Source organism: Taudactylus pleione, unplaced genomic scaffold, assembly GCF_031769625.1.
Source record: "Taudactylus pleione unplaced genomic scaffold, aTauple2 ptg000214l, whole genome shotgun sequence".
Classification (NCBI taxonomy): Eukaryota; Metazoa; Chordata; class Amphibia; order Anura; family Myobatrachidae; genus Taudactylus; species Taudactylus pleione.
This window is the reverse complement of record NW_028284616.1, coordinates 11,157,540-11,229,628: the sequence shown is the minus strand read 5'-3', so window position 1 is coordinate 11,229,628 and position 72,089 is coordinate 11,157,540. Positions and strand designations below refer to the sequence as shown.

The 72,089-nt window shown below is 46.8% G+C and overlaps 1 protein-coding gene across 1 annotated transcript; it reads right to left on the bottom strand.

Moving 5' to 3' along the window:
- Positions 1–32,188: 32,188 nt before the first annotated feature.
- On the bottom strand, positions 32,189–55,931 carry NCLN (nicalin). The gene is made up of 15 exons (XM_088478460.1): positions 55,494–55,931; positions 52,956–53,146; positions 51,103–51,247; positions 50,896–50,990; positions 49,494–49,574; positions 49,287–49,390; positions 48,692–48,780; positions 48,299–48,438; positions 47,981–48,159; positions 35,551–35,638; positions 35,418–35,456; positions 34,770–34,933; positions 34,206–34,259; positions 34,019–34,097; positions 32,189–32,560 (listed from the first exon to the last, which is right to left on the bottom strand). The coding sequence occupies exons 1-15, from the start codon at positions 55,666–55,668 to the stop codon at positions 32,501–32,503; spliced, it is 1,683 nt and encodes a 560-aa protein (XP_088334586.1). The 5' UTR covers positions 55,669–55,931; the 3' UTR covers positions 32,189–32,500.
- Positions 55,932–72,089: the final 16,158 nt, after the last annotated feature.

Here is a 72,089-nt window from a genome sequence, read left to right as displayed (position 1 = left end):
GATTCAGAATCAATTCCTTTTTCAAGGTGCCCACACACATACCGATGTCCTCACGATACGATTTTATGGCCAATTTCCTCATGAACTTTCACAGGAGCTCCCTTGCCATCGTGATCACGATTTGGAGTTAAAAATGTCCAATCTGACTAAAGATCTATCTTGCAGCCAATGCATTGTATCCCAGATTGGCTAATCTGCCCTACAGCACGGCAGATCAGAAGATGCGATGTACGACGAGCGGGGACACGCATCGGCATCGTCCTCGTGAGTATAAACTCCCGATTTGTACTTTCTTTAACCAATTCGTCATCACGAGTCGTCGAAATCGGCCAAATCGTGTAAAATGTTGCTATGTGTGTGGGCACCTTCAATCTTCCCATCCAAGTTTACTATGGACATCTCCATAGAAAACAGCAATTCATTCATATTTCTTGACTCAGAACCAGTATATTGAACATTCAATTTCTGCTTAACTTTTCTAAATTCACGCACCACTGCTAGGAATCCTGTCAACTGACTGTACATCTCATCTCTAGCAAGTGTAACATTTCTCCTAAGAAGTGTAAACATTTCTACTTCTCAGTAAGACAAAACACAAAATACACTTCTTTTTTTTTCACTTTAGAAACATTCTTGTTTTACTAATGTGTGACTAGCTTGATCCTTTGTAATGTCATTAATCTGTATAGGCAGATCGAATCTCAAAATAAAACTACTTGTTATAACATTTGCAATGATATTCAGTGAACCTATTGTAAATTAGGCATATAAAAGGTCAACTAAGAAAAGAACAATTATGTCATACCTTTAAAGATTTGAAAATCTCAATATCTTAGATTTACTTGAACATACATATTGATTTATGCATATTTCCACATTAATTACTTCTTAAGTCCACTAATTTCTGCACAAACTGCTGTGTGTAAATCACCTGAAATTTCAACTTCTTCTGAACACTCACTCCCCCTTCCTTCAGAATGTCTTAAAGGGAGAGTGTCAGAATTCTCAAACACACAATGGCAAAACTTCAGCATCTGATTCAAAATCAATTTCTTTTTTAAAAACCTCGAACCACTACATTGTATGGGCGTCCCCAAACACGTTGGATTAAACAGATGTTTTAACACATTTATGAAATTTCAAACTTATTTAGTAATCTACCTTTTGCAATTTTTTTACGTGCACTTCTCTTTACATTGCATATCATAAACTATTTAGCACTCTCCACAATGTTAATTGAGGACGTTCACATTTCTATGAATTTTTCTTACAGGGATTTATGTATTTCAAATTTTTAGCAATATTCTTTACTGAACAACTTTGGTCCTACTGTCCTCACAGAAGTTTCTTCAAAAATAGGATTTTGGTACTTACCGATAAATCCCTTTCTCCGATTCCACAGGGGACACTGGAGTTCAAGACAGTGGGGTATAGACGGTGGTAGAGTAGAGCCTGGCACTTTAAATAATTTAGAAGTGTGACTGGCTCCTCCCCCTCTATGCCCCATCAGCCCCAGTTTAAGAACTGAGCCCGAGAGGAGACGGAGGACAACAGGAAAACTAGGAGGAGAAGACCACAGAACGGAACAAGACCGACTGAAGGAGAAAAGAGGAATCCACTGCAGGGAACACATGCAGTCACACAACCATATAAGGAACCAAAGAAAAAACGGCAGGTACGCAGCGCTGGGCGGGCGTCCAGTGTCCCCTGTGGAATCGGAGAAAGGGATTTATCGGTAAGTACCAAAATCCTATTTTCTCCTTCATCCACTAGGGGACACTGGAGTTCAAGACAGTGGGGACGTCCCAAAGCCAACCTCCCGGGTGGGAAGCGCGGAGAACTTGCCGATCCCGCTGCAAAACCGAAACAGGGACTGCCAAGAACCGTAGGCCCAATGTAAAGGGAAGAGCTGAGGAACAAGTGTCGTAGAGCACAGAAGACAATCAGAACTCCTTGATGAACAGCCACAGAAATTCCACAACATACAGCGTAAGTCGAATGGAATAAAATGGCTAGCGAGAGAACACCCGCAGATGAGAATCAACAAAACACCGTAAGCTCAGCTGAAAACACTAAGCCAGACTGTTGGTAGCAGACAGCCCCAACCAGAATCCATAGAAGGGCAGTAACACGAGGACAAATCTCGAGAAAACCGTACCAGAGCTTAAAACAGGAAGCTGCAACAGTCGCAGACAGCAGAATCCCAGCACTGCTGGATATATATATATATATATATATATATATATATATATATATATATATATATGTGTGTGTGTGTGTGTGTGTGTGTGTGTGTGTGTGTGTGTGTGTGTGTGTGTGTGTGTGTGTGTGTGTGTGTGTGTGTGTGTGTGTGTGTGTGTGTGTGTATGTATGTATGTATGTATGTATAACGAAAGCAATCTACAGATACAGAGCTGATCCTGTCCACAGACTCCTAACAAAGAGTATACAGGGAGGCAAAAGTCAAGACTGAACCGTCGCGATGAACCATTCATGAGGTCCAACTATTACAAGGCTGTCAACCAGCAGAAGGGTTAGACCATAGAAGTTTTAAACGAGTTGAGAACTTACTGGGCATGAGGAAGAGGCAGCTCCGAAAGGATTGAGACTACAATTTCTTTCAGGGTGTCAGAAAGCAGTACAACCCATTCTGGAAACAGAGGGATAAAACAGCAACTAAAACCCTGCAGCTGAAAAGAGACCCACAGCAACAAACCCCAGACAACAGACCACTTCCAACATGATGGAAGCGCGTAGTCAGTACCAACTGCTGGCCCGAACAGAGGACGGATGCAACAGCCCCCCAAGGAGAGTTACCAATATAGGGAAGCTAGAGCACTAGGTCAACCACATAGGTATCAGTCAGTGTAATGAAAATATCAGATACTGAACAGGAAAAACAACTAAACCAACTGCGTGGAATATAGTGACTGTCACACTTTACTGTAAAGATGTGCAATAGCCCATAGATTTACTTTCCTAACAAATTCTAGGAGAATAGAGTAACTTATCTCAATGTTGGAACTATGCACCCACATGCCAGGAAAGCTCTAAAGTGTAGAGCCAACTGATATGACTGAAGGCTGCAAGGACAACCGCTAGGGTGCGGAAGGGAGAAAACGCTATGTAATGGGAGGTTGCATGAAATAGGAGCATCTTCCGAGGCTTTAGAGGAGTAAGTCCACTCACCTGTGAGTGAGCAGAAGCCCTCTGGATGCTATGTAGAAAGTCACTGACCTTTTCCATCTCACATCAACCCACCTCGTCAGGTATAGAGAGTAGCTTCAGTGGCTACGAACCAATGCTCTACAGCGCAGATTTCAGTCTGGATATGTTGCAGAAGAAAATACTGTAGAGACTAGCAGAATGTTAGCGGAGACAAGAAGGTCGTACAACAGGACTCTATAGCTGAGCTTGTCCCCTTAGGGATGTGCATCCATATATAGATTATACATTTACCTAGTGCAAGTATCCTTACATTAACACTTATCATGGTAAAATGCTCATTAGCCAAGAGGTAGGATAGCAAAAGAAATTAATTAAGACCCTTTACCGATGAAGATACACATAGAAATATTTATAGTGGTCACAACGAGAGGGATTAAATTTGAACCTCTAATACAACCCAGGCCTCACCCTGCCTATATCAGTGGATGGCCCTTGGCGTTTAGGCTTAGGAGTAGTATCTGCAGTCTGTTGTAATGTAACAAATTAAGCCCTGAGGAAGGAATAGAACCTGGATTCCCTATGTAATGATAGGAATGTACCTAGGGGACACTGTAGAGGCTCATTACAAGACAATAATATGGCGTACCGGAATCTATACTGAGAAGGGTACCTGTATATAGACATAGAATGCATTAGTTATCCCCAAGTAAAGAAGGGATATATCTGCAGTGATTACCCCAGTTAGGGCTACAAACAGGTTTTCCCAATTATTAGGAAATAGTCATACAAGGAATGTGAATATATCAGTATATATACACACAGACATAACATACAGTAATAAGTTCACTTGTCAGACTCCTGCACCAGGAGTGTATGTATGTATATATATACACACACATACATACACATACATATATATATACATATATATACACATACATACACATACACACACATACACATTGTCCTGCATGCTTAGTGTCTTAGAAGTTTGCTACCAAGTGCGTCACTGGGGTGTAAACAATAGGTCCCCCAAAAAGGGGTGCTATAGATATACGGGAACAGAACTATAACCCCAGGAGGGTGTAAGAACATGTCTTTATATACATGTGTGGACATACAAGAAGGCACCAGGACATGTATAGGGTCCATACTAGAAGCACTGCTTTATGGAATTGTGACTATCACAATGTAAGCTGCAGAACATGACTGTAGTCTATAGAGCCACCTAAACAATTTTTGTACGTGCTGCAAAAGCGAGCAGTCAGATTAAATATATATATGGATATATCCTACAGCTTCATGTAATCCCAGGTCGGCTCCCCATCCGTGGAATTATAGGTAAACCTAATGATTGTGGAAGTATAGGCATACCTACACATATATACACACAGACACACACACACAACAATCCTTAGGGAGAGTTAGTGTAAAGCAGAGTAATTGTAAAAACTATCGCATCAGGAGAGTAAATGGAAAGGCTGGAGACAGCCTGATGTGCTACCGGCTCTCTCGGGCACATTCTAAAAACTGGGGCTGATGGGGCATAGAGGGGGAGGAGCCAGTCACACTTCTAAATTATTTAAAGTGCCAGGCTCTACTCTACCACCGTCTATACCCCACTGTCTTGAACTCCAGTGTCCCCTAGTGGATGAAGGAGAAATAATCCTTAAAGTACATACAAATAATTTATCCCCTTTCTTGTAACTCTCTAACAAGATCTGTTTTACCACTTTTATCCAATTTAAAAGTTTGCCTTCAAGTTTGTTACTCTTCATGCAGGGGCCATATGACTTACGTATCTGTTGCAATTTTAATCGGATCAAGTGTGCCATTTCCATTCCTTCTGTCACCCCAGGACCTAACACTGTACGAATAATATCCATGGGGGTCTGACAGCTGGACAGATATTTGCTGTCCGCATTACCCATATCTGTGGGTTCCCCATAACCCATATCTGTGGGTTCACCAAAACCATGGTCGTTGGGTTTTACAAAAACCCTGTCCCTTCTGTTACTAAAGTGGGTCTCCTTAGTAGTTCTGGGCACACTATGACCGTATCTTTGGGATATAGATTGATTGGCAAAGTTGTTATAAACAAATCCCAAAATTATTTTACTTTAGTCTGGAGATAATCTCCATTAATATGGCAATCTACCAACAAACAAAAAGGTACTTCTATGTCTATTCACTCTGGAAGTATGAAGATCACAAGATGTATCAAAGGACAATACTTATGCTAATCAGGGAAACAAATCATCAGACCGTTAAACACTAACACATTTGCATTTCTCATATGTAAATCTACAAGGACTATAGTCTGTATACATTTTTAAAGATTCATTAGACATGTCATTTAATAAAATAAAACCCAAGACCTAAAACAAAAACAAGAGAGTCTGAGACACAGATATATTTGTACCTGAATCCTTAGGCAGACACGGGAGCTCAAAAAAAAAGCGGGGTCCATCTTTAAGCAGAATATCGCTCATCCCGTGATTAAAGTCAGAATCCACTGTCCTGGTCACTCCCAACGTGTCCGCCCTTAGATCAGGGATAGGAATCTCGGCGTGACGCTCCAAATGGTAGATCGCTGTTAACTCTTTTGCAGTTAATCACCAGCCAATCCTTTGTTGTGTGTCAGGCCCCTGTATTACAGTGTATACTCCGAAGATGGAATCAACACACTACCAGTTTTGTGTTTATGATTCATCTAACTGTATTACAGAAAAGCATACACTTTATATGCAAAGAGGTTGATCTAAAAATGTGACATGCATAATTACAGAAAATACAGGCATTCATTGTTCTACAAGGTTAGTATTGGGAGTACATAAATCTCTCCTTGTTCCTCATTATCCCTCATCTTTCTCAGGATGGGAGCAAAGGGCGGTTAGGATACATACATGGGAGGCAAGGCTACATTGTCTACTCATATCTATTTGGCTATACTGCTGACCAGCTGCACATTTCAAGACTTGGCCTTGAGGGTTAGTAAGAAAATCCTGCTCAACAGTTTTCATATATTAAAGCTTATGAATAACTTCTTTTTAAAGACACACCATCCTGTTACAAAATGGAGTCTTTTGTGGATAGCTTAACATCAGATTTTTTACTGTATTGATCAATCAGTATATTACTCCGTGTCAAAGATATTGAGGTTGGATTCTTATTTGTCAGCTGTGTGTCACTCTGTGACAGAAATACCTTTACAAAATAAGTGGTTTAATATTATTAGTGACAGAAATTAGAGCAATATACCAAACTGATATACTTAAAATTAGGTCTGCTATATATAATTATTACCATTGTTGAAACTGCTCATTTATAAAGGTCCCCAGAGCACTACAACACTGGGCAGAGAGGCTAAACAGACAAATAGATAAATGACAGCACGCTCTTGTACACTTTGGGGCAATTCAGTTATGTGAGATGTTGACAATGTGCTGTCTGAACGGGTTGTGAACATAAGTAACAGTGGCACATTGGGACCACAACATCGCTCATTTTCCCTTGCACCCACATAGGGGTGTGCAATAAAATCAGCGATACTTCTGTCCCATGTAGAGGAATCGTTTCTATATTTTATATATTTATACCATGGGTGCCAATCATTGAAGATGAGACTCTATAAATATAGTAAAGAAATAATATTATTGAAGATATTATAAATATAGATAAAGTTTAATTAACATATTTTATATAGATTTGCAAATATATGCATGCATATGAATTAATGATATTATGATTCCAGTGAGTTCAGACGTGAAGTTGAAGCTCTGATTTCTGATATTTATTTACAGGCAATTCAAATTATACAGAATGAGATATACACAGTAGTGACATATATACTAGTATATTTATGCTTCCTAAGACATAAAACTTAATAAGCAATGAACAAACTTAGACAATTAATACCAACATAGATTATATACTTGCAAGTATTGTTAGTTACCGTACTTCCTCCTGCACAAACTTTATGTTCTTCTGGACTCTGTGTTACATTGTGCTGACCTCTCTCCTCCTTCAATGTCTCTCTCCCTGTTCTCTCCTCCAACTAACTAAGCTGTACTTCCAGTGCTGTCTTTAATCCCAAAATCTGTCAATACAATTGTGCCATGTCCCATTCTGTCCAATGTGGCAGATAATTACGGGTTTCCCTAAAACCAGATTCTGAAGTGTTGTAAAAAGTGTCAGCTGGCTTTTACCCCTCAGGTGGGTAGTAGGGAACGTATTTTGCGATCATAAAATGTGTTATTTGTTTATTCATCAAACGATTTACCTTTGATTATTTGATGTGCAAACAGATCTATATTGTCTAAGGTGCTAGCATCAATAGATGTGACCTCTCGATGGTATAGTAGATAAATGGCCCCTGGCCTGGACATAGATGAGCTGGTTTATAATTACCCAAGGAATGCTATATTTTGATTCTGATCTTTATTATAAGTATTGCCTACACATCTATGTACCAAATAGCCCTCTTTAAAAACACCTTAAACATATAAAATCAGATCATGTGTATATCGAAATGCCACCAATAGAAGCCAATTTTGTATTTTGTTTTATATTCTCAGCAATAGTCAATTTGTAAAAGAAAATCTAAATACAAGAAATGAGAATGAGAAGCAACCACAAGTCTCCTAATTGGGATGTAGTTAGGAAGCAGACGGTCTAAATTACGACCGCAAGGTACTAATGACAGGTGTCAAAATCCTGATGCCCGTCATTAGACCTACGCCGGGAGCCCGATGCCCAGCATACCGAACGAAGGTAAGCCAGGCGTCGGGCACGGACAGCCGAGGGGGGGGGGGGGGAATGGGAGTGTTAGGCACCCCCCCAGGAAGGTTGGGTTTAGGCTAGGGGAAGGGGGGGTTAGGGTTAGGCACCCCCCCCGGGAGACTTAGGGTTAGGCTGCGGTGAAGGGGGGGTTAGGTCTAGGCACGGGGGGGGGGGGTTAGGGTTAGGCACCCCTGAGGGAGGGTTAGGGGGAAAATGGGGTTAGTTATATTTACCTAATTAGCAATCGGGATCTTCAACTCTGCCGGGCTTCCGCTGTCGAGATTTGAACCGCCGGCCATGCACCTGGCGGTAATACTTACTACACCTTTCAAGATATGTTCACCATATAGAATCATTGTTCAATTATATTGTAACCCATAATTTAAATGTCTCAAGTTATTTTTTTTTAAAAGAGGCTATACATTAATCAATTTAGCTTCTATTGCCATTGCATCCTTAATTTGCTAGTATCAATGTTTGTCAATAACTAATTTCAAAGGAAAGTTCCTTTTCACTTTCATCTGAAGATGGACCACAAGTAGAAAAATATACATCCTCAGTGGGTGGTGCCCTGTTCATATAACGTGCAGTTGTCTCCATATACATGTAGACTCAACAATGGGTAGGAGTCCAATGATAATTTACTCAATTTCATTGATGTTATAAAACAGTATTATACCATTTTAGTATATCTTTTCTTTACCATGAGAAACGGGAGAATTGGAACCCCATACTTACAGTGTATATTCAAATGCGAAAAATCCCAAGAGTACGAAACACTGACATTTGACCTATAGAATTCCCTAAGTTTTAGGAACGTTAGGTTTTTATTTGTCTTGTCAGCTCCTGTGCATCTGTTTGCGATTCTTTTGCATTGTTTGATGTTTTGAAGTGTGGGTGACACCTATACACCGACGGGTTGTTTAGGCTATGCACAGAAAAGGAAATTGCTGATGCACTATGCGATCATTACTTTTCAAATTTAAATATATATTGTAATTAAATATAATTTTAGGTAGTTGGCATATCAGTAGCCAATGACACGGGCCTGCCCACCAGCGTCCAGGTCACCTCATCGAGCAGGTCCCTAACACTCTGAGGTTCACATCTGGGGCGCAGGGCACCCCAAAACCAGCCCAGCGCAGCCAAGGACCCCCCCCTTCCCCGGGCATCACACGAAAGAAAGGTGACAGTGAAGTGTTATAAAGTATCAAGTGTGTGAAAGTAGCTAATGAGTGTTAAAATAGTAACAAAGGTAAAGAATGTGAAATAATACATGAATAATAAACAAACATAAAAAGTGACTGTGTATTAAGTGATGATGCCCTGAAGAGGCCCAGCCAGGAGCAGCTCAGGGGGTCCACGCCCAAACGCTCACCCCAAATAAACTGACTCTACATACATATAGATAGGACTTAATTTGAATTATGCCTGTTACAAAATGCAGTCAGGTGCTAGTTTCCCTGCTTAAAAACATATACACGGAAGTGGGGGAGGGGTGCCAATCTAGACTGAAGTAATCTCAGACTCAGATGTGTGTATAGATACACATGACAGTATGAGGAGTGGCTCTAGACTGCACACCATTATGATTGTTGTTTAGTCTGCCTACTGCACAGCATCTTATCACATCTTTTTGTATACTGTAATATAAATGTGATTTTTACTTTCTCACCATAATATTCCTGCCCAGGAGCTTAGCCAACGTGGATGTAGGAGATGCAGTTGCTACGAGACACACAGCACCTCCGGGGCTAACCTCCCCCTGCACCCAGCGGCATTACACAGTGGAAGAAGTGTCTGCTGATCCCTCCTACGTAGGGGCAAATTGGCCGTAGACCGCACCAGGAGTTTTCAGGGTGGAACAGATCGCATTGGGGGCGCTGAAATCATATTTTTTCTGTTTTGCTTTATTTTATTATTTTTTTATATACGTGCCCCAGCCATTGTTGATCGGGAGCAGTCCCTCAGCGCTTGTCCACTACAGACTGAGAGCTAGAGAGAGACCATTCCTCCAGTCCTCACAGCTCAGCCTCTCACTGATAGTGACTGCCTGAGACTGACGCCTGGGTTGGTCACAACACCAGTCTCTTCTCCTCACACCAAACTTGGCCACAATGCACCGCCACAGAAGGATCCCAAGTTCCCCCCTACATGACTCCTGGAGTCTCCCCTGGCTTTGGCTATAGGATGAGGAGGTGATCGCCTGCAGCCACTTCTTCCGGACACACCAAATCCAGTCTCCCAGATCCTGGCAGCTGCTTTGGCTGTGCATGGTGCTGCAATGAGTTTGTGGGACCAGAGATAAAAAAAAAAAACACAACAACCTCTAGTCATTGCTCTCTCACAGTGTCTCTCCCTTCTACAACCCAGTGACCCCCACCATCTTACTGACCCTCCCATCCCAGTGTCTCCCCCCTTCCCTCCTCAACCAACCCACTGTCCCCTACCTAAAACCTCACAGCCAGTCCAGTCACAGTGTGCACACTCCCCAGACTAGTGTTCCCACTTCCAACCCAGCCCAGCCCTTTTCTTTGTAAAAATGAGTAGTCTTTATTATGTGATCACAGATGTTTATGAATAAAAATCCATATAACATGATAAATTAGCTTTGAAATAATAGCACATGCCAGGCATGTGTTCAGGGATTTCTGTATCTTGGTGAGGTGATAGTGTCACAAGCCGCCGCACTGCTAATATTGTACAAAGCGAACGCCGGACCAGTGTTCATTGATACTCTACCTACCTCCTGTTAGTCATTCTGGGACTGATCTGGATTGGCTTCTGTGTCCATATCCTGCTGCTGTGAACGCTGCTCTGATGCCGGTGATAGCGTTTTCACATGTTTCCGGTTGTAGCCAGTCTCCTGTTTGTACAATCGAATTCCAGATTCCAGTTTGCCTTATCTATTCTCTGCAGTTTGTTCCATCCAGGCGGCACGGTCCACATACCACCTGCTGTTTGCCGCTTGAGTCATCTAGGCGGCATGGTGGGCATCTCTACCCTCTGCCGCTTGTGTCATCCCGGCGGCAATGAGTGCACTCACATCCTAAGTGCGCAATCCAGCTTCCAACGGCTTGCGTCAACCAAGCGACATTGGTCGCACTTCAGCGTCCTAAGTACGCAATCCAGCATACCAACACCAGTGTCATCCCAGCGACATTGGCCACACCACAGCGTCCAAAGTGCGCAACCCAGCGTATCAACACCAGTGTCAACCCGGCAATATTGGTCACATCTCAGCATCAAAAGTGCGCACTCCGCCGCAGCATCATCAGAGACTTAACAGCCCAAAGCCTGCATCTTGTCCTCAGCCCACAGGTCGCAACCAGCCAAGACATACCAGCCCACAAGGCAGCCACAGCCACACAGCCCAAGGGCCTTGGCCCACAGGCCGCAACAAGCCAAGATATACCAGCCCTCAAGGCTGCCACACAGCCCAAAGGCTGCATCTTGTTACGGCCACAGGCCGCTACTTGCCAAGAGTTCGACCCTCAAGGTTGCTACACAGCTCAAAAGCCGCACAGTGCTTAGATCTTTTAGGCAGTGTCTGCCAAGAGCATCGCCTCTTAAGATTATGTTCAGCCTAAAACTGCCTGACTAACCCTCTAATCCTAACAGATAGTAAGTGATGGTAAGTGTATATAACAGAGTGTAAAGGGAAAAAAAAAAACATTCCTCCTTAGATACGTTTTCTTTACTTGCCAGTGAAGCACCGCCGCCACTCCTTGTAATGGGAATTATCTAGATAATCAAGAGAAATGCAACAGTTTTAGAGGACAGTACTTGAATTTGCACTAATAGGTGTATGCACAGAATGGGTAAAATATTTAAAACTGAGCACTATGGTTTATATATTTTTTACCATTACATATACACTATGTAGACAAAAGTGATTGGACACTAACAGCAAATAAATCAACCAGCTTTTATTAGCGCCAGTACTTTGTAGGTCCACAACGTGCAGTTAATACTGCAGATAACCTTCTTGGCAAACTGTCCACTGTACAGCAGCAGGCGGTATGTTTTGCCATTCTGTCTTAAATATTGACTGTATAAAAAAGAGAGAGTTATGGTAAAACTTACCTTGGTTAACGCTCTTTCTTCGAAGTCCATAGGGCCCACAGGGAGACATTGGGGTGTAGGTGGGACCTGGAGGACCGGACACCAACAGCAAAGCTTTTCAATCCCAGGATGCTCTGGTCCTTCCCCCTATATCCCACCCACAGCCTGAGGGCACATCAGGTTTGTTAACAAGCCCAAGGCAGGAGCAGGATAGAGGAGAAGAAAAACTGGTACACTCAGGAATCACACTCTCACACAGAGAAGGAAACTAGTGACCAGAAGAAAACCCATAGAAGCTAGGAGCATCAGGGCTGGTGCCTGTGGACCCTATGGACTTCGAAGAAACAGTTAACCAAGGTAAGTTTTACCATAACTCACATTTTCTTCAGGGTCCATAGTGCTCCACAGGGAGACATTGGGGATGTCCCAAAGCAGTTGTTCAAGGGCAGGAACGCTCCTAAGCCTATAACAGAACCCTACACCCAAAGAAAGTATCCTGAGAAGCAAATGTATCAAAGACATAAAACGGTGTGGACAGAATACCAGGTGGCCGCCTTGCATAGCGGTTCAGCTGAGGCGCCACGCCGGGCTGCCCACGAGGGACCCACAGGGCAAGTAGAATGAGCAGAGACTGAAGTCTGCGTGTAAGCCTGTGAGATTGTCATGCAAATCCATCTGGCCTGAGTCTGTTTGTTAGCTGGCCATCCCTTCTTGTGGAATCCATATAGGACAAAGAGGGAGTCCGATTTCGCAATAGAAGTAGTATGGTTCACGTAGATCTTTAGAGCACGGACTACATCCAAAAAGGCCTCACCTCACTCATTCAGGTGGAAGAGAGAAACCACCTTGGGAAGGAAGCCTTGGCGTGTTTGAAGAACAGCCCTGTTCTGATGAAATATCAAAAAGGGGGAGCGACATGAAAACAAGAGATATGGTAAGAACTTACCTTTGTTATCTCTGTTTCTACGAAGTCCATAGGGTCCACAGGGTTGACCTTGGGGTATAGGTTGGGAACCAAATCCGGGCACCACGCAGTTAAAGCTTTTAGCTCCCAGGATGCACTTGGGTCCACTCTCCCTATAACCCCACCCCCCAGCCAGAGGCACCTCAGTTTGTAAGTAGCCAAAGGCCGGAGGAGGAGAGAAAGAGAGAGAAAACTGGAACACTCTAGAACCATACTCACAGAAAAGGAGACGGGAAACCGGTGACCAGTAACACAGCCCATATGAAGCCAGGTGCGTCAGGGTGGGCGCCCTGTGGACCCTATGGACTTCGTAGAAACAGAGATAACAAAGGTAAGTTCTTACCATATTTCTTGTTTTCTACTTCAGGGTCCATAGGGGGTCCACAGGGTTGACCTTGGGGATGTCCCAAAGCAGTTCAACCAAGGGTGGGGACGCTCCTGTGCTGAGAGGAGAATCTGTCGCCAAAAAGGAAGCATCCTGAGAGGCAAAGGAAACCAATGTCTAGAACCTTAAAAAGGTATGGACAGAAGACCACGTGGACACCTAGTAAGGCAAAACAGCCGAGGCGCCACAACGAGCCGCCCACGAGGGTTACATGGCCCGAGAAAAAACAAGCCTCAACGTCAGAAATGCCTACCCCTGGGTAGGCCCCTGAGGAAGACATACGAGGCCATCCAGCCAACATTTCATTATAGGCCGGCCATCGTTTCCTGTGAAAACCAGAAACCGCAGACCACCAATAAGGAGTCCGATTACCATAAGGAACTTGAACGGATCATATAAAGCCGGACCACAGTCAATGAGGCCACACCAGCCGAGAAGACTGGGGACTGAATGGCCGTACCATAAGTTCCAGAATAATATGGAACCTAAAAACCACTCTAAGAAGAAATACAGGGCGAGAGCAACTCACACCCTGACATGATGCCCTCCAGAAGAGGGAGCCACATGAGAACGCTCCCAATTCAGACACTCTCCTGGTTGATTTAAACACCCTGAGAGAGAGAGAGCTTAAACAATAGACCATGTAATGGCTATCACAACCAGCGGTTCCATTGACTGTCCCCGGAGGGAACAAAGAACCACTACTAACTCCCCAGGAGTCCCTAGGGAGGACAAGTGGAGGCATAATCCAGAAAACACTCCAAAGGATGAACTGGATACCAGAGCGGAGCAATTCCATATCTTAACCATACCGACAGTGTAGAGATCCGCACTGTCAGGAAGGCCAGGCCAAGGGTGAAACCCAAGCCAGCCGGAAGGAATGCCAGAATATCTGAAAATCCTGGACACCGGAGGATCGTATCGACAGGTACGATACCATAAGAATTATGTATGCCACAGTCCGTGGCAGATCCAAGCAAAGTCTGGCCTATCTGCTCTAAACATCTCAATGAAGACAGAGCCAGGGAAGCCATAGGACCACAGTAGGGGCGCAGTCAAAGACAAACGATCCAGGTCCAGGGAAAAACAGGACCCTGAGACAACAGGTCCAGATAGTGAAGCAGTAGGAACGGAGTATCGATGAGGAGACTCCGAAAATCTTAGTACCAGTGATGTCTGGGACGAACTGGAACCCCCAGAAGGAAAGCCCCTCCGTCTCGAATTAAACTTCCGAAGACCTCGAGGAAGAAGGGAGACCGGAGGACACAGGTACACAAAGTGGAAGGACCACTTCACTGACAAAGAGTCACTGAAGGTAGCTTCAATACTCCTGGAGCTGGACTGTAACACCGGTAATGTGTGATCAAGTCAGAAGGCCATGAGGATCAATCCCCTCAGGGAGGCCCCCTCTGCTCACCAGGAGTTGAAACCTCTCTTGGAGAAGAGACTAGTCCCCGGGATGCACGTCGCGACGGCTGAGGAAGCCCGCTTCCCAATGGAGAGCTCCGGGAATAAACACTGCAGAGTTGGCCAGGAGAAGACCTTTGGACTATGTCAGAATGGATGACATACCTGACATTGCCACCCAACTACCAGTGTTGCCTAGATGGAAGTCACTGTTGTGACACTGTCGGACTGAACCTATTCAGGTTTACCGTGACATATGGGTTAGGCCAGAGTGAAGGTCCAAGACAGCCTAAAGTATCAACAAGTTAAGTGGCAGGGCAGAAACGACAGACGTCCAACTGCCCCGAAATGAATGCGGACCAGACACTGTCTGTAGCAAAGAACACCCTGGACGAGATGGCCATAGCCACCCGGACAGAGACCAACTCGCCTCCGGAGAAAGTATCATCGTTCGAACAGCGATCCGATGGGAAAAACTCGATCCATCTGGAGGGGAGTCAATTATGGCAAGGCCTGGAATGGAACTGAGCACATTCCACCCTACCAAAAGGTAGACACTCTGGTAGACCGCGCATCACAAAGAGTAATGACATATGTCGAATGCGTAGATATCCGCACACTCCAAGTTGAAGAGTGGAGATCTTGTCTTACGCCAGAAAAATTCTCAGAGTCTGAGAATCCAGCAGTGCTCCCAGATGAAGAAAACCCTGTGAGGGATGTAGGGAGGACTTTTTCTCCGTAGACTAATTATCTGTGCCGAGAAGAAGCCACGGTTATCCAGACCTGGCGGTAAAGTACCTTGGTGATCCTGCTAAAAGCAGGAGACCGTCCAGAGAAAGGAGCATTCGGATACCCTGAACAGGTGAACTGTCAGAAAATCCATAAGGCTGGTAAACCCCGGTGGAGTTGAGGACAGTCCCAAAAAGGCAGAGCCCGAAACTTACAAGTGTTGCTGTGGCACAGCAAACCTGAACCCATGCTGATGAGAGGGCTCTGTACGTACCCGTAGGTACGTATCCTGAATACTCAGATATACCCTAAAATCCCCAGGTTCCAAACGTCGGATGATGGAGCATGGACGATTCCACCTGAGTCCAGGCACCGTTGGAATCTGATTCAGGGATTTGAGACAGAGTATAGGCAAATGAGGACCAGTCGGACACCGCCCCAGAAAGAAAGTAGAACAACCAGTCCCTCACTGAGATAGTGAGGTTGGCCGAAATAGCTCTGCCTACCACAAAGACTGTATAGCTTTCTGGGATTGTAAGGCCCTGATTAGGTCTGAAGAAGGGCCCGTGTAACAATGCCTGTGAGGAGGCTGCCTGAGCAATGAGAGGCCGTTGAGAATCAGTACCTCACGCTGGAAATTCCCCAGATGTAGACCTGTCCCGTCAGGCTGAGGGTATATCCTCAGGTGTAGAAACAGGGTCGTCCGGAAGTCCAGGACTGCTCGGTACTGGATATGGAGGCCCCCATGGAGGCCGACAGCCTAGGAAAAAACAGGCCTTTAGGCTGACCCTGAGGACAAAAAGACTTAACAGAGTTAGTCCAAATGTAGTGGGAGTAGCTAAAGACGGTATCTCCCCATTAGTGACACTGCCAATGATGCAACGATCTTGTCAAGGTCAGGACCAAACAAGATCTTCCCCATGGAAGGAGTGTGCACCTCTGCTTTCCCATAACGCAGCCATAGGGTACTGCGGCGGATACAGACGCCGCCGAAACCCTGAAAGTTAGAAGACCGGCATCCCATGAGGTAATCCCACATATGACCACTGCATATTTTATGTGAGCGGCAAAAGATATTTGAACCTCAGACGTGTTGGAGGGGAAAAACGCCACAAAAGCATCACCATGCGATGGCCATGGTAGGACGGGCAACAGGCCCTGAAAACGAGTACATACAACAGTATGTGACAAACCTCACAGATATTAACAAATATATATATGTGAGGTCTCAGAACCACCCCAGGTACACCTGTATTAGGGCAGATAAAGAAAAGGGATAGATATACACTGACAGGTGAGAGAAAAAGCAGACAGTCAGCACTAGCATAAGTCACATACAATGCAGAAAAATATATATACATACATAAGCATGACATATAATATACTGCACAATGTCGCTACATTCAACTGCCCAGATTCAGTGTCTGGGAAGGCTATAGCGCTGTGTACACTCACCCAAAATGGCCAGGTACGCAGGGGGACTGGGCTCACTGACATCCTAAGAGTTCTGCAGCACCACAGAGAGAAAATGGCCACTGGAGACCTCAGAAGAAGCGTGGCCCGCGGAGGAAGCAGCTCAGCGACGCCAGACTGTATTATTGAAAGGCGCGCTGAGCTGAGGGGAGGAACCGCTAGACAGGGAAGGCTTCCTCCCCTGGCTAGCAATTAACCCCCCGGGATGCCGGCTCCCGCTGCCGCTATAATCCCTGGTGGGCTGTGGACACGCGGGGTATGCCTCCATGGAGGGGGAGCCCGCCGCCACCGCTAGCGCCTCCGGTCTGTCCCCAGAGACCGGAGGCATAAGGCTGCATATTCACACGTGGATCACCGCAAGCGGTGACCACGCGACTTACCTGTCCCCGTCGATCCGGCAGCAGCCCAGGGATTCCTCCAGAGCCCGGCTAGTACAGACTCTGGGGTCCCGCTGCGATCCCCAGATCTGTACTGGCGTCGCAGCGCCGGTGGGGTGTAGGAGCGGCAGCTCAGACGTCCATTGGACAGTCTGATGCTGCCGCTCTGAAGAGTAGTAAAAAAATAATAAAATAAAACTCTTTTAAGCTTAGGGGCTGCTAAGCAGCCCCCCTGCAGTAACGGTGACCCAACTCCGGCCGGGCACCAACTTAAACTGAGGTGCCTCTGGCTGGGGGGTGGGGTTATAGGGAGAGTGGACCCAAGTGCATCCTGGGAGCTAAAAGCTTTAACTGCGTGGTGCCCGGATTTGGTTCCCAACCTATACCCCAAGGTCAACCCTGTGGACCCCCTATGGACCCTGAAGTAGAAAGCACCCCTAAATCAGATACTCTACGGGCAGATGCTATAGCCAGAGGAAAGTCTTCGCAGTGAGCCATTTGACATCCACTGATCCAGGGGTTTGAATGGAGGTTCCTAAAGTGCTTGGAGCACCACTGACAAATCCCATGGAGCCACAGGAGGGACAAAGGGAGGTTATATTCATAGAACACCCTGCATGAAGGTGTGAACATCCAGTATAGGAGCAATTCTGTGCTGAAATCTGATAGACAAAGCAGAGACCTGCAATTTCAGAGATGATAGGCGGAGGCCTAGATCCAATCCAGCTTGAAGGCAAGAATTCTAGAAACCTTAAAGACCTGAGGGTCATAGTTTCTTGAAGCACACCACTGGAAATATGTATGTCATATTCTGTGGTAAATCCTGTCTGAGGGTGGTTTACGCGCTTTTAGCATGGTATGGACCACAGAGCTGGAAAAACCTTTAGCAGTTAGGTGGGATGGCTCAAGAGCCAAGCCGTTAGACGAGCTAGTTCCAGAAGGAGACATGGACCCTGAGACAACAGGTCTACTCATAGGAGGGAGCTGAAGAGGAACGTCTATGGCAAACCTTTGAAGATCAAAGTACCAGTGACGTCTGGGACAGGCCGAAGTTATTAACATGACTGCGACTCCCTCCTGTCTTAACTTTCGAAGCACTCAAGGAAGCAGGGATATTGGAGGGAAGAGATATGCTAAATGGAAGTTCCATTTCACTGACAATGAGTCTACGAAGGCCGCACCGGGGTCCTTTGTTATGGCTCCATAAATTGGAAGTTTGTTGTTGTGTCTGGAGGCCTCGAGATCCACCTCCAGAAGACCCCATTTGTCCACTAGAAGCTGAAAGACTTCTGGATGTAGAGACCATTCTCTACCATGCATGTCTTGACGGCTGAGGAAATCCGTCTCCCAATAGAGAATCCCTGGGATGAACACTGCAGAGATGGCTGGGAGATTGCGTTCGGCCCAGGTGAGAATGCGGACATTGCTGACTGACTTCGAGTGCCCCCTTGGTGACTGAGGTAGGCCACATCCGTGTCATTGTCAAACTATACTTGTACTGGCCTCTTTCAGCATATTCTGAGCCAGAGTGAGAGCTCTGTAGATTGCTCGAAGTTCCAGGATGTTGATTGGCAACAGTGCCTCCACTGGGCACCATCGATCCTGGAAGGAGTGCTGGCCGGTTACTGCGCCCCACCCTCGGAGGCTTGCGTCCGTAGTGAGGAGAGCCCAGTCTGGGATCCAAAAGGGACGACCCTGGTTCAAATGGGTAGTCTGTAGCCATCAGGCTAGGGACAGGTAAACCTCTGGGGGGAGGCTCGTCATCTGGGATTTAAGCAGATGGGGTAGCCCATTCCACCTGGAGAGAATTAGGTGTTGGAATTTGAAACCTTTTACCAGGCATATTCCAAGCTTCACTCATGTTGTTATCAGATAGCTGGTCCGAGCGAGGAAACTCTGGGAAAACAACCTTTTGTCGCTTAAAAAGTGCATGTTTTTTCTTCTTAGGAGCAGGCTCATCCTCTTCTATTTGTAGAATAGTTTTAACAGCTCTCACAAGAGCAGGTATATTTAGCTTAGATGGTGGATCCTCTTCTCATGAGACAGAGGGCCTGATTCAGACCGGGTCAATGGTGGCCGCATGCGTGAGCCCCGGAGCGAGTGAGACACTCACTCCGGACCTTGCAGCAAAACAGGGCGGCTGTCGATGTTGATCGACAGCTCGCCCGTTTTGTAGGCGGGTGGGGGGGTGGCTGGAGCCCCGGAGCGGGTAGGGGGGGTGAAAAGAGCGAGTGAGACACTCACTCCGGACCTTGCAGCAAAACAGGGCGGCTGTCCATGTTGATCGACAGCTCGCCCGTTTTGTAGGCGGGTAGGGGGGGGTGGCTGGAGCCCCGGAACGAGTGAGACACTCACTCCGGACCTTGCAGCAAAACAGGGCGGCTGTCGATGTTGATCGACAGCTCGCCCGTTTTGTAGGCGGGTAGCGGGGGTCCCGAAGGAACGCCTGCCGTTTGTGGGCGGCCCTACCCACATCACTCGTGATGTCAGTAGTGGACTTCCGGCTCTATTGTATAGATTGTAAGCTTGCGAGCAGGGCCCTCTTACCCTGTATGTATGTCTTTTACAACCCAGTATAATGTTAATTCAAATTGTAAAGCGCAACGGAATTTGCTGCGCTATATAAGAAACTTAATAAAAAAAAAAATATTAGAGCTGGAAGTCCACTTGGCATTGCGAGTGCTGAGACCCTACCACAAGGGTCTCCTCGCAAAGCCGATGGTCGCGATAATCACGACCATCGCCAGGCCGCTCGTACAAGCTGTGGGTGGTCACCCACAGCTGTGCGAGCGGCCTGGAGGCCGGAATTTACAAAAAAAATAGGGACGCCCTGATTCAGAGCGAGCGCAGATAGCGTGCGCCTCTTCCTCCCCAGATGATATCTCTGAATCAGATAACTGTGTGGATTGGGAAGATATTGGGCCTGATTCAGAGCCGGACGCTATTTGCGCTCGCTCGTTCAGAAAATAGGGGTGGCTATTCAAATGAACCGTTCGCTCTTTGCGGTCTAACTTGCGGTCGTTTTTTGGAAAAATACGCCCCCTGGCCGCTCGCATCCTACGTCATGTCCGCTATTTATTAGATTAATCGAGTACATCAACCAGGGTATGAACTGCTCGCTATTCTTGTGGTTGGTTTTTGCTACCACAATCTTGCGAGCAGTTCTGGCTATACAATAACCCAGTGACGTGGTCAATGACGCTGCTGTTTTAATTATGCACACCCATAAAACGACCGTTTTGACCTTTAAGCACGCCTGCATTCGGATCTCCACTCCCCGTTTTCAAGCACCTTCCCCTGTTACCACCCACATACGCCTCATTCTGTCACTCAAATTTTCAGGCAATCGCTATTTTGCGAGCACATTAATTTCGACCGCACTGACTGGTTCGCGCATGCGTATAACAATCCGTACGCATGCGCAGTTGAGCAAACATCGCTCGGAGCGAACGAGCGGCCGCTTACGAGCGGCTCTGAATCAGGCCCATAGTACATTTAGTAAACTTAGTAGGTAAAGGTTTATTTTTTTGCAGCATTTGCTGAAAAACCGTAGAGATTAGCCAAACTCTGTACGGAGGTAGACAGTACGTCTATCCATGGGGGAGGCAAAGGATTTGCAGGGGGTACCTGCTGTAGCCATCCCATAGGGGGAGCTACGACGGGGACTGCTACTTGGTCCGCAAGTTTTGTCAGCATTTGTGAAAAGGTAGTCCAGGGCGAGTCCTGAGGGAGAGTCACCGAGGCTGATGGACCTGGGGCTGTGTAACAATACAGAAACCATCCTGAATGAGGTCCTCCGGGGCTAAGCCCGCAGACCAGGACTTACAAGACACCAGAGTAGGAGCAGCAGAGTCAGGCAGCTTGTTATTCTTTCCTCTGCCAGCCATAGCCCAAAGAATAATAGAATACACAGTATGATACAGTGCAATGAACACCTTGCAGTATGTGTAATATGGCACAGTGTAGTGTGCAACCACGCTATAAATGGCACAGTAGTGTGCAACCGCAGTATATAGTATGTGATAGTCCTCAAACTTACAATGAACCACCAATACCCTAGTATGTCAGGGTAAAGTAGAAAAAAGGGACAGGTATAAACTGACAGTAAGAAAGTAGAGATTAGTTCTAGCACAAGTCACATACAAACGGAGAAAAAACATTACATGTCTGCAATGGGCACTAAAATCAACTACACAGACCACAGTGGCTGGTAGGACATAGCACTGTATAACCTGGCCCGTGGGAGAGGTATACAGGGAGACTGGATCTTCCCAGAGATCTGCTTGCCTAAAATGGCTGCCGCGCGTGTCTGAGGGGGCAGAGGGTGATCGAGAAGCTCAGGGAACACCAAGTCCGCAGTGGAAAGGCGCCCTGAGCTGGGGGAGGGGCTGCAGGGAGAGCGCCTTATCCCCTGGCTGACGTTAACCACCGCGACTCCTGTCCTTTAAAATTTGCCTCTGCGCCAGTATCGTTATGCCCCGGTGGTCTAAAGGAGTAATGGGCAAGCCAGTGTCCACATCAGTGCCTCCGGTCTGTCTCCTGAGACCGGGGGGGCAAGACTGCACTAAGACGTGGGTCCCCACGAACAGGGTTCCGCCTTACCTGTCCCCTGGATTCCGGGCTGCAGTCTGGGGACCCTGCTAGCTAGTCCCCCTCAGAGCCCCGCCGAGAGTACCTAGCACAGGGTTGGTGTCACGGCGCTGCGGAGGGGTGATGGGACGGGCAGCACAAACGTCCGGAGGACAGTCTGGTGCTGCTCACCCGTTTGATAAAAAATAAAAAGTAAATGAAATCATAAAATTAAAGCTTGGGCTGCTTAATGCAGCCTTCTATTATAATGGTGGTCCAGCTCCTGCCGAACACCAACGAAACTGAAGTGTCCTCAGGCTGTGGGCGGGGTACAGGGGGAAGGACCGGATCATCCTGGGATTGAAAAGCCTTGATGTTGGTGTGCGGTCCTCCAAGTCCCACCTACACCCCAATGTTTCCCTGTGGAGCCCTATGGACTCTGCAGAAGAAATTAAGGTTATCATTGTGCAAGTCTCATGTTACAATATACTTTAGGAGCATGTCTTCATTAATTAGGAAGTCAAGGTTATTAAGGGACATAGGAGGTAGAACAAAAAAGAGCAAACATGAGGCTAGAGAAGGCTTTGCTCATGGATGAGTTTATACAGTAATCTAGCACAGTAATCTCAATATGGGGTCCTATTATCTGCGGGTTACTCATTGTGACGTTCAGGAGTACTTGAAAACTTTTCTGCAATGGCATAGTAGGAAATTCAGGTAATAATTAGACACACAGGAAAAGCAGTGTCTTGCCTCATGCATTAGTCAGACCCGGACGACAAAATGAAAAATGATATCACTGTAAAAGAAAACATTTGCGGACTATACACTGATGTGCCAAAAGTCATGGGATAGCAATAGGTAATGGTAGGTGGTGTCACCATACTGACATCTTGGAAATGTCCAGACCTGCATCAGTTGTAATTTGACATCTCATTAATCAGAACACCGACTCATTGCAAGACGACATGAATTATCGGAGTTTGAACGGAACATGATAGAAGGTGCTCGAAGGATGGGACATTCCATTTCCAAAGTTGTGCAGATATTCAACATTCCTCGATCTACGGTGTTACGTGTGCACCAGGAATACCTCATGAAGGCATTACCACCCAAGTGGAGAGCGCATTGGCCAACCACGGGTGTTTAATGATTGTGACCAGCAGCATCTGGCCAGAATTTCTGCGGTAACTGACAAGTGACACTAGCTCAAATCACATCCACATTCAATGCACGAGGTACAAGATATATATCCAGCAGGTGACTGCAGTATTAACTTCCATGGGATATGGAAGCAGAAGACCCACCAGAGTGCCCCTGTTAAAACTTCTATATTGAACACGGCGCCTCACCTGGGCTTATGACATCGCTAATTGAACCCTGGAGGACTGGGAAAATGTGGCGTGGTCTGATGAGTCACGGTTCCAGTTGTTTCTAGCTGATGGTAGAGTTTGGGTGTGGTGCCGACCCCAGTTGTCAACAAGGCAGTGCAGATTGGTGGTTGTTCAATAATGGTGTGGGGTGTGTTCATGTTGTATGGGTTGGGTCCACTGGTTCGCCTGAACACTGATCATTGACCGGTGACTGCTACGTTGCATGGCTTGATGACCATTTGTAGCCATTGATGGACTTCATATACCCCCACAACGATGGAATATTCCAGCAGGATAATGCACTGTGTCATCAGTCCCAAGTTAGCCAGAATAAGTTCAAAGAGCATTATGGAGAGTTCCGACAAGTGGTGTGGCCATGGAGGAGAGGTCCATTCGCACCCAAGATCCTGCACCTACAAATATCAGGGAGCTGTAGGAAGCTATTCAGATGGCATAGGCCAACATCTTTCCAGAAGTCTTCCGTCCACTTGGGCTGGGCTAGAGAGCGTCCTACAGGATACTAGGCACCTATCCCATAACTTTTGGCACTTCAATGTAGTTTTGTTGCCAATTTAAATTTTTTCCGTATTTGTAATATTTGAGAAATATATATGAACATTTCAGTCTATTCTTGTGCCATTTTAAAAAAACTTGTATATAGCATAGTTAATGCTTTCATATATAGAAGCGCTAAAATATTTGATCTAATAGCAATTATATTCATTACAAATGTATTGCTTTGCAAATGTTGTGAGCTGCCAGAGGTTTCCCAGGTGGAAAATGATTGAGAACAACTGAACTAGTAGGAAAGAAGAGAACTGAAAAGGGGCTGATGCAGAGTTAAACGTATTCATTTGCAGAGCGTAGGCGAATGCGGAAATGCAAAGTAATAAGTATTCTGATCTTGTCTCCACGTACAATCAGGCAGGCTAATTGGGGGCGCCAAGGGGTGTTTTCTTGTAGGCAATGTACAATAAACACCTACCCAACATCCACCAACTCAAACCTATTCAGCATGGGACTGAACACCCATGGGTAGTTGGGCACACAAAGAAAAAAAACAAAACAAACAAAAAAAAAAAAACAGTCAAGTGTGTGTTATAGAAATAGTTGGAGGTGATAGGACAGCAGGAGGGACTTAATATGATAGTACAGCCGAGAGGCTGAGTCACTGGTGACATCAAGACGGCAGGTTTGGGGACTGAAGAATTACATTGTTGTTCTGGACGGTGAGGGAGATTTGTGGGAAGGTGGTGACTCTTAGGGTTATATTTACTAAAGTGCGGGTTTATAGAAGTGGAGTTATTGACAATAGCAGCCAATCAGATTCTACTTAATTATCTAGCACCTTCTAGAAGATAATAGCTAGAACCTTATTGGTTGCTGTTGGCAACACCTCAACTTCTATAAACTTGCACTTTAGTTACTATACCCCTTGGAGAAGGAAAAATAAAGATGTTTTGGACATATTGCTTTAGTTTGTGTTGGAACATCCATGTGGATGGAACAGACAGAAGATAAGAGGTAAATGAGGGCATCCTCGGTGTAGGTGTTAAAGATGTGGAATGTGAGTTTGGAAGGGGAAGGTGGTACAATGGCCAGAAGTGCAAGTTGAGTGTTGCAAAGAGACACTTGGGATTGGAAGACTGCGTGCTTTTTAGAGAAACAAAAACACATTACTATTTGCTTAACGGAAGCATTTAGCTTACATGTTATGAATTTTCCAATTTTTTGTAATGTGATATGGGTGCTGCCCTTTATCTTTTAGTATTTTAGAAATCTGTTCAGCTCATACTGGCTCTGGGTTGTTACAGGGTTGAAGCTGCCAACATTATATGAAATCCACAGCATACGTTTCTGCACTGACAAGGTTTTGTATGTTAGAAAGAGAACCACAAAATGTACCTGGTTTTCTTTTATCAGCTGCTGGGAAAATGCAAAGTTGCAGGGGTCGTCTGATCATTGACGGTCCGATATATTGCTTCTTTACACCTGCTCCTAAGAAATCGAAAGCATCTATGCGAAATACATTTTCACCAACATAAGGACTCCATATCACAGAGTGCGGTAACTAGAATACTTCTGGATACAATACTTGACTCCCCATGCTATAATTATACCCACAGATTGGAGGTTATAAAGGAATAGAATAGAACCATTGACTGTTGGCTGCTTACCCTCAGAATAAATAAACAGAGGAAAGGGGTATAATAAATATATATATATATATATATATATATATATATATATGTTTGAATTTACATTTTTATAATTACATTCTTTTGTTTGCAATTGCATTTTAACCTGTGCATATCTTTGTATAATAAATACAAGTATTTTTTAATCCATTTCATCTAATGTTAATGTTCTCCCCTCAAGAGTGCCGTTTCATTGTATAATATGAGATATGGTAAGAACTTACCCTTGTTATCTCTATTTCTACAAAGTCCATAGGGTTCCACAGGATACCTTGGGGTATAGGTGTGACGTCAGTCGCTGGGCACCATAGAGTTAAGCTTTTCAGCCTCCCAGGATGCACTAGGGTCCCCCTCCTATACCCCGCCCCCGAGCCAAGGCACCTCAGTTAGTTATCAAGCCATAGGCCGGAGGAGGAGAAGGAAGAGAGAGAAAAAAGATCTGGACACATACAAGAATCACATTCGAACCAGAGGGAGACGGAAAACCGGTGACCAGAGCAAAGCCCATCTGCAGCACAGGTGCGACAGGGCGGGAGTCCTGTGGAACCCTATGGACTTCGTAGAAATAGAGATAACAAGGGTAAGTTCTTACCATATCTCATATTTTCTACTTCAGGGTCCATAGGGTATCCACAGGATACCTTGGGGATGTCCCAAAGCAGTATCCTTTAAGGGTGGGGACGCTCCTGTGCAGAAAGGAGAATCCGCCGCCCGAAGGAAGCATCCTGAGAGGCGAAGGTGTCAAACCTGTAATACCTCACGAAGGTATGGACAGAGGACCACGTAGCAGCCTTGCAGATCTGAACTGCCGAGGCACCACGTCGAGCTGTCCACGAAGGACCCACAGACCTAGTGGAATGAGCCTTCAGAGAAGGAGGGACCGGTAGGCCTTCATGAAGATAAGCTTCAGAAATAGCCATACGGATCCAGGCTGCCAAAGTTTGCTTTGAAGCAGGCCAACCCTTTTTACGGAAGCCATAGAGGACAAACAAAGCGTCCGACTTCCTAAACGAAGAAGTGCGGTCAACATAAGTCCTTAAGGCCCGCACAACATCCAAAGAGGCCTCACCCACGGAAAGACCCGGTGAGTTAAAGGCCGGAACAACTATTTCCTTGTTAACATGAAACTGGGAAACAACTTTGGGAAGAAACTCGGGCCGAGTGCGGAGCACTGCCCTGTTCCCATGAAAAACCAAGAAAGGGGGTTTACAAGAAAGAGCCCCTAACTCAGAAACACGTCTGGCCGAAGCAATGGCCAGAAGGAAAACAGTCTTAGCTGTTAACCATTTAAGATCCACTGAGCCCAGTGGTTCAAACGGCGGTCCTTGGAGAACCCTCAGGACCATAGCCAAATCCCAAGGCGCCACAGGTGGAACAAAGGGCGGCTGAATGCGGAGAACACCTTGCATAAAGGTGCGCACATCCGGGATTGTAGCAATCCTACGGTGAAACCAGACAGATAGGGCCGAAACCTGTACCTTCAAAGAAGCAAGACGAAGCCCATGATCTAGTCCCGCTTGCAGGAAGGCGAGAATCCGAGACAGACGAAACTCCCGCGGTGCATAACCTCTCGGTCGACACCACTGGAAGAACGTATGCCACACGCGATGGTATATCCTCGCGGAAGACGGTTTCCGAGCTCGTAACATGGTACGCACCACAGAGCTGGAAAACCCCCGGGACCTCAGCATGGCCGTCTCAACAGCCACGCCGTCAAAGACAGCCGAGTCAGGTCCGGGTGAAGGCAAGGACCCTGAGACAGAAGGTCCGGTCGTAGCGGCAACCGCAGAGGACTGTCCACGGACAGACCATGAAGGTCTGAGAACCAGTGCCATCTGGGCCACGCGGGAGAAATCAACAGGAGCGTCCCTCCTTCCTGTTTGAATTTCCGGATTACCCGTGGAAGAAGGGAGACCGGAGGGAACAGGTATGCGAACCGGAACGTCCACCGGACGGACAGAGCATCCACCAGAGACGCCCCTTCGTCTCTTGTGCGAGACCCGTACACCGGCAACTTGTTGTTGTGCCGGGACGCCATGAGGTCGATTTCTGGAAGACCCCACCTGTCCACCAGTAGTTGAAAAACGTCCGGGTGCAGGGACCATTCCCCCGGATGAACGTCCTGGCGACTTAGAAAGTCCGCCTCCCAATTTAGCACTCCCGGGATGAAGACCGCTGATATGGCCGAAAGATTGCGCTCCGCCCAAACCAGGATCCGAGAGACCTCTACGAGAGCCGCCCGACTGCGAGTTCCTCCTTGCCTGTTTATGTAGGCCATGGTGGTAGCGTTGTCCGACTGGACCTGCACCGGGTGACCCTGGAGAAACTGCTGTGCCTGCTGGAGAGCATTGAAGACTGCACGGAGTTCCAAGATATTTATTGGAAGCTCCGCTTCTGTCGGCGTCCACCTGCCCTGGAACAAGTGTGGACCCGAAACTGCTCCCCAGCCCCGAAGACTGGCGTCTGTTGTCAACAGGACCCAATTTGGAACCCAGAACGGACGTCCCTTGTTGAGGTGGGTCGTCTGTAACCACCACGCAAGGGACAGGCGAACCTCCGGGGTGAGCACAATCGTCTGGGACTTCAGAGACTGAGGCAGCCCGTTCCACTTGGACAGGATCAGGTGCTGCAGAGGTCTGGAGTGAAACTGGGCGTATTCCACCATGTCGAACACCGACACCATGGAGCCCAGAAACCTCATCGCCGAGTGTAAGGACACCCGGCGGCTGTGCAGACAACTGCGCACCCTTGACTGTAAAGCAGAGATCTTGTCCTCCGTCACGAAGATCCTTTGCTGTCCCGAGTCCAATAAGGCTCCAAGATGCAGAATCCTCCGAGACGGGATTAGAGTGGACTTCTGCCAGTTGATTAGCCAGCCGTGCCGTTGCAGCAGTGCAATGGTCAGGTCCAAGTGGCGTAACAGGAGCTCTGGAGATCCTGCCACCAATAACAGGTCGTCCAAATACGGCAAAATGCGGACTCCCTGCAGCCGCAGAGAAGCCGCCATGACCGCCATCACCTTGGTGAAAACACGTGGTGCTGTCGCCAGGCCAAAAGGTAACGCCCGAAACTGGAAGTGGTCGCTGCGGATTGCAAACCTGAGGAACTGTTGATGGCGCAAAAGAATAGGGACATGCAGGTAAGCGTCCTGTATGTCCAATGACACCATGTAGTCCCCAGGTTCCAGCGCCAGAATGATGGACCGTAGGGTCTCCATCCGAAACTTCGGGACCCGCAAAGACTTGTTGAGTGCTTTGAGGTTGAGAATCGGACGATACGACCCATTGGGTTTCTGTACCAAAAATAGATTTGAATAGAAACCCTGGCCCCTCTGGGAGAATGGAACAGGCACTATAACTCCAGCCTGGAGCATAGTGTGCAATACCTTCCGCAGCTCCGTAGCCTTGTTCCGGTCTGATGGTAGACCCGTGGTGAAGAATCGAGCCGGGGGTCTGTGCCGGAAGGAGAGGGCGTACCCGTGGGAGACCACCTCCAGAACCCAAGTGTCTGTCGTAGTGGTCGACCAACACAGGGCGAACTGTAGCAGGCGGCCTCCCACCCTGGGATCCCCCAAAGGGAGGCCCGGACAGTCAGGCCGCAGGCTTGTCATCTGGCTTGGGGGCCAGACATCTGGTACTCCATGCCTGCTTCCGGGGCTTGGCCGATTTCTTAGGACCAGCCTGTCGAGGAAACGACTGTGGTTTGGGCCTGCCCTGGGCCCTAAATGACCGAAAAGGACGATGGTCCAGAACCAGAAGGAGCAGCGGCCGACGGGAGACAAGCCGATTTGGCTGCCGCCAGCGTGGCCACAATCTTATCCAGATCCGGACCGAAAAGAACTTCTCCGGTAAACGGCAACGCCTCCAGACCCTTTTTGGAATCTGCGTCCGCCTTCCAGGATCGCAGCCACAAGGTGCGACGAGCAGCTACCGCTGCTGAAGAAATCCTAGACACCAGAGTACTAATGTCTAGGGCCGCCTCGTTGATGTAGGTGGCCGAATCACGGAGATTGCCAATCAACTCCGCCTGTTCGGCCGGACAGTCGGAATCAAAAGAAGCCTCTAATGAATCCGCCCAGCGCTCCATCGCTCTGGCAACCCAGCAAAAGGCCATAGCCGGCCGTGCTGCCCCCCCCCCGCAAGGGAATAAGCGGACTTCAGGCAGATTTCCACCTTGCGGTCCGTAGCATCCTTAAGGGAGGACATGGATGGCATCGGCAATGTGGCACTACGGACAAGACGGGTCACGTGAGAATCCACCTGTGGAGGGGATTCCCACTTTGCAAAATAATTATCCGCGAATGGATAAGCCACCGCCAGGCGTCTCTGCGGCTGGTATCTTTTGCCAGGCTGTTTCCACGCCTCCTCTAAATGGTCCACCAACTGACCCGAAAGAGGAAAGACTGTGGCATCGCCCTTCACATCCTTGAAAAAGGCATACTTAGATTTAGCCGCTGGGGGAACTTCGTCCTCAATCACCAAGGCTGTGCGGACCGCCCGAATAAGTCCAGGAATATATACTTTGGACTTAGCATCAGTGTCCTTAGTATGGAGAGGTTCCTGATCGTAAGGATCCAGAATCTCCCCATCATCAGACGTCCCCTCGTCATCCTCATAAGGAGCCGACAGAGACGCCACCGGCCGTTTATGCGGCCGCATCACAGACTCCCCTTGCAACACATCCGACAAGTGCTGTACAGAACTCGTCAGGAAGTTAACCCATGCTGGCTCCTGAGAAACCGGGAGCGGGGAAATAGGGAGACTGTGGGGTACCACCAATTGTCGTGGGAAACCCTGCATGGGTGACGACACCACTGACTGCTGGGATAAACCCATCGGTGTAAACGCGGGCTGCGGAGCTAACTGGCCCACTAAGGCTGTAAGCGCCTGAGCGAAACAAGCCCAGGGCGGCTCCTGTACCGTGCTGTAACCGTAAGAGGCCGCGCCATGGACAAACACTGCCGGCAAAGGCCCTCCGCGCTACCCTCCCCCTCCGTTAACGGTACTTTACACGTAGTACACTGTAGCCGGAGGGGAAAATCACTTTCGGACATGATGGCACCACGTATGTGACCTCTCTCACCAATTATAACTTAAATAGGCAAGAGACCACCCTGCAGCACCGCACCGCAAGGGCTTAGCAGAAAGATCAGGGACAGTAATAAAGCTGACAGTTTAGAGAAAAGTTACAGGCAGCAGCGCTAGCACAGTCACATACAATGCAAAAAAAATAAATTCCTGCACTAACAGCGCTGATCACTCAACTACGCAGACACAGGGCCTGGTAGGACACAGCGCTGCATACACAGAGACCAGACCACAGCGGAGGAGAGGTATGCGGGGGGACCCAGACCACGATGCTTCCGTCCAGCGCTTCCAGCAGCGTTCACCATGCGTTCTGGAGAAGATGGCCGCCGAGGAGCAGAGAGGAGGCTGGCCTGGGGGAGGAGCGCTGCCACAGGACCAGTCGGCAGCATGCAGAGAGGGCTGTGTGCAGCGGGGGAGGCGCCGGCTGTGAGACAGGGAAGGCGCGCTCCCCTGGCATGCATTTAACCCCTGGGACGGCGCAGCGCTACCGCTCTGCTGCGGTCCGCTGTCCCAGGGGGTAGTGGAAAGCGCAGGTTGGTCGCCTGGCTCCACGCTGCAGCCAGTCCCCAGGGAGCCCCCTGCCTGGGGACTTAGGACCATGTGACCAGCGGGGACCCACCGCGGGACCCCGCTGCTTACCTTTGTCCCCCTTAGATCCGGCCATGGTCCGGAACATCTGGGGTCACCGCTAGCTGTGACCCCAGATGCTCACCAGCATCCCCAGATCGGTACCGGCGGGGGTGTAGGGAAGACAGCATGCACTGAAGAAAGCTTCAGGGGCTCTTCTAGCCCCCACTCCGACAAGTGCACCCAACGCCGGCCGGGCACCAAACTAAACTGAGGTGCCTTGGCTCGGGGGCGGGGTATAGGAGGGGGACCCTAGTGCATCCTGGGAGGCTGAAAAGCTTAACTCTATGGTGCCCAGCGACTGACGTCACACCTATACCCAAGGTATCCTGTGGATACCCTATGGACCCTGAAGTAGAAATATATTTATGTTTATTTAATTTGGGGACTAACCCTATTAATAAACAGCTGCTAGGAGAAACAGCCCTATGTAGCGCCTGAATAGGAATATTTATGATTCTTCCTACTTTCTGCATACATACCTAAGAGTCTTATATTTTAACAATATTTAGGCCTTCGAAGGATAGCCTAATAGAAAGAATATATTGCCCATGAATAAAACAGTCTTAAAATCATGCTGTACAATAATATTCATAACCCCTAAAAAGGGAAAACAATATTCACTATCCATGAAAACATATCAATAACAGTGGCTTCTGTTCTACATGGGGCTCAGACTCAGTTATCAAACAGTGTAGAGGATTATACCACTAGGCTAAACCATGGTTGTGAACTGATTTTATCTTCAATAAAAAAAGAACATAAAACAATCTCATCTTCATACTTATAAACTCCACATGAAGGCAATCCCCCACTGCAATGTGCACATTTAAAACCATGAGCCATTTTTTTAAATTATTTTTTATTATTTCCTAAATGATTCAGTGTTCATATTATTCATCAATCCATGTTTTTAATTAAATATGTTTTAAGGACAAAGTGGGAAAAAAATGGGGGGGGGGGGGGGGGTTCAGTGCATTGATTAAAAAAAAAAAAAAAAAAAGGCAAATGGTAGGGCAATTCCTGGTATGAAAAGTTTTTCAAAACATTTAAGCACACTGTTTCATCCTGAGTACCCGCAGAGAGAAGTTTTTTTTACAGGCCGAAGGGACAAATTTGCAAACCTGCACCACCGTGTTTATGGCGAACTAGCATTCCATTTTGATCAAAGCACTTTAGTAGAGAAAGTGTTGATGTTGAGATCCATGCAAAAGAGTTAAAATACTATGTTGAACCCAATCTCCAGTGCTTAAAAACAAAGTTCCTTAGTAGCAAAACACCCAAATGCTTGCAGTCTCACAGCTGTTTAGGCTTCCAGGCAACTCTCTGGACTAGTCTGTAAAGCACTCCAAAGTTCTGAAAAAGAAATAAACAGACATGACCACAAAAGTAACAGTCTCACCTGACCATATAAACGGACAAATCAGATATACAAAGAGCCAGCCACTGCAGGGCTGTTAGAATGTCTGTTTACAGCTTGAGAAGGGAGGCAAGTTATTTATTTATTATATATATATATATATATATATATATATATATATATATATATACATACATATACACACACACACACACACACACACACACAAACTGAGGAGCAGTGCCTTTTGTAAATGATCCATTCAGGAAGCAAGAGAGCTATATTTTTGCTTGTATTCAAAATGCATATCTAATTCAAGTGGGTTACAGTCAAGTGCATAAATATTGGGACATTGACAGAATTTTCATAGTTTGGCCTCTATTCACCACCACAATGGCTTTGAAATGAAACAAACAAGATGTGCTTTAACTGCAGACTTTCAGATTTAATTTGAGGGTAATTACATCCAAATAAGGTGAACGGTGTAGGAATTACAACGGTTTCTATATGTGCCTCCCACTTTTTAAGGGGCCAAAAGTAAATGGGACAAACTAAACAATCCTAAATCTAACTTGCACCTGAAAAATGTCATACTCCTCACCCCTTAGTACCTAATGTCTGGTAATCACCAAACATTAAACCCCTACAATACAGAAATAATTATGAAGATGAGGTATAAGACCCTCAGCCCTTTGAAAGTTAGAGTGTGTAAGTATCAGGTTGTCATTACTGATTTATGTACTGAGTATAGGTCCTGCGACATGGCAGCAGTGCCCCCTAAGCTGTTTGGAGGCGGGATGGGGGTGAGGCGGGTCGTCACAGTTTTTTTTGGAGTGCCGAAGCCAGGGCCTGCGTCTTCTGAAGCAGACTTCCTGCCCTCAGCAATGGAGCTGCGAGGGAAAATCTGAGTAACCTCAGGGTTGTTTAGATGGTCGAAGGTGTCGTGACGCGCGACTCAGATCTACAATGCTGTCAGGAGGCATCTTTTCTACTCAGACACTTCAGCTGCATTAGCATATGTTAGACGCTGTTAGCCGCAGCAGCATTGCTATCTCTGAAATCAGGCCCTAAAGCCATTATTGAGGCATGACTACTACGTGACTCCTATGATGGATAGAATAGCTGATATTTGGTTAGTCACAGCACTATAAAATGTATATTTTCACTCTTTTCTGGACTTTTAGAAAATCTCTTACACTGTCCAATTTGATCACATGTGGCAATTTTTGGGACAGTTTCAAAGTATTTTCTGAGGTATTGAAGCACGTATTGCCCACATTAGAGGTTAACCATCAGCCTCTTCAATGATAAAGGTAACTACATTTTATGCCATCTGTAATATCTCAACATTTAATATATTTTAAGGAAGAGTGCGAAACCAACACACGTCTTATAAACATTTTACACCAAAAATATAATGACATTAATATGAATGTAAGTAGTAATATTTGTACCTGAACAGCGACATACGATAGGCCAAGGTATGCTGCAATGCAAAGAGCTAAGAGGAGGTCAAATATTGCTGGCTTCACTCTTTAAAAGAATAGAAACAAACAGTTACAGTCGCATTCCCAACTAAAATAAAAATTATATTTTTACAGTAAAAAAGAAAATCGCAGATCTAAAAACGGTTTTACTCACCGATATGCATTCATCGTCTGCTTCAACTGATCGTAAAATACAAATTCAGGGTCTCTGCAGAAAGATCACAGTGATTATATACCTTTATCTGTTTGTCATGTAGCATTGTTCTGCTATGGAGCTGGGTTGCCTCACAACCCAGCTCCATATGAACACACACACACACACACACACACACACACACACACACACACACACACACAGAAATGCTTAGAAAGCGCATATATTCCTGGATTTGAAATGTCAGAGAGAGACTGTACACTTGCATAAGATCTACAATCTCAGCCACTGCTGAAGGGGCAGCAATAAGGCCACTGTAAATTAGTGCTATTACCTTGTATATGATCAGAAAAATCTACAAAGATAAAAACAAAAAAAAAAACTTCAAGTTCAATTTGTAGTTTTTAAGCAACATCAAATTTACTAAAAAGGGATGCAAGAAGGTGGTCTTATTTGAGTTAACCCCAATTATAGAACAGTGGCTGTTTCGAGTAAACTGGGTACATTTCACAGAGAACATGTGCAAGCCACACAAACATTCGCCAATCTGTCATAGCTGCTTACCTTTTATCAGCCTTAACATGGTAAACTTTGACATCTTTCAAGTATCGGCTCATGTAATATTCAAGAGTGTTTAGTACATTGCTGTCCTTATCCACCAGCTGTGCTGCCCGGGGCTGGCTGGTTAACCATTGCATTACTGCTTCTAGCTGATCCTTATGGACTTGCTGCAGAGAGATAATGCAAATTCCTAGATATGGACATCATAAAAAAATACAAATACTGTACACCCAATACTGCTCAAAAGCACTACAGTAGTCCATCTGCAGTTGGGAAGGGCATCTAGACAGAAAGTCAGAATTCCTACCCAACCAAGTAAGTGTTCTAACCCTAACTATCCACCCCAGAGCCTAACCCTAACCCTCCCAGTCGGGATACCAAAGGTCTTGATTCTGACATCAGCATCATAACTACATCCCTTGCAGTCTACTGTGATTTTTGGTTTTACTTATTTTACAAGTTCAATGTGTTGCATCCTCCTGAACAGCTGTCACATGCTCAGTATTAAGAAAAAAAAATGATTGGCAAAACTTTGGGGTATCTTACCATCTCCCATGAAACAGTAAGTGATGGCCCATGTCTACACGGTCAGGCTTCTGCAGTCTTTCAAATACATACTCCATTTACATGATCTATGTTTTGTCAACTTACCATCTGCTGTGTGAAGATCTGAAGATCAGATGGTGCCCCCTGCAAATAGAGGAGAACTTGAATATGGACAGGTAGTCTAGATGGACAATACAAAGGAGGTTGAATGATAAAGACTTAGGAAAAAGCAATGTACCTTCTCTGTCAGATTATAAATGACACGGGTTAGTGCCTCAGCAATGATGCGGGTGTTACGAGCAAGAATCTGTGTGTCTACTTTCCATCTGCAGAGCAAACAACAGTCCCACTTAGAAACATATAAAAACAAAGTAGCAAATTCTATTTATACGCGATATGTTAATTCAAAACTATATTAGCATCTTAATCAAAACATCTGCCGTGCGATGACAGATTCCCAAGCCCTCCACAAGTAGTGGCAAACATTTTAATCTTACCGCTGGGTTCACCAGGTATTTTGTGATCAGGACATTAATATAAACCAGTGCATTACATGTTTATAATGTAATTCTCTGCACTATGGTGTCCTGGGCATTAAGGGATGTTTTGGTTATATTGCTGGTGCTGTGCATATGGTTGTGAAATGTATTTCTGATATACAGTAGGATGCCCACAGCCTGTTTTGGGTGTCACAAAATATACATATGGCATGTTAACTGAGCACAGGTATTGGGATGATGTTCGCGCAAATCTCTTGATCAATCTTTGGGCACGATTCTATTCAATGCGATGTAAATAGCGCCGGGAAATAGCTCCCGGAGCTATTCAATTCATCGCGATGTTAGGTCGGGGAAGGCTCGTTCTCGCGCCTTAAACAGGATGTTTAGGCGCGTTAACGGGCATTCCCCGACCTAACTTCCCAGCGCAAGGCTGTTTTCCAGGCGCGAAGGGCAGAAAACAGCCTCATGCCGGGACTTTTGTCAGATTTCTTCTCTCATCCCTGGAGGGATGAGAGAAGAATTCATTAGTCGGACTTGGCAGCGCGGTGTATTGAATAGCTCCGGGAGCTCACTCCCGGCGCTATTTACATCGCGTTGAATAGAATCGTGCCCATTGAGTGCTCTGTAAAGCACAACTAGGGGTCTTCCAGTTTAAGAAAAGGTTGTAGTGGAAAGTATCCCAATGGTAACCCAATACTTGTGTATTATGTAGTTACGAAAGCAGAAAATACTGTAAATAGGCTTAAAACGCCTTTTCAGGCAACAAGTGTCCTCTTTTTTTAATTACAACCTGATGCCAACCATTTGTATGTAATACTGATATATCTTCAACTAATTTCTTAAATTCAACTACCAACGTCACCAGCACTTTTGTAAAGACTCTTTTGTACGTTGGCAGGCCGAAGAGCAGACATGTAAATTGGAAATGTTGTCCTATATCACAGAACGTAAAACTGTACTAAACTGTCACCGGGACATGAAAGTAAGTGTCCAGGAGATTTAATTATTGATTTCAACAATTCTGTGGTAATATGTATGGCACTGACAAACTTGTTGATTCTTTTTAGGTCCAGAATAGTGCAAAAAGCTATTGAGGATTTTCTGACAAGGAATAGCCTGAAATATTATAAACTTTACCCTTCTTTATAAATCATTTTTATTTGCGTATCACATCAATTTACAAGTACTGAGCATGATATGTCAAAATATAAAAGCAAAATAGGAAAAATGTTCCTGTTCGTATACAGAAATATACAATAGAGTACATAAATGTGGTCATGCATATGGTTAATAAGTCCAGAACCATTAGTGAGTAAATATGAAATACAATAACAGCTTTTAAGTCTATACCCCAATAGGGCCCTTATTGGAGACGAGAGGAACCAAGGATCCAAATTGAATAATAAGGTATCAAGGAGTTAACAATCCAGTATTATATTGGAGGATCACCCAACAGTCTTGTTTCATACCATTCTGCATCTTTAAGGGAATGTCTGCATCTTTAAGGGAAAATCTGCACGTAGGACGGAAATATAAAACTTTCCCAGTAGTCAAAGAATTTTGAAACCAAATGTTTCTTTGTCCAAGGTCATCTCTAACCAGTCCATTTGAAAAATATAGTGCAACTTTCCTTTAAACAAATTTAAAGGGCCTTACCATTCTTACTTTAAGAGCCTAGGGATTGCACAGGCATTCATTTAGATATGAAGACTGTTGTGCTAAGTTTCTAACTTTGCTGAGGTTAATGTGGTCTTGGGCTGTATGAAACTCTATCCTGTATCCATCTTACGATAGCTAAAGCTCATGGTTCTTTGACACAATGGGCCGATATGTCTACATATTGTGTAATTCTGACCCTACTGTTATTGGAGGGAACTGACTGATAATAGTCTTGTGGGGTCCTCTGATTTGTTCTTTAATCTTAAAGGCTCTTTAGATGTAGATTGTTTTGTCTTCCTGACCTACAGATTCTTGCATCTTTAAATTGACTTGATAAAGGAAGATGAAAATCTTAGACCATCACTGCTGAGGCAAAAGTGCAAATTCGCTCCAGAGGACTTTTGCCTCCAAATAGAAGGGCTCCTTCAATGGGAGATTAGCTAGGCTATTTTTTGGGCCTTCTCTCCTAAGGCACATCCAGAGGGATGTCCTAGCCACTGTTGTTAATGCCATATACATTGCTGAAAAAGCAATGGTGTCCAAAGAAACCTCACTCATGAGTTCTGTACCTTTTTTCACGATTGCCACACTTTCACTTATTGCCTGTTTACCTTCTCCTGAACTTAAATGGAATGTTATTCTCCATAAGAGGAGGGCTATAGCCACTGATGCCATGGCAACAATGGACTTCAAAATGAATCCCTGCTTAACACTGTTAAAATAACTCAATGTTTCTTTCCATAGGGTCCCTATGAGGACCCCCATCTTCCAGAGAAATTGCAGATCTGGCAGATATGCTAGCTATGGCTGCATCTACCTTAGGGATCAAACTAATTTTTTGCACCCTCATTACTAAAATCAATATCTGCATTCTAGTCTTTCAGAATACGACCAATGTTTTTCCAACAGCGTCCATTCAGTATAGATATGGGGGGGAAATCAATCAAACCTACTAAAGAATGTAGGAGTGGGGAAGTTGCCCATAATAACCAGCTTCAAGTTAGTATTTATTAAGTATATTCAATAAAATTATAGGCAGGAGCCGATTGCTTGTTATAGGCAACTTCTCCACTCGATACATCTCCCCATTAGTCATTTACCACATGATGTACACAGAAGACTCTACATTTGTGACAGAAGGCCCCAAAAGGCAATTTCTCTGCTGTCCTAGATGTTTTTGCCTCATTTTTCATCCAGTTGTATATATGTTTGAACACGATTTCTACATTACCCAGATTATACATCCTAGGCGTTTCCATAATTTATCCAGATTCATTACTAGAGGAGACTCTAAAATCCCTGAATACCATTCTGACTGGGAATATCTTCCATATATAAACTAGTCTGAGATGTCATATTTTTTACTCTTTGCTTGGCATAGAGATCCTCTTTCGTACAAGATTCTTTCATCCAAGCTATAAACTCTTTAAACTGCTCGGGAGGTAGATTTGTTTTTTTTTTTTTTTGTTTGAGAGCCAGTACAAAAAGGACTTTAACACAGCCATTTAAGGTTTGTCACAAGCTGCACAAACTATGTTGCTGTACTTTTTCTCTCTCTCTCCTCTACAGGGTCTACATGAGTGCTGAAGAACGGCTTACCATCACAAAACTATCCCAGTATAATAATAATACATAAAAATAGGATTTTGGTACTTACCAGTAAAATCACTTTCTCCGATTCTACTGGGGACACTGGAGATCTAGACACTGGGGTATAGACGGGTGGATGAGAGGAGCTGGCACTTTAAATCTTTAAGTGCGAGTGACTCCTCCCCCTCTATCCCCCAGAAGCCCCAGTTAGAGAAATGGAGGCGGTGGAGATGGAAACAGAATCAGAAAACAAACTGAGGAAAAGGAATCAAACAAGGATGGCAAAAGCCGAATAGAAAGCACAAAGAACAACATAGTGCATACAATGAATGTAAAACAGAACACAATGGCAGGTAAAGCAGAGCTGGGAGGGCGTCCGGTGTCCCCTGTGGAATCGGAGAAAGGAATTTTACTGGCAAGTACCAAAATCCTATTTTCTCCTTCATCCACTAGGGGACACTGGAGATCTAGACACTGGGGACGTCCCAAAGTTAACCTCACACGGATGGGAGAGCCCTGAATAACCTGCGACCAAAAAGTAGATTGAGGCCGCAAAGGAATAACAACAAAAGTGTGGACCATGGACCATGTGGTCGTACGGAAAAAGTGAGTTGCTGAGGCGCCACAATAGGCAGCCCAAGAAGCACCCACCGCACGAGTGGAAAGCGCAGGAAAGGAAGACTGCGGAGGCCAGGAACCTAACAACATGCGCCAGTCGGTTGGCCAAACAGATCTATCTGGCCCTCCTATATAGAAGCAGGCCAACCGCGTTTGCAGCAATCAAAAGACAAGGAAACTGACTTTCACAAGGCTGCAGTACGGGTCATAAAACCGAAGAACCCACACCATCTCCAAGGAGAGGGACGAGAGAGCCATCCAACCACACCAGAACACAATCTGGTGGGTGATGGGGAAGGCTGAAATCACCGTAGGCAGGAAGTCCGCAAGGCACGGAGTTCTTCACAGGCATCATGAAAAAAAAATTATATAGGGAGGCTGACAAGAGAGGACTCCCAACTCCGAACACGCCTGTCCGAAACAAAGACCAAGAGGAGGGACGACTTCCGTGAGAGGAGTTACAGTCCCACCTCCTAGAAAGGCTTGCACAGAGAAGACTGGAGGAACATCAGAAACAACAGACATGTAGGCAGGACAAACAGAGGCTGTTGTATTGGGAAAACTGTCCTGAAGAAAAGTCTGAATTTGAGGGTTAGGCTAGGCGGCGCTGAAAAAGACTGACAATGCCAAAATCGGAACCTTGAGAGAACTGAGGCGTAACCCATCGTCCATGTCCCGAAGAAGAGAAGGATACGGGACAACAGAAGCAGTGCTGGGAAAGCCCCCGCTCAGCACACCAGGTCACATAAGAGTACCAGATGTTATGATAATGAGCTAATGTAAACAGCGTGCGAGTCTACAGCAAGATGGAAACCACAGAGTCCATGAACCCTGCTATGACTAAAGATAGCATACCCAACAGCCACGCCAATAACGTACCTGCTGTAAGATTGGGTAAACAAAATACCTAAACAGGAGGTCTGGGCGAAGAGGTAGTAATCAGGAATCCTTGACAAAAAGCAGCAGGCGTTCTAAGAACCAGTCCAACAGGGCCAGTTCGGTGCCACCAGGATGACCATTGCCACTAGTTGCTTGAAAGCACTGGAGTACTTGCGGAAGAAGGGAAAACAGGAGGAAGCACAAGTTCTTACCTCCAAGGCCCTGCCGCCTCGACACTCTGATCCCGAGTCTTGAAACAGTACCGAAAATCTGATGATTCTGCCAGGAGGCTATGGGATCCATGGCTGGTCTGCTCCACCATCTAACTAGCTTTCTGGAAAACCACCAGATGAAGGGCCCATTCTTCCGGGATGAAGGTCCTGATGATGGAGAAGATGACCTCCCAGATTTACACTCATGGAGGAACACCATCGAGATCGCCATCACATGGAACTCTGTCTGTAGAAAGCGACACGCCTTTCGCATGGCCATACAGCCGAGTATCCCCACTAGGAGGCAGAAGTATGTGACTGCAACATCGTTGTCCAACTGGACTCAAAGAGGCCGACCATTTAAACGGGAGGTAACTTCCAGAAGAGCGTAGAATATTGCACGGAGCTCCAGCACATTGATCGTTAGCGTCGACTCAAGAAGAGACTATTCACCCTAGTAGTGGTTGTTCCGAACAACTGATAAACACATATGGTATGTAAGACAAGGCGGATTCCTCTAGCAAGGAGGGAAAATGGTTAAATTAAAATCATGGACACAACTGTACCTCAGAAGACAATGTGGATATAACCCCCTAATTACATATCCGCGCAATACAGCATTGGCAGACCAGGTCTATACAACCTAGAAGAATAGAGAATCAGTAGGCGACAAAAAACGACCAACATATAATAATAATAAATGTAGTAGTTTATGTACATGAGGTCAGAGCGATGCTACTGAAGACAGGAAGGCTTGTAGGGTGTAGAGCCTAACTGATATGAAAGGAGGTACCTTATAGGAACAGATGTCTACCAGTACGGAGTTATGCGTGCTGTTGCAAAGTGTGCTTGTCACTCTTCTACATGGCTCTGAGACAAGAGCGCATGTCTAGAAAAGTAGAGCAAACTCTTACCTGCGAGAGACCAGGGGACACCTGGGGCCAAATGTAATAGGGTGAGAGTTTAGAAAATGTGAGAGTTTAGCAGTAAACTCTCACATTGGTTGAGTTTTATCTTCAAAATGGGAAAACATCTGAATGAGATTTTAAATCGTGAGAGGTTTTTAAGTCTAAAAAAACTTGCAAGTTCGCTCTGTTACTTTGTTTTTGGACTCTATTACATTGGCAAAGTTTAAAAAGTGTCAGAAACTCTCACTTTTCTAAACTCTCACCCTATTACATTTGGCCCCTGGTGTTTATGTAGACTTTTACTGACCCGATTGCCTGCATGAGGATATTGGCAGAGTACCAATAATTTTCGTAGGTCATCAGACCATACGCTGTACATCCTGTGTAAACAAACTAGCAGAGTTGATAGTAGAGACTTTATGGGTACACCAAGAAACCACAGTCTATGACTCTCAGAATGATAACAGCGCAAGACTAAAATCTCTCATGTACACACATGGGAGGAGAAGAACTCTTAGTCTAAAGAACTGGTTCAAGAAAACCAGACTGTACTATCTTGAATTGGGGTGGATATAAATAAATATTATAGGAGAATGGAGAGGGCCCCACCAAAAGGGGGACAGAGACTAAGATATACTGTGATCAATGCTTGGAGTGGACTGAGCAAGTTCATCTACCATCTCCCTGGCCGACAAAAGCAGAGTTCCCGGCAGCGGAAGCCTGACAGCGCTGGAAATCCCAATCGTCGCTAAGGTAAGTATAAACTAACCTAACCCCCTAACCCTCCTTAGGGGTGCCTAACCCTAACCTCCCCCCCAAGTGCCTAACCCTAACCCCCCCTTCCCCGCTGCCTAAATTTAAGTCCCCCGGGGGGGGTACCTAACCCTAAGTCACCCGGGGGGGGTGCCTATCCCTAACCCTCCCTCCGCCTAGCCTAACCCTCCCAGGGGAGTGCCTAGGTCAGATGACCATAGATCGTGTTAAGCTGAGTTATCAGTTATCTGCAAGCAAATAATGTTTAATTTTAAATCAGACACCTTAACCGCAAAGATATTTGCTCCAGCTTAAAAACGCAGAGATATTTGCCCCTGCTTGCGAACGACAACCCTAGCAATGCCTACTACCAGATCGAAGTTCTGGCACCCCTGGCAGTGTCGAACGACTGAGGGTTCTGGCGGATGGAGCAGACCACGACCGATTGGAGTCTGATGGGGCCCGCCTGCCCTCCTTCCCACCGGAGGAGGTCGGAGTACAAGGCGGACGCCTAGGGACCGGACGCCCTCACCTGTGTACTGTGAGTCGGCCAAACGCCACAATGCCTGTGTACCAGATAGAAGGCATATCAGATATTCAAATGATCAGCCAGGAGGCATAGATGCAAAGAAACCCGCTGCATTATTCTGTAACTTATACAGGCATATTTGACACAGACATTCAAAAGTAACAATGATAGGTTTGTGGAGAGCAAAGTGACATGGATACGACCTCCATATTAGGCTGCGGCATGTCCCTCCCTGTGCTAGTGTCAGGGTGCTTGAGACCCGGACACGCACTCTATAATAGTGGCGGCGGGTTCTTTTAATGTATAGGAGGGTTCGCAGTGGGAACCAAACCCACTAGCCAACCACCGCACCATGTGTGCTGCCCCGTCAATAACATTAGTGAGTACCAAGTTACTAACAGCTTATTAACAGGCAGAAAATAAGTAAATTTCTGCTATATACAGTTTTAAACAAGTTCACTGTGGGATTTTAACAAAGTGGCATGCTGTCCCAGACTGGTTTTGATCCTGGGACCTTGCGGTCACTGGTGTACTCGCCTTATCAGGTGAGCCACTTGAGCTCCAGTCCCATAGTGGAACTACCGACGATAAGAACACTTTGGGATTAGAACCTCAGACTCCATGACCATAGAACACCTGACTGAGCTATCTGAGATCTTATATTGCAGTATAACAGAGATGAGGCAGAACCAGAATCTATATAAAGTATAAGTATATAAAGTCTGCAGGTGAAAATACAAAACTCCACACAGTTAGGGCCGTGGTGGTCTAACTAAGTAAGCAGAAAGAGTGCTACAACTTCCTGCACGGGCTGGGACCTGGACATTTATCACATGATAATTAAAACAGGCTACAGACTTAAATATATAAATGAAAAATGCATATATGCATGTTATACTGTACATACACACCACAGATTACATTATATCCTTTCTATACATAGCGGCTATGCAACAACCAGCGCTTTGCCTTAGTGCTGATGCACCGTGAATCTGCTGCAGCCAGTAAGCGGCAGCAATAGTGGATCTGGCACTGTATTGCGCGCCAACTGCCTCAACTGAGGGAGAGGCTGTGAAGGAGGCTGCAACTGTTCCTACTCATTGAAGCAGAATGGCCGCCGGACCTAAGCCCCGCCCCCTTCACCGCCGTGAACAGAGCCCTGGCGTTAACTCCGGCTGGTCTGAACTGGCAAACAGACATTACCCTCTACTCACAGCCGGGCAATCACCCCCGGGCAGTCAATGAAGGAAGCAGAGGGAGGGAGGGAGGTGATCGCTCCCTCCTAATGACAGTCCCGGCAATGCACCGCTCTGTCATAGAGGGTGCAAATAGCAGCGCTGGGGCTAGGCGGGGTAGGGGGAACCGGCGAGTTGCGCGGTACTTCTGGTATACGGACAGGGCTAGCGCAATGTCTATGGCACAGCATCCTATTCCCCCTGTATTACAGCGCTGATAAAGGTGCCGCTCACCCCCATTAGTGAAGCGCTGTGACAAGCAGCAGAACTGTTAAAAGCAACTCCTCTTCAACACTGCCCCAATTACATAAGGAGCCTGGGAGAGGGAGTTAACCGCAGGATATCATCTCAGTCCCCTGCTAGTCAGGGGAAGAGACCTACTTACCGAGCTGCCAGCATCAGGCCCTGCGGTGGGCAAAGGTGACATGGACACAGCCTCTATATTAAGTTGTGGATGTCCCTTCCCTGAGCTGGTGTCAGGGTGCCTGGGACCCGGACACTCACTCTATAGTAGTGGTGGCGGACCTCCTAATGAATCCATGTAGCAGGCTGACAGATGCAGCTATCTGTCAGCCTGTCCTCAATGCTGTGTAAGCTAAACTAAAATGTAAAGAAAAAATAAAAGTAAAAACTAAAGTATGGGCTCAGCCCTATGTGACCGGTTCTCTCTGCACATTTCTAAAGCTGGGGCTTCTGGGGGATAGAGGGGGAGGAGTCACTCACACTTAACGTGCCAGCTCCTCTCATCCACCAGTCTATATACCCCAGTGTCTAGATCTCCAGTGTCCCCTAGTGGATGAAGGAGAAATCTAAATAAAAACCAACCCTAAATTAGGTGCTACCTTGAACTATTTGGACTCAGGTTTTATTACATTTTGTTTTAAGGAACAGGGAATGCTATTAAGCTGCTCCGAGTCCAATTCCCTTACCTGGATAACCGCGTCTGGCACAGTGTGCATGTATGAGCAGAGCACTGGTGTGGCCATCTAGGAGCGCTTACTGAATCCCCACAATCAGCTCAGCGCCCAGAGGTAGCAAACTGGCAAGTAGCCAGCTCAGTCCTCGGCTTGCCTCCATGAACTCAGCATCGCCAGGACCCAGAGAGCTGGCAAGTCCCTGCACTACAGAAAAACACTGCCTGATCTACCTTACAAAAAAAAAAAAAATAGTAAACAACATAGGGGAAGAGAAGGAGCTGAATGGTCTGGGTCAGATTTTATTCAGCCTTTCCCTACCTAACCTGAAAAGAAAATAGTAAGCGCAATCATGGAGGAAAGAAGACAACCCCACCATTCCTAAAGATTAGGTTTTCCTATAGATAAGGATTACCAGTCTCAACTAGCCCAATAGCATCCTGGGTTGAGCACAGGATCCTGAGTCAACATGCTATCCAGCAGTCCTTATTCAAAGTGGGCAGGAGGATCCAGCCACCATAATCATCATACATAACCAGCTGCTGCAACAGCTAGACATGTCCCAGACACAAGGGGTTACAGAGGTGTCAGTGACTATTCTCTTACAACTACTGGCATCACAGTAGTGTGCAGTTATCACCAGGGAGCGTATACTAAGCGCCAGTTTTGCCCGCAGGATATAAAACGGGAATATTAAGTGCAAAACCTGGCATGTTTTGCAATATATATTACTGCCATTTAAAATCCCACGGCCAAAACCACTGGAAATCTGCAGTTTTAAAAAGTGGAAAAGCTATGGGATGCGAGATAGCAGGGTGCATAAACTGCTGTGGTGAGGGTAGCTGGTCTATCTTGTGGAATTGGGGCGTTATTGAAAATGTGTGAACTTTTATTCATCAAGCTCTGAAAAAACAATATTTTCAGAGCTTGACTGCGGGAGGATTCGCCATTTTCAGATAGCATATGCTCCCGCTCACACCCCGTTCCTTCGCTATGGGAAGGAGTCCTGGGTTGCGAAAAGGGCCCCTCCGCTGGATGTCGTGGCTTTATGCGCCTGCGTGAACTCAAGGTCATGCAGGCGCATTAGCACTGCCGAGTCGACTCGGCAGTGCTAAGTTTCACTGCTCCGAAAGGAGATTTTTGGATCGGCTGTCTCCGCGCCAGAGCAATGATGACCCTAACCCGTCCGTCCCGCCCCGTGGTGCCTAAACATAACCCTCCCCCCTCCCCCCCGCGGCTAACCGCTAAGGCACCCAGCTATACTTCCATTCGGGATGGCATCTGTCAGGATTCCAGCGTCCATATCTAAACTGGCGTCGGGATTTTGATGCCTGTATTTAGTCCTGGGTCAGGATTTCGACGCCGGGATTTTAACAGCAGGCATCCCGTCCGCCAGCAAACTGACTGTATCATGTGCCAACGTTGCATTTGAGACTGAGGTTTCATTTTACATTGGTTGATCAACAGTGGTGTAACCGCTAGGCTGTTTTACCAAGGCACCGCTCCCTGCACGTTTTGGAGTCGGGACATTGATTTGACGTGGAGGAATTGGAGGAGGTCTGTGCCACCCACCTCCGGTACTTTTAGATTGCGCAAAAGACTGGACACCCACCTTGTCCTGCACCCATTTTTGGCCTTGCAGGGCTCAAGGACAGCGGGCTGGAAGCCAAATATGGGCTGCGCAGCTCGAGTTGCGTAGTTTTTGAATCTCCTCTGGCTGTTTGGTAACATGTAGTGGTGATCTAGGGAGCAGAGATATGTGCAAACACAATGCCGTGTCTCTGGGTGTGTTGCATAATCTAGGACAGACAGCGTATACAGTGCATAAAAATATACACATATCATTATGTCCTGTGACTAGAGGAATACAACAGGACATTTTAGGAATTGTGGGCAAAGATGTGAGGCGTACAATAATCTATTTTAAACTAGTAAAATCTTGGTGGGTTTTTTTGTGAATGTAAATGAAGCTTAGAAGATATACATAAAAGTTTCTAGAATACCCTAAATCTTATGTTGCCTAGCTATTATGGAAAAACACAAACATACACTAATAAATAAGCACTCAAAGGAAAAGTTTTAAATATTACATTAAATATATAAACAGCATATCACCGCTTTAGCGTTGTGATTTGTCAGGTCTAAAATGTTGCCGTTCAAAACTAAAATGCGCCCTTCTCAGTGAACAGCACCATGCCCATAAAAAATTCCTAGAGTAGACACTAACAACAGTATAGTTGTTCCTAACTGGATGCAAATAGAGGCAAGAATAAGAGTAACTGTGCAAAATAACATGACACTGCTGACTTCAAACATAGAGTTCGATTAAATTGGCCACAAATTAATAGCTCCGGGAGGGAGCTCCCGAAGCTATTCAATTCAGCGCGCTGTTAAGGATTTCTTCAGACAAAAGTACAGGCGCGTTGCCGTTTTCTGCCCTTAGCCCCGGGAAAACAGCATCATGCTGGGAAGTTTAGTCGGAGAATGCCCGTTCTCGCGACTAAACAGCCTGTTTAAGGAGCGAGGGGCAGGAGAACGGACATTCCCCGACCTAACTGTGCGCAGAGTTCAATAGCTCTGGGAACTCCCTCCTGGCGCTATTTAATTAGCGGCCAATTGACTCGAGCCCATAATGTCAGAATGAGACAGACTTGTGATGGGAATGATACGACTATACTACATTAGTACGGGGGGAGATTATAGTGCAAATACTATCTGGATCGGTAGAGGACAAGCCGCTTCCTCCTTCACACACAGAGGCATAGAGACTAACTGAGATGCACACTGCATAGACTTTAGTCCAACAACATATTGTCAGAAACTTATCACTGCACTTACGGTAATCTACGCATACACAGTTGCTCATCTTACCTTAAATCCAAGACACTATTGCGGTTCCCACTACGGTGTCCATCTAGGTGAGAGATGGTAAAAGATGGCAGCCGCCGGATAGCAAAGCGCTCATGTTCCCAAGCTAGTGTATCGTCAGCCAGGTTTATCTTCTTATGAATCATTGAAAACTTCACCTCAGGGTACTGACTTGATATAATCTAAATAGCAAGAGAAATAATATATTTAAAACATTATTTTACTATTCCAGCGTGAAAACTACTAGATCCATTTACATATCCTCACATCCTAAATAAGTGGGCGACAGTGAGAATACAGGGTCCCCGCGCTCATCATTACCATTTCCATCTCCTTGAGAAAGGTGTGTTGCAAGGTGCCCTCTTTAGGAGGCTTGGAGACATGAAGGTACAAGCTATTTTCACTTCCTATAGTATCTAAGCAAAGTACAAAGGCCACATTGTCTTGAAGGAGGCTGGAATCTAAAGAAAAAAAAAAAAAAGAGAAGGTGAGAATTGTCACCAATATTTTTCAGTAACAAAGCATTTCCAATGCAGTCCCAATAATCCATTGTTTAAATAAGTGACAGAAGCAAACAAACTTAATACTAAGCTGTAATAATGCACCTGGCAAAGTCACTGCCGATGTGAAAGCCACGTACTCCTCTCACCAACCGAACACAACCCTTTGGTCTCCTTAATGACGTTACCAATGTTGCACATAACACTATAATACCTGTGTGATCCAGATGATCCTCTAACCATCTCTTTGTTCCCTGATAGTTAAACTTTCCTCCTCCTGATGCGAAAAACAGCAGATTGTAACTGTACATGGAAGAAATATGAATTTAAGAGCAATTGAAATTAGCAATGACAATAATGCAACAAAAAAAAAAAAAAAATACATTTACTATGGATATTACATTAACCAGGAATAGTGAGAAAGGTTCGGATATTAATAGTTAAGGCTGATCATAGTGCCTGTTTTCATAGGGCAAATTAAAGATGATTTAGCACTTAGAGTAATCATCCCCTGCACTGAACTAATACTAGTCACTACTGAAAAAATAAGTCCACAAATTGGCTGGCTTCTTTGTGGGAGATGAATAGTTCTCTTTATATTTAAACCGCTATTTACATCACTACAACTACATTATACACACACATAAATATATACAATTTTATGGATGATAATACTTTACAACTACAGTAATACACCACAACCTTGCTAGAGAAGCAGTTAAGGTATTTTTCCATTCCCTGGCAGATACATACAGAAACATGTGAGGCTTGTATGAGAAGCCCAGAGTTTCTGGGTGTGGTAGTCTTACCTGGCATGTGTACGCTTGTATGTGTACAGACGAGAGAAAAGACGTGCCAGCTCCAGAAGGATGGCCATACCGCTGCCATTGGAATCTGCCCCATAAGACAACCACTAAAAGAACAAGAGAGATCAGTATCCATTTCACCAGTGCCTTTGGACTTAAAGATACTATGTTCTACAAAATGCAATATATTATTCTGTGTGCTAGACTTACTGGAGCAACTCCAAAGGCGTCATAATGAGCAACAATGGCAATAGTAGGAAGGTCTTCGGAACCAAGACCAGCCAGACGACCCTGGAGTAATACAAATGAATGGTAATATATTATTGTTTTTTTAAATATTGTTTATTAAGTACCAACAGTTGACAGACAAAAGAAACATCAAGAGACATAAAAGCTAGGATACATTTTTCTTGTATAAATACAGACATTAATCACTTAACGACCGAGTTCCGTTCCTACGACTCAGTTGTTAAACGAATCGGTCGTTAAGTGAGGACATGAAGCAGCAGGACCCAGGCTGAGGGTGACACATGCCTCTGTGTGTCCCACCTCCTCCGCATCCCCGTCCGTCCTTTCCCTCATGGCAGGCAATGTCTCCTGTGTGTCCTGCGCCACAGCCACGGTCTCCTCTCGACAGAGTTGTCTTTTTTCTTTTTATCATGAGTGCAAGCCACAGTTAGCTGGTCGGAGCGCCAGTTGTAAGTCCGAACGGTCGCTAAACAGGTAGGTCATTAAGTGAGGAATGTCTGTACTATATATTTAATGTACAGGGCATGAGTAAACATTACTACAATGTAGCAAAGTCTGTACAGAGAGGCTGAAGTCACAATCACTGTGATATATTTGCTATTCAGTTAAACCTATCTGGACATCAGAAGCTTTTACTGTGAGCAGTGTGAAAGCCCAAATACAAGTGGAATACTCCTAGTACTCCAAACACTACATGATGCGAATAGTCAGCCAGGAAAATACCACCAGCAAGAGATCTACTGATTCCTTGAGGACAGAATATATGTTCTGTAATAGGGAAGTAAAGAAATAAATTATTTCTCACGGTTACCTTTGTGCCTCATATTTCATTGCTGTCTGTGCTCACAGCATAGCACAAAGATCAATAGACACTTTGCCTGGGGTATATTTATACTGGCAGTGGTAAGACAGGTACAGATGTATCCTCGTACACCTCAATACGCCATGAGGACAGTCACCTGGCACGAGTAAGCCGACAGGTCCACTGCAAAGCGGCTTGCACAAAGCCTCTTATTTGCCACAAAATCCATCTTAGTTCCGTATTCAATTAGTTTAGTTATACAGATTCAGACTGTGCCACACACAGATATATGTGTCGCATATCAAATTTATCTGTGCAGTCTCCTGAAGCACTTTGTTGCATCTGATTGTGACCAAGACACATATTTGAGTGAAACAGAAGCTCTGCACAAACTGAGTCGCACAAAATCCAGCACGCCGAGAAGGACTTTTTGGCACAACTGCCGCAATAGTGTATGAGGACACATCTGTACAGTAAAAAGAGAAGAGAAAAAAAAAAAAGCAGGTGCAACTGCAAATGTGAAACTTCATTTTAAATCATGCTTTTAAAATGCGTATTTACCTCCACACTGGTCACTAGCCAGTCACTGATTGCCTTACTCTGAGCTCCACTAGTCACCATCTGGAAACCATTTGCTGTAGCTGTATGGAGGAGTACTATATGGACAGAGAGGGTACAGTCAACAATTTATATGTCATATCATACTTTGTTACTCTTAGTGACTTATGTCTTCTTACAACTCCCCCAGTACTCTGTCTAATGACTCACCTTCAGCAGCAGAGGAGGTGCCCTGGCTGGCAGAAGCTGCAAGTGTCTGCTCATAGATAGATACAAGCTCTGCATCCTCAACCGCAAAGTATACTGGAACCTGAGTCTCCATTGAAAGCATCTCAGGCTCTATGTCCATAAATTGCTGCAAAAACAAGCCCAAGTATTACACCCTCACACAAAACCTACAATTCACCTTTTCATTTCTGTAAGTTTACGATCTTCCTAATAAAGGACAATATAGTTCAGTTTTGGATAGACTTTCCTAGGTGCTGAAGTTATCCAATAGCTCCGCCCACATATTACACATGACCATCACTGATCTGCTTAATACAGCTCACTTCTGCTGGCTACCTGTCAAAAAGGGGGAAGAAAAAGACAAGGCCAACAGGAGTGGCAGCATGTGTACTAATAGCCGATGCATAGACGTCAGGGAACCTGCTGGGTAGTTTGGGAGTAGATGTCCATCCACATCTAATAGTCTACAGACATGCTTAACATCCCCATAAATCTATTAACAGAAGTATTGGTTCCCATTACAGGGTAGCACGCAGATCCAGGAAAGAGGAAAAAAAAAAAAAACATTTACACAGATAGTTATCATCACTTTAATTTTGAGTTAATAAGTCATTCAGTGCATTGTGTCTATTATGCTGATTGAAAGATTTGTTGCAACCATCCGAACAGCTTTATTAAGATATTGCACAGAGCAGTATAATCATTCAAATGTAAATGACCACAGCCAGCGCTGAATATGTACATTTCTGTAAAGCCGTGGGTGTCTCAACACAAGACCACTATTGTTCTGCCAGTTGGGAGCATTTTTTTAAAGAATAGCCATGTTATGCACAATGCAAGAAATTTTATTAATATAAACATTACCCTATTTTTTTTTTATTTATTTCCCTAGATTTCTTAAAAGTTAGTAATTTTCAATAGCTCATGCTATTAACCAAGGCATCCTCACGCACACTTGCAGCAGCTCTGACCTTACTCAGGAATTGCTAACTTCATCACATGCTAGGAGTACTCAAGCTGCATATGCCATTGCAGTGGATAATTTCTGAATGCCCCTGCAGCGGTGTACAAATGCACTGGTACGCCAGCGTTTCACTGACCACCCCGTTACCACCCACAAACAGCACTTCCTGTCAATCAGTCTGCGATGTCCCAATGGCAGTGCCCATAATCCACAAGATCACGGTTTACCACAATGTCTGCAAATATGAATTTAGACTGTAAGCTTTCATGGGCAGGGCCCCTTTTCCTACATATGCTTTTCCTTCGCTCACTCCATCATCTCCTCCCCACTGACTACAACGGCACCAAACTATTGTGTTGTACCTCCATGCAGTTAATTTGACAATTATAACTACTGATGCAGCAACGTTTATAAACAATGTCCGTGTACTGCAAAGTTCTGTACTGTAAAGGTGCGTATCCACTAGCAGATAAGGGAACGACAGTACGATTACAACATTGTAATCATACAGTCGTTCCACTTCCCCTGCAGTGCCTACACTGAACGATATGTCGTTCAGTGTAAGCACCCTCCCTCATCCCTGAACATGGTCAATCTGTCGTTATCGGCAGATTGACCGGCATGTTCAGGCGATGATGTCAAAAAACGACCAGCGGGAGCACGCATCGCTGGTCGTTTTTGACATTTTCATGCCCGATTTGTGAACGATACCGTTCATTTTAATCGGCTAGTGGATATCCGCCTTAACTCACTTTTGTTCGTGTTTTTGTATATATTATTTCTATTTTGTACTTTACATGACGGTGCGGACCCCATGTGGCGCCATATAAATAAAGAACAACAACAATATATGATATGGCTGTATTCTTACCTGGACAATATCTTGTGGCAGGGCTGCCATATCACGAGGCAGGATGATCACAACCGCACCCGCTGACTGACGCAGTGCTTTCTGGTACTGCTGAAAAGAGAAATCTGCTAAGCGTATAAGCACACATCGCCGACTCAGTACATCTGCTTCCGCTGTACGAGCCTCTGTGTTCAGCACTGAATTCCGAGTACCTGCAGTCAAAACTAAATTCATTAGTTTTCTGTGTGTTATTCAAAGTAAAAGCACCCACATAAAATATATATTAAACTTACTATGGGTGGATCGGGAGGGGGGGGGGGGGGGGGGGGAGTAAATAAATCACCTAAGATAAATTTAACAACGACTCGAGACATAATCCCAATCACTAAAGGGGTTATGTCCTTCTTTCAGTAATCAAACACAGGTAAACTAAGATTACCGCTGTTTGTCACAGTATCAAGAGCGATACGGTCCCAATCAGCGAAGCCTTCTGGGCATTGCCAAGTCCACGCCGGGTGAAAGAGTCATGCACATGTGCAGACTAGCCATTGCACATGACAGAAGCCCGTCACTAACAGTGATAGTCTGCCAGCAACAGAGTGGAGGATACCGCTGAGGAGTGGGGCAATGCTGGACCTCGCTGGAGAGGTAAGTCATGTTAAATACCAAAGGTATATTTGTTAGTATCACTGCGATACTAAACAAAATATGCAGCTCATATTAAGAATCATTGTTATATGGGGCCCCATATGTTTTCCTTCTGGTAAGAAAAAGAAGTACCCAAATAGCTCTTTAATAGGCAGTATGCAATTGTTTCCAGCCCCCTTCGCACCCAACGGAGCTATTCAATTGTTGCTACTGTAGGGCGCGATCAGCTGCCAGTGATCCATTTCAGCTCACAGCCTCAGGGGGGTGCGAGCTGAAATGGGTGAAGTGGTTTGGGCACCCAAACGGCACTTTTCTCGATCGCACCCAGCAGTTTGGTCGGGGGTAGCCGATTTACGCAGCTAAACCCGACCACTTTGGGAGCGATCAGTGCGAAAAGCAGTAACAATTGAATAGCGGCCCGCGATCTCCCGTCACTTTAGAGGGGAGATCCGGACCGCGAAAACAATTGAATACCGCCCAATGTATGTAAGAAACTTTTCAGCTACTGTTTATGTATTTGTGACAGGTACATGAGAACTAGACATCTGTGATAGGAACTCAGCTCCAGAAGAAAAAAAAAACCTGTCTTCTAACAGCTGCATGTGGCTTTTTAACAGCTGCTGGAGCAGTAAATCTGCTGCTATGTCACCATATCAAGCAAAAGTCGTTGAATTCAAAAGGGAAAACAGTAGAATAAATTGCAGCTGTCACATCACCCTTAAACAGACATTCCCAACCTACAGCATATTTAGGACTGAAGAGAAGATGCATCAAGTAGTCTAAAGAATAGACAAGTGGAAAAGTTGCCTATAGCAACCAATATGCTTCTACCTATAATTTAATATAACGATTGGCTGCTATGGGCCCTGTAGCTGAGAAGTCATCCTCAGAGATGAGAGGGAGGTCGCGGCCACCCAAAAAGCCCATAAAGAAGGTGCGTGTGTGTGTTAGGGGGTTGGGCAACTTCTCCACACTTTTCACCGTGTAGATACAACCGTCCAGAGTCTGCTAAATGCTGCAGACCAGAGTTTACACATGGTACAATGTATTGACGATGACGGCATTTGAATATGGTTAGGTCTACACTAGAGAGCTCTAATGGTCCAATGGTCCTGTGACGTCACAGCCACGTGACTCGGCATCAAAGGGGGAGGGGCAGGGATGGTAACGGGGGACCAAAAGTGTCCCCTCGCCACGCTTCGTGCACGGTGGCTCACCATAAAATGTATTCCCCGTCTATGACCACGTGGATGGTAACACAGGAGCGATCTGGCCCTCCTGCAGTGGTCACGTGACTGCAACGCCACAGAGGTTCTTTCTCCACATAGGATCGAGTAGCAACCATATGAATATGGGCAATTACACCCTACATAACCCCCATTCTATTCATTTTCGTTTACAACCCCATAGGGGCAAAAATTAAGCCTACTGTGTGAATGGGATGTGTGCTCTACACATCTACCATATACATCGCACCTGCACAAACCATTTTGCATTGCTATTAACTTAATTGACCCCAATTGTACAGAACTTCTGGTACTAGTGGGGCTGAGCTTTGCAGTGAGATCTGAAAACAACCAACAATGACCAAATATATAATGTGCAGGCATCACTCAGACACACCATGCACCTGTATAAATAACATTATCACTTATAAACAGGATATACTGAGGTTTTCAGACTCCAAATTAAACATTTAAGAACACCACTGAATGCTGGCAGTCAAGGGAAGCCAGAGTATCTTAGGAAATGACCAAGATTGCTATTGATAACAGCAGCTCCCATGTATGTCAAGCATGAAGGGCAGGCAGGACAGGGCTGGCCGACCATGGCTGTATATATGCAGTGCTAGTGAGTCCCATTTACACTACTACGGTGCAGGTAAGTGGGTGGTAGGACGCTGTCACTGACCGTAGCTCTGGCCCTGCAGGTCATACTGCTGCATGCGGTACACGGTGAACTCATGCGCTGCCTCGGCCTGCAGCGGGGACACGAGGAGCAGCACCGCCGGGATGAAGACGATGAAGGTGAGCGGGAGAGACGCCTTCAGCATATTATCGAACACCTCGCCCGCTTCTTCCAGCATCCTGCCAGCTACACGGGAAGGGGGGACCAGGGCGTTGAAGTGGCTGCAACGGGGGGTAATCGTATACAATGGCGAGCCGCAAATGCCCACAGCTTCCTCAGCACTGCAACTGGGGACCAGCAGGCACTGCAAGGACAGCTAACACTGGGGCCCTGCGAGAGCACCAAGGACATCCAATCAAATCCCTTGCAGGCGATCACTGGGCACCCGAAAGCAGGGTCCTCTGCAGATAGAGACAGCTAATAGTATCACAGTACCGCGCGCGCGCACACGTTAGGGGTCAGCAGCAGCAGCAGCAGCAGCAGAATGACTGGGTGGTAGGTGACATGTTGTGGGCGGGGCAGCTGCACGATCACTGCTCTGTAATGGGTATATTAACTAAAGTGCGGGTTTTTAAAAGTGGAGATGTTTCCCATAGCAACCACTCAGATTTTAGCTATTTGCTAGATAAATATTAAGTAGCATCTGATTGGTTGCTATGGGCAGCAGCTCCACTTCTAAAAACCCACACTTTAGTAAATATACCCCTTTTGTGTCTGTGACTGATACTCACATGGTTCTTAGTGCTGCTTCGTGGCTCTTTAGCTGTCGTGGAACTATAAGTCCCAGCATGTATACTATACAAGTATTAAACATAATGCTGTGACAGCTCAACTACACATCGGCCTGATTCCTAGATTCTGCACTGGCCACTGCCCTGAGTCTCATCATCTGTCACTGTCTCCAGCCGTGTTCTGTCCACCTGGAGCCTTCCACATTAGCCAGATATAATGGGGTATATCTAATGACTGCTACTTTTATACATCGGGCAGTCTTGCACAGGACTTGCCGATGCTTGAAGTCCACAGCATATTACATATATGCCTATAAGTCTAGCAAGCTGGGTACACACTTAACGATGTGTACCCAACCGATGTCTCATGTGGCGGATGCAGGCATCGGCAACTGCTTACACGCTTGAGGATGTCGGGAGTGACGGTGCAACAGCATGGCCCCCGCTGACGATGTCACCTGTCGGACCTGCATGCAGGTCTGACGTAAAGGAGTGCACATCATCAGTGACATAGCGGGTACACGCTGCCCGATGTGGATATGTAGTCCGATCTGCCAGATTGGACGACATATCCTCTAGTGTGTACCCAGCTTAACACTATGGCCCGTATACAATTAGCCGCGAAAAGTCGGAATCAAGAGAAAAGTATCGTGAATGATGTCATTTCGCCAGGCGGAAACTTTACGCCATATTCAATTGCAAAGACTTTGCGTACGCGGAAAAAAAGTGCAGAATTGCGGTTTGGGGGTGCAAAGGTGGGGAAACGTCTCAGCACCCTTGGGACAGCCCCCCCAAAGGATAACTGCGTCAAAAAATCCCTAAAAAAAATAAAAAAGGAACACCCCAAAAAATTTACTTTGAAAAAGGGGCGATAAAGTACAAAGTTGGGGTACAAACATAAAAAGTAGCAAAATAGACTTGGGGGGGAGGGGTCTGCAAGTAGGGGTGAGGTGTTTTTTAGATTGCAGATGCTAGGCAACTGGTGGGTTTTTCACAATATTTTTATCTTCACTTTAGAGACTTTAAAATATGCTAGCACCCATTTTGAAGTACCTCAAATTTGACAGGACTACTTATTTTCACCAAAAAATACTGCTTTATGCAATTCTTCACCACTTGTGCAAAGACGCTAATTAGAAGCTATTGAAACAACTTAAGAACCCCAAACAGCTTTATTAGGCCTATTCGGGGACATCTACATTGAGCCACAATGTTAGTGCACCTTTTTGGGGGGTTCAGGCTGATTTCCCCATTTCTGACATCACTTTCCGCCTGTTCCAACATCACGGCTTGCAGTTTTCGCGTCCTTTGGAATTGAATAGGGCGAATAGCAGGGGCGCACCCGATACGTTTCCGCGTCCAAAACACGTGATGTAGGCGGAAACTAGATTCCGCCGACAGTGGCGAAATTATCACGGCTAATTGAATACGGGTCTATGCGTGAAGTCCAGGGGTATATTTACTAAAGTGCAGGTTTATAGAAGTGGAGTTGTTGCCCATAGCAACAAATCAGATTCTACTTATTTATCTAGCATCTTTTAGAAAACATTAGCTAGGATCTGATTGGTTGCTATGGGCAACACCTACACTTCTAAATACCCACACTCTAGTAAATATACTAGCGGGCATGCGAGCATATAGCGCTCTATGGGGAAATCTTAGTCAGAACCTAAGTTGGGTACACACTATACCATGTTAGACAACCAAAAGGTCGACATTCAGGGAAAATAATGTTGACAGACAAAATGTAGATACAGTCATAGTGTCGACCTTTAAAATATAGACAAAGCAAAAGATTGACAATCAAAATGTAGACACAGTCGTAATGTCGACAGTAATAAAACAACAAAGCAGCCTCTAAAAGCTGCAGCTACTAGCTGGCGTCAGAGAAAGTTGCAGTTTAACGCTGTTAGGAACATTGAAATAGTTACATTTAAAAGAATAAATGTGTGGGGTCCCCCTGCCAAATCTAGAACCAGCCCGGACCTCCAAGTCTGGGCTAGTATGGAAAAATTGGGGGAAAAAATGGTGTGGGCAACCCCTGATTTTCCTATAACCAGCATCGAGCTGAACCAGACAGGGGGCTGTCGCTACAGCAGGGAGACACAGCGTAGGGTCTCCTCGAACATAACAGCAACCAGCCCCAAACTGATCAGCCCAGGGCTATCTTTGTGGTCCCCTCGGATAGTGAGGACCCCAAAGATAAAATGGGGTCTCCCTTCTCAAGGAACTACCAGCCCTGGGCTTTTCCACACCCTCCTGGGTGGTAGGTGTGAGGTTAATGTATAAAGAATAAATAATACTGTTCGTTACAGGTGGGGAGTTTGACTGGGGTGGTAAATCTGTCAAATCATAACGCAGGTGTCCTAGGGGGAGTTTAAAAACCTCCTTTGGAGCAGAAGGTCAGACTACAGGTTCAAGCAAGCCTGACCTGGCACTTGTGGAACAACAAGTGCCAGCATGCCTGGACATTAAGGCCCTGCTGACACCTTTAGTCTGTCTGTAAAGAAAATATTAAATATTACTCCAACACCAAATGTTTTATTATTTAAAAAACAAAACACTTTCATACTTACCAAACCCTTAGGTTGTCTCCTCTTCGGTCCATGTATGCATCCATAAGTCTTCATAAAATAACAAACTGAAAATCTGATCCCCAGGGACAGTACTGTACACTGTGGACCTGATTCAGATATGTATGTAAACCCGATGGTTTACATACATATCCGATGTTTGTGTGTCTGCGCATGCACAGGACTCGTTCCCCAAGCTGCAGCATAATTGACATGCTGTGGCCACTTGGGGGCAGCACTGGGCTGCATTACTGGAAACCGGCGTATTGAGGCTAGGGTCTGCGTCGTAAGACGCAGATTTCCTGGCAGAGCCGTAACTAAACTTTTTGGTGCCCTGTGCCAGAAAGAGCATTGGCACCCCCCTATTTTTTCAACTAGGGCCCTAAGACGCAAAAGGGGGTGTGGCCTCAAGGAGAAGGGGCAGTGACAAATCTGATTCGTCCCGTGTGATGATGAAGGGGTATCGATCCACCCACAGCTATAGCGAGCGGCCAGGAAGATGGTCGCGATGGGCAAGACCATCGCGACCATTGGGCTTGCGACGAAACCCTTGTGGTAGGGTCTCGTTGCCGCAAGCCCCAGAGAGATTTCGGCTCAAACAGAGCCGAAATCTCTCCCACTGACATCACTCGTGATGTCAGTGGGGCCGGCCCCAGACGGAGGCGTTCACATGGGAACACCTCCGTTTGGGCAGCCACTCCCCCGGCCCGCCCACCAAAGGGGGCGTGCAGTCACTCAACATCGACAGCATGCCCACTTTGTTGTGAGACCCGGAGTGACGGAGTGCCCGTCGCTATCCGGGTTTCGCGCATGCGCACGACGGAGCCGGCTTCGTCGTGGGCATGCGCACTGGCCCACCATCAACCCGGTTGCGAGAGCACAGCGCTTGCGACCGGGTCTGAATCAGGCCCTCTCTCTCTATTCCCAACTCTCTATATGTACAGTAGGTCCAATGATAACCTTGACAGAGACAGCAGCTGGAAACGTGTCAGTGGTGTACTGAGGTGATGCAGCTCTCCGGACACTAAGCTGTAGTGGTGACTGGCAGTTTATTACCCTTTATCCCAGGACATTCACCAGGGGAATACTGTGATTATCACTGTTCTGCTGGAATTCGGTAGGCATAATGGCCCTCATTCAGAGGCGGTCGCAAGAAGCGAGCGCTCGCTCTGAATGAGGGCGGCCGCTTGTTTTTTTTAAGTGCGGCCTCCTGGTCGCTAGCTAAGCTGTTGGTTACCACCCACAGCTTTAGCGACCTACCAGGTTGATGGTCGCGATGGTCAAGACCATTGCGACCATCGCGGCTTGCGATGCAAGCCCCAGGGAGCTTCCTGCTCTAATCGAGCAGGAAGCTCCCCACTGACATCACTGCTGATGTCAGTGTGGCCGCCCACAAAACGGCAGGCGTTCCTTAAGGAACGCCTCCGTTTGTGAAACCACCCCCCGCCATGCCTACAAAACGTGTCAAGCTGTTGATTAACATCGACAGCCGCCCCTTTTGTAGTGAGCTCCGGAGCGAGAGATATTCTCTCTCGCTCCAGGGCTTGCGCACGCGCAGTGTGGCCGCTGCACGTGCGCAGGGCATAAACATCAACCCGGTTGCAAGCGCTCAGCGCTTGCTACCGGGTCTGAATGAGGACCTATATCCCCCTTGGGTGGGAGATTTTATTCTATTTGTTTTATATTATATAGAATTTGGCTGATGAATGGTGCTGTACATCCCTGTTTAGCGAGGATGAAACTCTGGAGAACAATATTATTGTGATATGAAGTTATCAAGAAATCATATTGTGAATAACATTAAACATAGGGGCAATGATGTTGTGATAACAGTCTATACACAGATTGTGTCTTTCTCTATGAGGAACAGTGAGGAAGATTCTGTGAAATCTATCTTTTTCAGGGTCCACAGGGAGACCTTGGGGTGTAGGTGGTGGATGGGGACCGGACACCAAACAGTTAAGCTTTTAACTGCCAGGATTCAGCGGTCCTTCCCCTCTATACCCCGCTCCTGAGCCCGAGGCAAATCAGTTTGCTTTGTGTCCGGTAGGAGTCGTTTCACCTTTATAACAGTGGGCTGCCTAGGCATCGCAAAGCTTTATTTTTATGAGTTACTTTATTTCTCTTTTTTACTAATGAGCTCGCAGCATCAGACTATCCGCGGGACGTCTGAGCTGCCGCTCCACCACCCTTCCGGGCAACGCAACGCCATCTGAGATTGGTGCTCTTGGCAGGCACCCCGGGGACCTTGCTAGCCGGCCCCACGGGAAGACCCAGGCTGCAAACCGGACTCCAGGCGGGTCACCGCTCTCGTTGGCCCGCGGCTGGGCAGTCTTACCTCCGGTCTCAGGGGACAGACCGGAGCTGCTGAGCGCGAACACCGGCTCCATCCGCTTGATTCACTAGACCACCAGGGTACATATGGAGCGGGAATCCAGCGTCATGGTGGTTAAAAATCAGCTTGGGGAGTTCAGCTTTCCCTATTACAGCGGCCCCTCAGCTCAGCTCAGGGTGCCATTCCTCTGAGGTTTAGCTTCTCTGAGCTGCTCTCGTCATACAACCCCGCCCCCTCAGAGGTCTCCGGCAGCCATCTTCTATAGGCTCAGCCACAGCTCTCTCTGGGAAACGCTGGGTCTGGTCCCCCTACATACCGCTCCTTGGAGGAAGGTTATGTAGCACTATAGCCTACCAAACACTGAGTCGGAATAGTTGATTGTAGTACCCCTTTGCAGTTTCACTGTTTCTGCATTGTATGTGACCTAGCGCTGTCTGTCTGTATGATTTCTCTATACTGTCAGCTTATGTCTTTCCCTTTTCTCTCTCTTTTACCATTATATACAGGTGTATTCAGGGTTTTCTGTACCTCACATTTCTTGTATTTGTGAAGGTTGTCACGTACTGTTGGTCACTGCACTGTGCCATACACTGTGATGTACTCTCCTGCAGCTTATCCAAGCATAAGTAGGATCACTACACTGCATACAAACTTGTATTTAGAATACTTTCCTATACTTTCTGGTTGCAATATGCACTGAGCATATTGCTCAGTGCCATATTGTGTGTTATACTACTCTGCAGTAATGTCTAGCAAAGGAAAAAGTAGCAAGCAAGCTGTTGCTCCCATATGGCTCTCATGCAAAGTATGTGCTGCAGACTTAAATGAGGATTTAATGCAGGATGGGCTATGTGCAGGTGTTATTCCCACCAGGCCAATTAGACCTTCCAGCACCTGCCCAGGAGCCCCCTGGGCTTCCTTTTCTCAGGTGCTGGCTACTATTGCAGACCGCTTAGCAGTCCCAGCAGTAAATCCCCCTATGGGGTTGCCACAACAGGTACAAGCAATACAGGTACCTCTTGTGCCCCCTACATGGGTAGGCATGCTCTCTACTTCTGTACAGATTCTAGCGGCTACCTCTACGGCCTTTCAAAACATGTTGCAAGGTAAGAAGTCACTACGCAGTAAGATTACTAAGCGTCCTGTGCTATCTTCACAGTCTACGCAGATCTCAGATTCTGAGGTGTCATCTGGAGAGGCAGACGATGCTGATCTCTCTAACACTGTGTCCCCCTCGGGGGAGGAAGAGATTCAGTCTAAGATTAATATACCTGCTTTGGTGCGTACTGTCAGATCTATCCTACAGATAGAAGACGATGAGCCTGCCCCCAAATCAAAGCACCCAGTGTTTAAACATCAAAAAGTGGCCTCAGCAGAGTTTCCTCTCTCTGATCAACTAGCTGAACACATGGTGGCAGCTTGGCAGACGCCGGGTAAGAGGTTTCAGCTTCAAAAATGCTTGACCTCTTGTTATCCCTTTCCTACAGCTCATTGTACAAGATGGGAAGCCCTCCCAGCAGTGGATTCTCATGTTACGCGATTGATTAAAAGCTCTATATTACCTATTCCTACAGCCTCTTACCTGAGGGACCCTACGGATAGAAAGATTGAGTCTGGCCTGAAATCTGTGTACTCTCTGTCAGGAGCAATTGCTTGCCTGACCATGGCTATTGCCTGGGTGGCTAAAGCAATTGAGAGCTGAGCAGACCCCTAGAGGAGTCTTTTCCCTTAGAGGCCTCTCGGGATCAAATATCCTATATAGCTCACATAAGAGATGCAGCTTCATATAGTGGAGAAGTGACTTTGGATGCTAGTCTCCTGGCCTCTAGAGCATCGGCCACATCTGTGTCCTCCTGCCGCATTCTTTGACTGCGGTCATGAAAGGCGGATGCAGACTCTAAGAAGGCCTTAGAGGCATTACCTTACAATAGAGAAATCCTGTTTGGCCCAGACAGACAAGATTGTAGCCACATTGGTGGCATCAAAGACTGCTTTTCTGCCATCAGCAACTACTGCGAAACCACGGACAACGTCCTCAGGTCATTTCGTCCCCAAGGGAAGCCTAAGTGTCAGTCCTTTCCTAGGAAATCGGCATCCATTGGCGCCGTAAAGCCTAGGACCAAGCAGACCTGGGCCACCAGACATCCTGCTTCAAAACCTGAGGACAAGCCTTCAGCCTGACGGGGCAGGCCACCCCCCTGGGGGACCCCAGAGCAGGAGGCCGACACAGGCCCTCCATCAGACCCGCTCAAGGCCCTGCTCATCCAGAAATCCATTCAGTCCCTGCTACATGCGAGGGTAATAATCCCAGTCCCACTGTCACAGTGATGGAGTGGTTATTATTCTACCCTCTTTCTGGTTCAAAAGTCAAATGGGTCTCATCGGCCTATCCTCAACCTCAAATTCCTGAACAAATTCATCAAGGTGCCAGGTTCCGGATGGAAACCCTACATTCTATTTTCCTAGCTATGGAGCCTGATAACTTATTATATCTCTTGATATTCAGGACACTGTACCTATAGCACCGTCTCATCAGCGATATCTCCGGTTTGCTATCCTACAGCAATATTTTCAATTCCAGGCTCTGCCCTTTGGACTTTCTACAGCTTTGGGTATTTACCAATATTATGGTTATCATGGCAGCCCACCTGCGTGGTCAGGGGGTCAGGCTGCTGCCATACCTGGATGGCCTCTTGAGGTTAGCAATATCCCCAGAGCTTCTTCAACACCATCTTCAGGTAACCATTGCTTCCTACAAAGGCACGGCTTATTATTCAACTGGAAGAAGTCCTCCCTAAACCCCTTCACAAATGATTGTCCATCTGGGAGCTCTTTTAGATTCTCAGGATCAGATAATCTTCCTGACAGCAGACAAAATCTCCACACTTCAATTACATGTGCGTAGATTCCTCCTCAGTCACCGAATGTCAGTCCTCTCAGCAATGCAGATTCTGGGGTCCATGGTATCTCCATGGAGTACGCTCAGTTCCACTCCAGGCCCCTGCAACCACTAATCCTCTCCAGGTGGAACGGGTTGCACCATTGGATCAAATCTCAGACGATGGTTCTCTCTCCGAAGTTCGTCGGTCTCTCTCATGGTGGTTACAGACGTCTCACCTAACCAAGGGTCGCCCCTTTTGGATCCCGGACTGGGTATTCCTCATTATGAATGCCAAAGCCTGCTCCGTGTGAACCCCCTAGAACCCTAGCAAGGTCTTCCACCACTAACAACCGCTCTTGTTCCCTTAAAACTAGACATGCTCACTGGAACTTAGGCGGCTGCCTGGTCTTAATTATCGGGGTAGTAGCGGTTCACACGAAGGTACAATGGGATCCAGTGGTTAGTGGGACAACAGGAACAGAAACAGAGGTACGGCTTGTGAGCCGATGGTATGACTAGTGAGCCATTGGTGTGGCTAGCTGCCGGTGGTGCAGCAAGAGCTGGTAGCAGCAATTGGAGCACAAGTGGTGCGACCTTGAGAGCCGATGGTAGAAACTGGTAAACCAGTGATGTGGCTTTGAAAGCTGATGGTGCGGCTTAGGTGCCGATGGTGTGGCTTGGGTGCTGATGGTGCGGCAGGAGCCGGTGGCAGAGGTTGGTACCCAAATGATGCGGCTTTGAGAGCTGATGGTGTGGCTTTGTGAGCCGGTACACAAGTTTGTGTACAAATTAGTATACTGCGGCTTTGAGAGTTGGTACACAAGTCTGTGTACTAGTTGTTGAAGTCGCGCTTATGAGTCTGTGTACTAGTTTGTGTACCAATTAGTGTACTGCGGCTTTGAGAGCCGGTACACCAGTTTGTGTACCAATTAGTGTACTGCTGCTTTGAGAGCCGGTACACAAGTTTGTGTACTAATTAGTGTACTGTGGCTTTGAGAGACGGTGGCAACACGGAAGCTGCAGGTGCGGCTAGGGAGCCGTTGGAAAGGCAGGTGAGCCATTGGCAGCATGGAAGCTGCAGGTGCGGCTAGGGAACCGTTGGAAAGGCAGGTGAGCCATTGGCAGCACGGAGGCTGCTGGTGCAGCTAGGGAGCCATTGGAGAGTCAGATGAGCCGGTGGCAGCATGGAAGCTGCGGGTGCGGCTAGGGAGCCATTGGAGTGGCTGAGAGCCGGTGGCAGCACAGAAGCTGCTGGTGCGGCTAGGGAGCCATTGGAGAGGCTGAGAGCCGGTGGCAGAACAGAAGCTGCTGGTGCGGCTAGGGAGCCGTTGGAGAGGCTGAGAGCCGGTGGCAGAATGGAAGCTGCTGGTGCGGCTAGGGAGCCGTTGGAGAGGCTGAGAGCCGGTGGCAGCATGGAAGCTGCTGGTGCGGCTAGGGAGCCATTGGAGAGGCTGAGAGCCGGTAGCAAGGTAATTCCATTGGAGTACCAGAATACTCTACCATAAGGTTATACAGAATGTTGACCATGCAGCTGAACCGAGAGAACCTACAGGAATGCTACAGTTTGCAAGACTGCAAAAGGTCAGCATGCACAAATAGGAGGAAAAACCAATCGCGCCATGCTGTAGATAACACGTGACCTCCTAAGGCTTGCAGATCACCTAGCAACTGAGAGAACCAGAGCAACAGTGTCATGAGAAGGTATACTACCCGAGGAGACAAGTCATGACCTTGACTTGTAACAGTACCCCCCCTTGATGCGGGTTGAAGAACCCCCAGAACCCGGTTTGTCCAGAAAATCTCAGAAGAAAAGTCTCTTTAGCCTGGGAGCAGGTAGAGCACTTTCAGGATCCCAGGATTGCTCCTCCGGGCCATTGCCCTTCCAGTGGACCAAGAAATGCAAGCGATCCCTGGAAATCTTAGAGTCCATGATCTATTCCACCACAAATACATATTGACCGTGGACCACAACTGAAGCAGGCTTGGATGGAAACTTGGGTTTAAACTTGAGTGAACTGAAGACTGGTTTCAACAAGGAACAGTGGAAGGTGTTGTTTATACGGAGAGACTTGGGTAATTAAAGCTTGAAAGCTACCGGATTCACCTGAGAGATGATGCGGAACGGGCCAAAGAACCTTGGACCCAACTTCTGAGTAGGCTGGCGAAGCTTAATGTTCTTTGTGGAGACCCAAACCAAATCGCCCTTCTTAAACATACACGACCTCTGATGTCTGTCAGCAGACCTTATGGAGTGGAGAGAGACCTTCTGAAGGCTTTGATGAACCTTGCTCCAAATGCGATGTAGCCGACATACAGAGGGTGCAAAAGGCAGACTGGAGTCAAAAGAGTTTGCTCTAGGATGTTGACCCATGACACAGAAGAATGGGGACACTGAAGATGCTGAATGGCACAAATTTTTTTTTTTTTACATTTCTTTTGTTCTTCAGAGCAATAATATATTACACATACATTATAAAATAAGATAGACCATATATAGAACAAAGACCCATTAAGAGTAGCAGTATAAAAGTAGTACAATATAAATCCTGAAAAATATTTCTACTTCAGGGTCCATAGGGTATCCACAGGATACCTTGGGGTATAGGTGATGACGTCAGTCTTCAGGCACCACAGAGTTAAAGTTTTCAGCCTCCCAGGATGCATCTGGGTCCCTCTCCTATACCCCGCCCCGGGCCAAGGCATCCCAGTTTCGTCGGTGCCTGGCCGGAGTCGGTGGCACTGTGCAGAGGGGGGCTATGAAGAGCCCCTGAAGTTTATTTTAAAGGCAGCGCTGGCTGCACATCTGGGAGTACAGCATGGACAGTCAGTACTGACGTCCATGCCGTCTCCCCTACACCCCGCCGGTACCAGAACGCCGGTACTGATCCGGGGATGCTGGTAGACATCTGGGGTCACGGCTAGCGGTGTCCCCAGATGTTTTGGACCATGGCCGGATCCAAGGAGATGCAGGTAAGCAGCGGGGTCCCGCGGTGGGTCCCCGCTGGTCACATGGTCCTGAGTCCCCAGGCAGGGGGCTCCCTGGGGACTGGCTGCAGCGTGGAGCCAGGCGACCAACCTGCGCTTCCACTACCCCCTGGGACAGCGGGCCGCTGCTGAGCGGCATGCGCTGCGGCGTCCCAGGGGTTAAATGCATGCCAGGGGAGCGCGCTTTCCCTGTCTCACAGCCGGCGCCTCCCCTGCTGTACACAGCCTCTCTGCTCTGCCTGATTGGCCACAGTGTGTCAGCTGTCCTCCCCAGGCCGGCCTCCTTCATCTTCTGCTCCTCGGTGGCCATCTTTAAAGCATGGTGAACACTGCTGGAAGCCTGTGAGCGGTGGCATTGCGGTCTGGGTCCCCCAGCATACCTCTCCTCTGTTTGTCACAGGTCAGTGTATGCAGCGCTGAGTCCTACCAGCCTGAGGGTCTGAGTAGTTGAGAATCAGCGCTAATAGTGCAGGGATTTGTTTCTTCTGCATTGTATGTGACTGAACTGCTAGCCTGCTCTCTGTACTTTCACTTTCTACTGTCAGCTTTATTACTGTCCCTGATCTTGCTCTGCTCAAAGCCCTTGCGGTGCGCGGTGTGCAGGGTGTTATTCACACTATACCAATACGTATAGGTGTGAGTGTCACATACTTACCATCATGTCTGAGACTGACTTTCCTCTCCAGCTCATGTGTACTAAATGTAAGGTACCAATAGCGGAGGGGGAGGGTAACGCGGAGGCGTTATGTTCCCAGTGCCTGGCACTGTCACGGCCGATTATGGTCCCGGTACAGGAACCTCCCTGGGCTTGTTTCGCTACGGCGCTTACAACCCTTGTGGGCCAGCTAGCTCCGCCACCTGCGTTTACCCAGACGGGTTTGTCCCAGCAGTCAGTGGTGTCGTCACCCATGCGGGAGTTCCCGAGACAATTGATGGTACCCCACAGTCTCTCTGTCCCTTCCCAGGTTTCTCCGGAGCCTGCGTGGGTTAATACTCTTAACTACATCGGTTCAGCATTTGTCCGATGTTTTACAGGGGGAGTCTGTGTTGCGGCCTCATAACGGCCGGTGGCGTCTTTATCTGCTCCTTATGGGGATGACGATGAGACGTCAGATCATGGGGAGATTCTGGATCTATCTGACCAAGAACCTCTCCGTACCAAAGAGCCGGACGCTAAGTCCAAGGTGTATATCCCTGGTCTTATTCGAGCGGTCCGCTCGGCTTTAGTTATTGAGGATATTGATCCTTTGGTGGCCACATTCATATATGCCTTTTTAAGGATATTAAGGGTGAGGCTACGGTGTTCCCTCTTTCTGATCAATTAGTGGATCATTTAGAGGAGGCGTGGAAAAATCCAGGTAAACGGTTTCAGCCCCAGAGACGCTTAGCCGTGGCTTCCGTTTGCGGTCAATTATTTTTCTAAGCGGGAATCCCCTACGCAAGTGGATTCACATGTCACACGCCTAGTCAAAAGTGCCACGTTGCCTATGCCTTCGATGTCATCCTTGAAGGATGTCACTGACTGCAAGGTGGAGATCTGCCTCAAATCCGTTTATTCCCTTGCAGGGAAGCATCCAGACCGGCTCTGGCCGTGTGTTGGGTAGCCAGAGCTATGGAGCCCTGGGCGGATAATTTGGAGGCGTCTTTGGACTCTGACTGTTCGGCTGAACAGACCGAGTTGGTGGGCAATCTCCGAGACTCGGCCACTTACATTAATGAAGCGGCCTTACATATTTGTATGCTCACCTCTAGGATCTCCTCTGCAGCCGTGGCTGCTCGTCGCACCTTATGGTTGCGTTCTTGGAAAGTGGACGCGGATTCCAAAAAGGGATTAGAAGGTCTGGACAGGTACTATTTGGTCCAGATCTGGACAAAATTGTAGTTACGTTGGCAGCAGCAAAATTTGCATGTCTTCTGTCTGCTACGATTCCTTCTAGTGCTGGTGGGTCGTCCTTTTGGCCTCACAGGGCCCAAGGTAGGCCTAAAGTACAGTCCTTTCCACGGCAGGCTGGGGCCAAGAAATTGTCCAAGCCCAAGAAACAGGTCTGGAGTACCAGACGTCCGGCTCCTAGGTCAGATAACAAACCTGCGGCCTGACAGTCCAGGCCTCCTTTTGGGGGACCCCAAAGTGGGGGGCGCCTGCTTCAGTTCGCCCGGTGCTGGTCGCAGTGCATGTTCCAATTTCCCAGAGGGGCCTGGGTTTCTATTCCATTCTATTTTTGGTGCAGAAACCCAATGGGTCTTACCGTTCAATACTAAACCTAAAGGCCCTCAGCAAGTCCTTGAGGGTGCCTCTGTTTCGGATGGAGACCCTGCGGTCCATTATTCTGGCACTGGAACCTGGGGACTACATGGTGTCATTGGACATCCAGGACGCTTACCTGCATGTCCCTATTCTTTTGCGCCATCAGCAGTTCCTCAGATTGGCAATCTGCAACGAACATTTCCAGTTCCGGGCACTGCCTTTTGGCCTGGTGACTGCTCCACGGGTATTCACCAAGGTCATGGCGGCTCTCCTGCGGACGCAGGGGGTCCGACTGTTGCCTTATCTGGACGACCTCCTGTTGATAGCGGGGTCTCCAGAGCTTCTTTTACACCATCTGGATCTGACGATTGCGGTACTGCAACGTCACGGCTGGTTGACAAACTGGCAGAGGTCCACTCTCACCCCGTCTCAGAGGATCCTGCACCTCGGGGCCTTATTGGACTCCAGGCAGCAGTGGATCTTTGTGACGGAGGAAAAGATCCTTGCTTTGTAGTTGAGGGTGCGCAGTTGTCTGCAGTGTCGTCGAGTGTCGATACACTTGGCAAAGAGGTTATTGGGCTCAATGGTGTCGGTATTCGACATGGTGGAGTACGCCCAATTTCACTCCAAACCTCTGCTGCTATTGATCCGGTCCAGATGGAATGGATTGCCTCAGTGTCTCAAGTCCCAGACGATGGGGCTCACTCCGGATGTTCGCCTGTCTCTAACCTGGTGTTTGCAGACGACCCACCTCAACAAGGGTCGCCCGTTCTGGGTGGCGAACTGGGTCCTGTTAACAACGGACGCCAGTCTCCGGTGCTGGGGAGCTGTCACGGGTCCACACTTGTTTCAGGGCAGGTGGACTCGGGCGGTAGCGGAGCTTCCAATAAACATTTTGGAGCTCCATGCGGTGTCAAGAGCTCTCCAGCGGGCACAGCCGTTTCTCCAGGGTCACCCTGTGCAGGTCCCGTCGGACAACGCCACCACGGTGGCCTATTTAAACCAGCAAGGAGGAACCGGGAGAGTGGTCTTTATACCAGGACGTCTTTCGGAGTCTGGTGGACAAGTGGGGTCTTCCAGAGATAGACCTCATGGCGTCCCGGCACAACAACAAGTTGCCGGTGTACGGGTCTCGAACATGAGACGAAAAGGCGTCTCTGGTGTATGCCCTGTCCGTCTAGTAGACGTTCCAGTTTGCCTACCTTTTCCCTCCGTTTTCCCTTCTTCCGCGGGTATTACGGAAATTCAAATCAAGAAGGAGGTACGCTACTGTTGATAGCTTCCGAGTGGCCCAGACGGCACTGGTTCTCCGACCTCCAGAGTCTGTCAGTAGACGTTCCTCTGAGGTTACCATTACGACCGAATCTGCTGTCATAGGGTCCTTGTCTTCACCCGGACCTGACTCGGTGTGGCTGTTGAAACGGTCATGCTAAGGTCCAGAGGGTTTTTCTAGCTCCGTGGTGCAAACCATACTAAGAGCTCGTAAACCTTCCTCGGCAAGAATCTACCATCGTGTGTGGCATACTTTCTTCCGGTGGTGTAGACCTAGAGGGTATTCCCTTAGGGAGTTCCGCCTGTCTAGGGTGTTGGCTTTCCTACAGGCTGGACTGGATCATGGGCTTCGCCTGGCTTCTCTGAAAGTGCAGGTGTCTGCCCTGTCAGTCTGGTTTCATCGTAGGATTGCTGCGCTCTCTGATGTGCACACCTTTATGCGAGGTGTTCTTCGCATTCAGCCACCTTTTGTTCCACCGGTGGCACCTTGGAATTGGGCTGTGGTCCTGAGAGTTCTCTAGGGGCCGCCGTTTGAACCACTGGACTCAGTGGACTTTAAATGGCTTACAGCTGAAACCATATTCCTTCTGGCCATTGCCTCGGCCAGACGGATTTCGGATTTAGGGGTTCTCTCTTGTAGACCCCCTTTTCTGATTTTTCATAGGAATAGGGCGGTGCTTCGCACTCGTCCGGGATTCCTTCCCGAAGTGGTATCCAGTTTTCACATCAATGAAGAAATTGTTGTGCCGGCTTTCAATTCACCTGGACTTTCAGTGGGTGATGCCACTTGGGATGTTGTGCGGGCATTGAGAATTTATGTTGACCGCACTTCTTCTTTTAGGAAGTCAGACGCCTTGTTTGTCCTCTATGGCTTCCGTAAAAAGGGTTGGCCTGCTTCAAAGTAGACTTTGGCAGGCTGGATTCGTATGGCAATTTCAGAAGCTTATCTTCATGAAGGTCTTCCAGTTCCCTCCTTGGTGAGGGCTCATTCCACTAGGTCTGTGGGTCCTTCGTTTGCAGCTAGACGTGGTGCCTCTGCAGTTCAGATCTGCAAGGCTGCTACGTAGTCTTCTGTCAATACCTTTGTGAGGTATTACGCTTTTGACATCTTTGCCTCTCAGGATGCTTCCTTCGGGCGGCGGATTCTCCTCTCAGCACAGGAGCGTCCCCACCCTTAAAGGATACTGCTTTGGGACATCCCCAAGGTATCCTGTGGATACCCTATGGACCCTGAAGTAGAAAATATGAGATATGGTAAGAACTTACCCTTGTTATCTCTATTTCTACGAAGTCCATAGGGTTCCACAGGACTCCCGCCCTGTCGCACCTGTACTGCAGATGGGCTTTATTCTGGTCACCAGTTTTTCCGTCTCCCTATGGTGAGAATGTGATTCTTGTGAGTGTCCAGATTTTTTTTTTTTTTCTTCTCTCTCTTTCTTCTCCTCCTCCGGCCTATGGCTTGTGACGTAACTGAGATGCCTTGGCCCGGGGCGGGGTATAGGAGAGGGACCCAGATGCATCCTGGGAGGCTGAAAACTTTAACTCTGTGGTGCCTGAAGACTGACGTCATCACCTAT

Coding starts and splice junctions, on each gene's coding strand:
- NCLN (XM_088478460.1), bottom strand. CDS start 55,668: ATGCTGGAAGAAGCGGGCGAGGTGTTCGATAATATGCTGAAGGCGTCT. Junction 35,639..47,980: donor AATAGTGTCTTGGATTTAAG/GTAAGATGAGCA, acceptor TTTGCTCTGCAG/ATGGAAAGTAGACACACAGA. Junction 35,457..35,550: donor TTTATAATCTGACAGAGAAG/GTACATTGCTTT, acceptor CTCTATTTGCAG/GGGGCACCATCTGATCTTCA.